General features: G+C 34.3%; 1 protein-coding gene across 1 annotated transcript; it reads left to right on the top strand.

The window, feature by feature from the left end:
* The first annotated feature begins 49,435 nt into the window (after nucleotides 1-49,435).
* LOC149564993 (uncharacterized) lies at nucleotides 49,436-52,759 on the top strand. The gene has a single exon (XM_089816996.1). The coding sequence runs from the start codon at nucleotides 49,809-49,811 to the stop codon at nucleotides 52,734-52,736; it is 2,928 nt and encodes a 975-aa protein (XP_089673122.1). The 5' UTR covers nucleotides 49,436-49,808; the 3' UTR covers nucleotides 52,737-52,759.
* Nucleotides 52,760-72,089: the final 19,330 nt, after the last annotated feature.

The raw sequence follows: 72,089 nt of genomic DNA, 5'->3' as shown, positions 1-72,089 counted from the left end.
GAACCCTAGGGAAATTTTATAATTAGTTGTGTGGGTCGAAGGGGGTCATTGGATAACCTATGATCCCTTTCAATACATTTCATGACAACATATGTCCCTAGCGGTCCTCTGACCCATAGGGACATATTATAATTAATCATATGGATTGAAGGGGGTCTGAGTTAACCGATGAACCTTTCAACACATAAGAAATTATATTTAAATTATATAATATTAAATGGTATTTAAATTTAATAAAATATATAATATTATAAAACAATTCCTAATACTATGTTAAAATATATATTATAGTAGATATATTTAATGATATATTTTTAATTCTATATTTATATATATTTAACATTATATAAATAATATTTATAGTACTTTAGATAATATAGAGTACTATATAATAATATTTAGTACTATGATCCTAATGTAGTATGTAATTATATTTAATACTTTATATAATATTAGTATAATAATATTTTTTATATAATATATGATACTAAAATAAGAAATTTATTTATTTATTTATTTATTATTATATCTTAAATGTAAAATATATTTACATGTAAAACAATAGGGTCCCCAAAATGTAAAACAATAGGGTCTCCAAATGTAAAACTTAGTTCAAATTTGAAAATTTGCATTCTATTGCTAGCTTTTGGGTACCAAAAACCAAATCGTGTATTCAATCTTATTTTAGGTACCTAATTAGGCTTGGTATTTACCAAGCCTATTTTTTCAACTCAAAAAATGTGTTTGAGCCATGTTTAACTGACATCCTAACTTTGACTAACCATTTGATAACTCTTTTTTCATCCAAACTCAATGAAATGAAAAGGGTTTCTTGAGAACACTCTTAAGATTCCATCGATATAATTATTGTCAAATTATGAGTTTGATAAGCATTTATTAGTTAATTTCTAATGAAGATGCCTATAAGTGTGTATTGACATATTGATTGAAAAACAACTATAGCTTTCAAATGGTATAACACTTTTGAAATCCAAAAGTTGCATTACATTCAATGCTTTGTCTACTATAAGAAAAAAAAGAAAATTTTAATTTTGTAAAAATTTCAATTATTTATGGTGGATAGACACAAGAGTTATTTTTTTCTAAAAATGTTATTGTAGAAAATTCATAATTAATTATTTATTTGCAACAAAAATACCCAAAAAATGCTTCACATCCAGGCATGACTCTACTTATTACATCTAGAATTATATGTAAACTTATTATTATTTTATTTTTATTAAGGTGGTCAAACATACACCTACATTTTATTTTCATCTTGAAATTTTCATTGTACTACTTTAAAATCCAAAATTCTAACCAATCAAATGATTTATTTTTTAGATAAGACCTAGTAGTTTATAAAATACATTCAATTTCCAATAGATTATTTTTTTTTACAAAGTTTTGATACAAAGTTCATAACTACTTAAAAATAATGTGGCAAGTTGACATAACCCAAATTTTCTAAATTTTCACTGCCACTTAAGGCCATAGTTTGGTTGATCATGATCCTACACACAACCTAGCCAAAACTATCACTTGGATAATAGTGTTTACTCACCTAACCTTTAAGTTCCTTAATCTTTTGCTTCAATAGCCTTGTAAAACTATCACCTGATCAAGCTTAGGGAATTTCTCAATTACTTGTCTTCTCATCTAAGTATCAACTCAACTGTCTTCTTTAATTTATATAATGATTAATCAATACATTATCTTGTCAAAGACTAACTAATCAAGTGCCCAATGTAATTCTAACTTTCTTTTTCCTCTTTAGTCAACAACTTCACTAGTTCATGTAGTTATCTCTTTTTCAAATCCTCTTCATCAATCAATAGATAAGGCACTCTACACTATTAGTAAATTTCTCTCCAGTAGGTTTGACATCAATGACAATATAAAAATTGTTCCAATTGTAGTTTCCAACAATATCCCTCTTTGGCATTAATGGCAACACTTCTAGTTACCATGAAAATACAAAAGACATTCTCATAATTTATTAGTAACAACTCCCTCTATGATTTGATACAAATCTTCATTAATTTCCTTAGTTTCATTTTTATTCTCATCTTGTACTCACTTACACTTTTCCCTCTACGACACCAATTGTATATTCTTCAATGCTAACACCAATTCTCTAACCAACTATAACTTCTGATTTTAATCACTAGATGACAACACTCTAATAATATTATTCCTCTTGATATGTAGCATATATGGTAACTTGAATACATTATCACTCTTTCACAACAATGCCAATGACATCATCCATTGAGATGCACAACATCCTCATGTCACTGTTTGCTTGATATTTCAAGATTACTTTCTCTTTCATCTTTACCTTGACTCTTTGTAGTCTCATTTATGTCATGCTTCAGTCCACCATTTCACAATCTTTAGGAAGCTCCTAAAGTGTGAATTCCTGCATCAATGTGTAAGATATTATGATCATATCATTCAATGCAATGATGCATCTTTTCTCATCTTTCTTTAGATAAGGGAACGAACCCCAAATTACCTTTTAGATACTCAAAAGCATCCTTAGGTAATGCCTTAATGAATATATCAACTATTTGCTCCTTTGTGTTCACATACTCCAATCTTACTTCTTTGTCTGGTACCAACTCTCTCAAGTAATAATACTTGATAGAAATATATATGGTCTTTGTGTGCATCACATGATTCTTTGATATGTTTATAGCACTTGTGTTATCACAATATATCACAATAGGTTTAGTAATGTCTTTCTTCATACCTTTGAACAATTACTTGATCCACACAATAAATGAATAATTAGCTATTACATCAACATACTTAGCCTTTTCCATAGATTGAGAAATAAAGTTCCACTTCTTACTTATCCATGAATTTAATATCCTTCCTAGAAAGAAAGTGCCTTCATTTGTACTCTTGTTGTCATCAATGTTTCCATTTCAATCAACATCTCTATAAACCTTCAACTCAAACTTGTCAATTTTCTTATACCATAACTCATAGTCTTCTATTCATTTCAGATATCTTAGTATTCTTTCCATAGCCATCATGTGATTTTCTCTAGGATTAGCAAAAAATCTAGCAACAATACCAACTACTAATACAATTTTAGGTCTTCTGTGTACAACATATTGTAGTTTTCCAATCACTGACATGCATATAAATTGATTCACTTCAACTGAATAATAATTCTTTGAAATTTTATGACTATTAACTATAGGTGTTCCAACAAGTCTTTAATCCTCCATTCTAAAAGTCTTCAATATCTCCTTGATATACTTCAATTGTGTTATGTATATACCTTTCGTCATCTAATAAACTTACAAACCAACAAAGAACTTGATCTCTCCAAACATTGACATGTCAAATTCTTTCTTCATCTCATTAGCAAATGATTTAAAAAACATACCATGTCTTCCATATATGATATCATCAATGAATATTTAAGTTAGCAATATCTTGTTCTTAAATTCACTTTTCAAGTACATATTTCCATTATCATAGTTCTTGCAAAACTGAATTTCACCAAATAAGTGTGTAACCTTTCATACCATGCTCTAGGGGCTTGATTCAAACCATATAATGCTTTGTGAAACTTAAATACCACATTCCTCTTTCTAGGATCAACAAATCCTTCAGATTGATCAATGTAGACTTTTTCTTTTAAGATTCCATTATAAAATGTAGATTTAACATCCATTTGATATACTTTGAATCCTTTGTAAGTAGTGTATGCAAGCAGAGCCATCACTCCTTCCAACCTTGCAAATGAGGTGAATGTTTATCCATAGACAAATCCTTCATCTTGTGCATATCCCTTACAAACTAGTCTTGCCTTGTTCCTTGTAACATTACCTTTTTCATACAGCTTGTTTCTAAATACCCACTTAGTTCTCATAGCATTCTTGTTCTTTAGTCTAGGTACGTCTATGTCTTGCTCTTCTCTATTTGATCAATTTCCTCTTTCATTGCCTTAATCCAATCTTCATTCTCCAGAGCATCTTTAACTAATTTAGGTTCAACCTCACATAATAAGCATGTATCATTCTTTAAATTACTTATTTTCATGGCTCTTGAATCTTTTCTTCCAATGATTTTCTTCGGTGTATGATTCCTCCTTACATAATTTTCTAGGATAGGTTTAGGTCTTCTTTCTTCTTCATGTATTTCACTCAGTTTTGCATGATCATATTCTTCATTTATCTTTGGGTGTGACACGACATAGTATGTTTGGTGTTTAGTTTCTTCTTTATAATGTTCAACTTGTTTATTATGTGTCTCGACTCCTACATCCTAATGCTTGACTAAGCTTTAATGCTAAACCTCAGTAGTGCTTGGCTGCTAATGCTCAATTTTTTTTTCCTTTGGTTCAGCTAAAGTACTAGGTTCTCCTTCATATATTTAAACAAAACTTATGTAAGCTTTAGGTTCTTTCTTCCATCCTCTTCATTCTTTTCTGCAAATTCATCAAAACCAACATTTTTACTTTCCAAAATTTTGTTAGTGTTAGAATTTAAACACTTAAATACGTGGTTTCTTTTAGTGGAATATCCTAGGAAAACACTTTCATCACTCTTTGCATCAATTTTTCCTTTCCTTGCATCTTAGATTATGTAACACTTGCTTCCAAAACTTTTAAAATAATTGACATTAGGTACATAATCATACCAAAGTTCAAAATGGATTTTGTTTGTATCTTTCTTAACTCAACCTTGGTTCAGAGTATAGACTGCAATACATATAGATTCTCTCTAGTACTTCTATGAAACATTCTTCTCCATCATCAATGTGCTTGCACAATCCATGATTGATCTATTCTTTCTTTCAACTATTCCACTCTAATGTGGAGTCTTTGGTGCACTCATTTGTCTCTTGATTCTTTTGTAATTACACAATATGTTGAACTCATATGATATGAATTAACCTCCTCTATCTGATCTCAAACACTTCAAACTCTTGATGATTTATTTTTCAACTCTAGCCAAAAACCACTTAAACATTTGAAATTCATCAAATTTTTCTTTAAGAAATATCACTATCATCATTCTAGATAAGTAATCAACAAAAAGAAAGAAATATTTATCACCATAATAGATTATCACTCCATTAGCACCACATAAGTTAGTATGAACTAAATGCAAAATAATATCAAAACAATAAGTCTTGCTCTTGAAACTATACTTTGTCACTTTTCCCATTCAACATTTTTTGCACATCATTTTATCAAGTTTTCTCAATCCTAGTAACCCTCTAACTCTTTTCATCTTACTAATTCTTACCAATTTATTAAAGTTCACATGACATAGCCTCTTATGCCATAACCATATATCTTTAATTTGTCCAAATTGAGAAGTATCTTCAAATTTGATCCAACTTGTCCCACATTTGCTTTGTAGTAGTGCATTCCTTTACATCGTCAAATTCAATGTAACTCAGGGAAAATGTTGGATCTATCATCATTTGATTACACTCATATTTCTCCTTAATTTGTTCAAAAATAATGGGTCTAGGAACTTCAATCTATTCATTCTCCAAGTAGTAGAACGCATAATCTCCAAATCTAGATAGATGAAATTTCATCAGTCATTTCCATGCTAGGAATTTCTATTTATTTAGCTTAGGTACCTCTCTCTTGTACATCTTGATCTTTAGCTTAAGTCTGTTCAAACTTTCCTTACAAGAACCTATGCTTTGATACCAATTTTTAGAATATTTAGCATAACTAAGAGGGTGGGGGGGGGGGGGAGTGTATCCATAATTCTCAGTTCTAGATATATTAATTCAAATTTTGCTAACTTCAAACAACTTATAAAAACTCATTAAACCACTTAGTCCATATAGAAAATCATCAGCAACTTAACACTCTATTCATTACTTAACTCTCTCTTTAGTATATGTCGACTAAAAATAAATAAACAATAGTAAATAGCATGCATCACACATATATGACACTGAGATTCGACATGGAAACCCAATTTGAGAAAAACCACCAAGTAACATGCTACCCCTTTTCACTCTTTTGAAGTGAGCTATGTTTAGAGCCAACCCTGTTAAAGGTTACATAAAATACTAATAGGTGTGACCTTTTTAAAGGATTTAATCACCCTATTAGGAGTGGCCTAGTTAGAGGACTTTGAATCATTCCATTAGAATGTCACCTTGATTAAAGGATTTACAAAATTACTGTTAGGTCAATTTTTCTTAAAGGATTTTCATTTTCATAATGGTTAGAAAGTAACATCAAGTTTGATCTATAAAGATACAACTCACTTTGCAAATTTAGGTCTCTATTTTCTCATTTTTTGGTTCATTGATTGGACTTCATTATCATCTCCTTCTCTAATCTTCTTGGTATCCCTTCAACCAATCACACTTCACAAATATTTTCACTTTTCCTCTATTACTCTATTCTTCATAGGTTCTCCATAAAATTGCTAATCAACAATGAACTAACGTTAGAAAACATCTCTTATGCCTCCTTAAATAAGTATCTTTGATATTTTTCTACTTAAACATCATTGTAGATCATAGGGTCTGGTTAAAATTCATTGAATTTATCCATTATTTTGTCCTTCCACTCCTTTCTTGACACTTCTAGAAACTTCACTATAAATATTTTCCTTTGACCACATAAGAAACTCTATTTTGCATTAAATATGCTAACTCAACAATCCTTATCATCCACACATTTTGTCTAATCCAAAAATTCAACTATGCCAGCCTTAAAATCAATTCTTTTACAAACTATTAGTTTGCTAACACTTGGTCATTATTCTATTCTTCTACTTGGTCAAAACTGTGTAGCTTGGTCTCTACTATCTTGTCTCACTCAATGTCCACCAGCGTGCTTGATCTTCATTATGCTCAATCGCTACTATATTTTTCTTCTTCAAATTTCTCAGCCATAACTATCACTTGACTAATATTGTTTACTCATCTAACCTTTAAGTTCTTTAATCTTCTACTTCAATAGATTTTTAAAATTCTCACTCCGTCAAACTTAGAGAATTTCTTAATTGCTTGTCTTCTTGTCTAAGTATCAACTCAAATATCTTCTTTAATTCATATAATGATTAAATAACACATTATCTTGTTAAAGACCAACTGATCAAGTGTGCAATGTAATTCCAACATTCTTGCTCCTCTTTACTCAACAAATTCACTAGTTAATATAGTTATCTCTTTTTAAAATCCTCTTTGTAAATCAATATATATGATCAAAGCAAACAGATTTCCACAATCCATGAATATTGAAATGATTTCTGGGGAAGATTGTGTGAGAGTTTTTTCATCAACGTTTTGGATCATACTGTATGATCCATCATCAGGATGCCACTGAGTCACTGAGAGCAAAAAAATGTTCCCCAGTGACTCAGTGGCATCCTGATGATGGATCATACAGTATGATCCGAAACGTTGATGAAAAAACTCTCACACAATCTTCCCCAGAAATCATTTCAATATATATGATACTCTAAACTATTACTAAATGTCTCTCAAGTAGGTTTGACATCAATGACAACACAACAATTGTTCCAATTATAGTTTCCAACAACATGATCCTTCTTCATAGAAATATCTTATGCTTCTACCCTTATTCAATTGGTTGTACTTAGTAGTGTACACTCAAAAGTGTCCCACTCTAAGCCCTTCTATCCAAACGATTCCATGAGTTTGGAATGCTTGGATGTCAGCTTAGAGCTCCCTATCCACAGAGTGCAAGAGAGTGTATTTCAAGTTCAAGGACTCTCAACTAAGCCTTAGGAATACTCTTCTTGCTAGTAAACCATGCAATGGGAGGTTCCAAAGACAAGATGCAAGAATGCAAATGTCTCAAGGAGTTCCTCAAGAATGCAATGCAAGTATGGAAACTAAGCTAAGATGAGAATGCAAAATGCAGCTATGCTAAAACATGTATGAGAGTGTTACAATCCAAATATTGATCTATGTGAGATAAATTATTGAAAAATAGAGGATAAACTAAAATGCAACATGAATCTAAGCTAAAATGCTATGGTATGAGAGAATGTAGACAAGAAATAGAAGTTCTCCACAAAGCTCCAAAGAAACCTGTTAGAAAACCTGCAGCATAACAATACTCAAAAGATGGATGGATCCTTTGAGGGGGAAATCTCTCTCCCTTTTAAAGTCATACAAACAATAGAGATTAAGATGAAGATGGTGGATGATCAATGGTGGAATTCAAAAAGAGGAGTGATCCATGTGCACACACAAATTAACCAATAGAATATAAGTTGACTTGTCATATAAGACAAAAGTCACAAAGCCTTTTCTTTTAATTGCAAAATAGAAAAAGGAATTTATGTGTGCACTTTAAGTGGGTTAGAAGAATGGGGTCTTTTATTTAATTAAAAGAGGACATGTTCTTTTAATCAAATAATGAACTTAGGATAGCATAGTCCAACTATAGGTTATAATCAAATAAATTGATTATTAGCAATTTGGTCTAGGTAAATGATTAAATTAATTTAGCCAAAATATTGAAAAGGGGGCTAATAGTCTAGATGACCATTTTTAGGTGATTACATTTGACCCTCTTTGACTAATGCATGATCAATCTGGGAACACATTACATCAAAAAAAATAGAAGCCAAGTACGTAGCAATAGAAATAGATATCTGATTTTGAAAAATGAAATGCAGAAAGAGATAGCAAATCCTAAATGTATAGTCTGATAGAAGTAGTACTAAATACTAGGATAAAGATGATGTTAGAATTCAAGAAGAATACTAACACCTAGCAAAGTAGATATATCAAGAGCAAGTGCTGCAAAGAAGTAGATAGTTGTAGCAAGTATTGATAGACTATTTCTGCCCCCTCAGGATTGAAATTGAAATGAGGTAAGGGGATGCAGAAACTGGCTAGAGATGAGAAAATTAGAATATAGCAATGTTCAAGATGACAGATAGATGATTAGAACCCAAGAATGACTATAAGAAATTGATAAAATACCCCAGTTTGACTAGAATTGACCTTGAAGGATATAACATAAAAATTAGGTCAAAACGAGTAGAAAGGTGATTTTAGACATGAAACAATGAATTGAAGTAGACATGAAGTATGGAAATGATGAAGACATGAAGAAATGAAGATGCCCTAGTGATGATTCGAAGATTAGACCTCAAAAGGTCAGCTAACTGCTTAGAAGAAAGTAGAATTTTAAAAGACAATTTTGACCATCAAGATGAACTCAAATTTTGATTTTGATCCCGAAAATGAATCCAAGACTTTGAAGTTATTTAAGAGGTCAAAAATTTATATAATGTGATGATAAGATAGAAAAGAGATGAAGTGAAAGATTAAGAAGGTGAAAAGACATGAACAAGAAGAAGGTAAAGAAATATATGAAAGGAGTTAGCTGATATGTTTGCGAAAAGATGAAGAGAGAGCTCTCCCCATATGCAAGAATCCAAGATTAAGCTAGAAAATGAACCTAAAATGCAAGCTAATATGCAAAGTGGTATACTAGCGAGAAGCACATAACATTTAGACTCTTAATTTCATCATTGAGCATTTATTAGGGACATCATGAGATCATATAACCATCACTAGTATAACTATGAGGATATAAATATGATTGATATCAGATAGGTATGCGGAAATCCAATCTAAGCATCAGAGACATGTAAGTCAAGATAACTACGCAACTAGATTCCCTAAGTTTAATTTAGCAAGATTACACCTATATCAAGGCATAAGCGCTAGGATAAACCCCAAGTGTGGTCTTGTAAAATAGTCAAGGATGATACATTTGTAAGTCAAAATGTTGAATAGGACAAGCATAAATGCTTACAACACTATAGACACACAAAGTATACCCACAAGTAGAAATGAAGAAAATTTGTCCCATGCCCCTAGTCTTCTAGTCAATGACATCCTCGAAAGACTATTAGGGAGGGAACACATGGCAAAGAAATCATCATAGATAGCACACAAAGTAGATAAAGATCAACATAGCTCAGTCATTTAAATGTTCAGGTGTGTGTGTGTAAGTCAATTGGCCATTTCTTCAAGACTTGATTCTGATAGTGAGAAATATCGCGACATTGAAGACTGTAGGTAAACTATCTGAAAAGTGTTGAAAAACACTTGATGTCAAGGTGGGGGAAGTGTTGAGAAACACTATTTTGTGAGTTTTCAAAGAAACCCTAATGCACAAGAATACCTCACTAGGCTAAGTAGCTATTCCCCCGAGATGAGGACAAGAAACAATTCCAAGCTAGGAAATGTGTAGCAAAGTAGGTGATTGAGATTGATAGACATAGGTGCAAGGGTTTCAAGTAGTGCTTGTTTCCAAGTTTTCACCACTTGACATATTTTTTTTAGGACTTTTTTTTTTTTCAATTTTTTTATATTTTTGTATTTTTTATTTTTTTTGGTGATACATCAAAGCACCTATTGCTAGGTTTTCACTAAGATGATCATTTTTTTCAAAACATTTTCTGATTTTTAGGATTTTTTCAGCATCATATATGATTTTTTGGATTTTTTGAATATTTTAGAGATCACTACTTCTCAAGCAAGATCACATGATTTTCTCCCAATGTCTAGCAAGGTATAGGATATGATGGAGAAACAAGCCGATGGATAAGCAAAGATGCATAAGAAAGGAATGTGAAGCAAGTGAAAGTGATCCTCAACAACTGACTCCTCAAGAGTACCCAAGCTAGGAAAAGAGGTGAAATAGTCATATGAAGCATGTTTTGGATAAGCAATGGAAGTAATGAGAAAGATAGCGTGTAGGATAAGCGGTGAAGCCAACAAGTGCGATAGCATATAAGATAAGAGATGGAAGCCAATGAGTAAGATAGCATGAAAGCGTGCAATCCAAGAGAGTAGACATGTCAAGAGGCCTATGAGAGCCATGTTTTTTTTATTGTGATCAAGACTCATGGGGTCAACTAGATAGGATAGTGATGGGATAGAGCAATAAGAATAAAACTCAAGATGGAGGGTATGAGTGAATGAGAAAGCACAATAGAGAATATCATGGATAAGATAGCCAATATGTAAAGATAGCTCAACATTGTCAAGATCAAAGAGAGAAGAGGGGATAGATGGATGATGGAAGAATTATGCATGATGCCTATTTACTAGGTTTTCATCATGGTACTTATCCAAGGTACCACAAGATGTAGTTTTCATCATAGGACACATTTATTTCTCTTTACTTTTGCTACCAAGGTGCCACAAGAAGTAGTTTTCACCAAGGCACATTTTCATATTTTATTTATTTTTTCTTTTTTTGCTTTTTCTATTTTTTTCAATTTTTAGAAAGAGCTCAAGCTTTTTGAATGTAGATAGTGCTCCTATAGGAAAGATAAGTCATGATAGGCCAAGACCATAGAAAGGTATGCTCAAAGATGTTGACAGGGTGATGAAAGAGAAATGGTAGTAGGAAGAATATATGGAGGATAAGAGTTCATTTATAGAAAGTAAGTGTAAGCTTTAGAGGATTTCATGAGGGTAGCTGAAATATTGGACAAGATCAACATTGACACACACCTTGAAGGGTATTGGAATGATGGAGGAATCATGGATGAAGTAGTTTGAGGTTTAGATGTATGAGGTGGTAAAAGAGATTTGAAAAAAAGTGGAGTGGGAGGCTTTGGAATATTTTTAGAAAGATTTTTGGAAGAAGATGGAATGGAAGCCTTTGGAAGCTTTAATGTCAACTTTGAAGTATTTTCAATATTCAAGTCTTTTAAAAGAGACTTGGGAATCCACATAGCTTTAGATTTTCCTTGTTCTTTAGGTTCTTGAAAGTACATTTCTTCAATTATGGATTTAAGAACCAACATTTTCTTTGATTTAGCTCTCTTAATAGTTGACATTTGTAGTCTCTTTTGTGAACTCTCCTTCTTAGCACTCACATGTCGATTAGATGGGACATAGCGATCTTCATTTTTCACTGGATTCTTATGTTTATTCTCACTTCCAAAGGACTTGGGATTTGTGGATGAATAAGGCTGATATGACTAGTTTAGATGTATAGATGGGTGAAAAGTCATCAAGGATGAGTGTCTTTGTTGATCTTGAGTTATTATAGGAGAGCTAGGGAATGAGCTAGGAGTGAATGTAGGAGATGGAGGAACATAAGGCCCCAATATGGATGGAAGGTTTGAATGCTTTAGCTTAGATGGATAAGGACCAATGATAGATTTAGAAGATGCAAAGGGATAGTGGGAAAGGATATCAACATCTTTAGAGTGAGCAACATGGTCAAAGCCATCAATAGACTCATGAGTACCTTTCATAGGAACAACATTTTTAATAGAAACACTTGAAGGTTGAACACGATTTTGAAGTGGATGTGGAGAAGTAGAACATGAGGGGATGCTTTGATCTTGACAAGTAGCTTTGGATAGCATAGGAAGAGAAATTTTCTCATAATTTTCAGTAAGCTCAAGGGAGATAATGGAAGTGGTATCTTCATCATACTTTGGGTATGGAAAAGATAGAGGATATAGAGGGGTGAAATTATGAAGAAGATGAAAGGGTGCTTGATCTTGATCTTTCTTGACATTTAGAGTTTTTTCTTTTTGAGAGTCCTCTTGACATGGAGCCACTTCTAAGGATAAGGGAGAATGAAGAGTGAATGGAGTGGTGCTTGGATTAGTCATAGTAGTGCATGAAGTTTGAGGATGTTTAGGATTAGTGGCATGGAAAAGGTTTGCAACCAAGTGAAGGTTAGCTTGAGTTTCTTTTAGAGGTAGCCCTTGAGGATACACGTAGTCAATGTGGAAAGCATTAGGTTCTTTATTTGATGGAGGCATGTTGGAAAGCTTTGAGGTGTTGGGAGATGCACGAGTGTTAGAAGAAGTGGAGGTATCAAGGAAACCATCACTAGACATAGGTTCATTAATATGATCTTTCTCAAGAGAAGTATCTTCACCACATGAATCATTAGAGGTATCGATAATTCCATTATCAATAAGATCTTGGATTTTATTTTTTAGCTCAATGCAATCTGAAGTACTATGCTCATTATTTTGATGATAAGCACAATAGATATCTAAGAATGGTTTTCCATATGAGCTATACTTAGGTAACATGATGATCTTATTGGCAAAAAGTTTTTGCAAAGTGTCATCATAAGAATCTTCCAAGGGAGCAAAAGTTATATTAGAAGTATGTCTAGAGTCCTTTTGTTGTTTCTCAAGTGAATGGTATGCATCCATGTATTCACCATTATCTTGGTCAAAGATAGGTCCATCATGAAATTTTAGCATAGGCTCAAAGGAGGTATCACTTGCTTGTTCTCTAAAGAGGTCTTTAGATCTAGAAGATGAAGACATTTGATGTCTTGAAGTAGAGAATGTAGACCTAGAAGAAGAGGATGACCTCAAAGAAGGTGACTCACATGCATGTAAAGACCTTAAGGAAGATTCATATAATGATGCAATCTTCTCCTCTAACCTTTTCTGAAGTTTAGACCTCATTTTTGTCATGCTCTTAGAGAGATGAAGGTAAGAAAGATCATTTGTCTCTTCTAGTTCTTTGTATTGCACATATAGATCTTGAAACTCTTTAGTGACATGGAGGATATCATGATCATCTAGATTTGATTGAGGTTTGGTAGCACCAAGTTTGAATGCCATAGTGGTAGATAGATAATCAAGCATGAAGGAGACTAGAAGAAGCTAACAAGGTGACACAAGATAACTTGATGTCCAAACTAAAGAGGTAGATTATTCACTTGCCAATATAGTAAAGATAGAGTAAAGTGACTTGTCAAGAAAGTGTCCAAGTTACTTATGACACTAGTGACTCAAGTCAAGATCTAGGCAAGAAGCCAATAGCCAAGTAGATAGAGCAAGTGAGGTGAATAGTGAACAACTTTCCCAACCCAAGAGTGTAGTTAAGAAATCAAGGTAACCATTTGAGCAAAAGCATAACTAGCATGCATGCATAGACCATGAAGACAAAAAAACCAAGAGCACTAAGACTAAAGAGCCACTTTAAGCATGTTTAAGCACTAGAGACATAACAAATCACAGCCAAATGATGAAACCCCCCTTAGTAAGTAACATAAGAAAATGTTACAACTTGACATTTTGACTTGGTTGACAAAGTTTGACAATAATTGATAGCATAGAAAATTTGAGGTTCAAAAGCAATTTCTTTCCAAGCAAGATAGTGAAACATGGAGTACTCTTCAAACAATCAAGCAAGGGACAAAGCAACCTTGCATGTTACAAGCATATCTGAGGTCTCAAAAGAAATCCCTAGAATTATCATCGTGTGTATGTTCAAAATATTTTCATAGGTCTAGCACATTCAAGAACACATCAAACAATATCTACCTAGAAGTCATGGTTCATTACTGAACAACTTGGCCCACGCTTGATGCTCCTTTTCCTCACACCAAGTGGTTGCCCATAAGAGATATTGTCTTTGTCATGGAAGTGACATAAGCACAACCAAGGGAACACATATGGTGAGTGTAAAATCTTGGGGTGATCTGAGTAGTCCACTAGGATCGATCCTTGCACCAAGAAGTTGAGTGGCTAAAAAGGGTAGTTACTAACTTAGGGTGTTTAGATAGGGATTTTGTTCATAGTGTTCCTCTTGCTCCTAATTATGGGACACCTCACCTTATGATGAGTAACCGATCTTGTGACCACAAGAGTACCTTAAGCATTCTTGCCTAGTGATCTCCCTATGATCAAAATCCCATAAGCGATCACACTAGGTGAAGAAAAACACCACGTCTACCAAGGTTTTGTGTCCTTGATAGCCTTGAGTTTATAGTGGGTTGGAAGAGCTGGATAATCTACTTGTCCCCACTTGGGTCATTCCTCTCAGGTTGTTCGAGAGTAGGCCCTCTAAAGGATTCTAACTACACAAAGAGTGGATCAAATTTTGGAAGTCAAGATTTTTGATTCACCACAAGGGTGAAGATCATACTCTCCTATTCCAATAATTTTCTCCCAAACACACCAGGAAGATTTAGTTACCCCTTACTTTTGAAACCAAATGGCAAGTCAAGATTTTTGATTCACCACAAGGGTGAAGAGCATACTCTCCTATTACCAAAAGACTCCAATCACAAGTTTTATGTGCCTATGAAAAATGAACAATTAGTCAATGTTGCACTTGAAAAAAAAAAGCAAAATTTTTTGGGTTTTTATGCTTTGGGCAGCCCTGCAAACAATGTTAGTAGCCTTTGTGCATTTGAAGCTTTGACATGCGTTCTTTTTATGCAATGTTTCAATTTTTTCACAAGGATGGCAACCTGAAATCACAACTTGTTAGCACCAAAATTTAGTGTGAAATAACATAAAAATATGCAATAAAAAGTGGTTAGTTTCCTCAAAAAGCCAATTTATCTTCCAACCAAGTGCATGCAAAGAAAGTGCAAGTTAATCACAAATGCTCTCATTTGTACTCTTTGATTTTGACCTTGTCAATAAGATTGGACTTGTTTGCTATGATTTTGGATCCACAAATAGAAATGAAAAGAAGAGACCCCTGATAAAAATTAGAGAGCTTTCCAAAAGTGCAAGAGATTTAAAAAAATCTCTTCATTTGTGCCCTAGGGACCCATTTTGTCAAAAAAGGCCAGATTTATTAAATCAAGTTTTTCATCCCTAATACGACCTCAAAAGTCAAAACACAAAGTGATCACCACTTTTAGAATTTAAAAAGCTTTCTGAAAATGTAATTTTTCTAAAAAATGCACTGATTTGCAATTAGAAATGGCTTTTTATGAAAAACAAAGAAAAAATTATAACTGCTGCAAATCATGTGAAAATGCTCCAAAAATTGGATTGAGACATATTGCACACATAATAAACTTGAAATTTTTTTTTTAGAACCAAACTCCAAGCGGTTTAAAAGATATGATCAAATCTTTAAACCAACTAGATTTTTGGCCTTCAAACCAATCTACTTATAGGTTGGCCTTAAAACCAAAGTGATAATTCTACAAAAGCACTTGATTAGATCCAATATGCTACTATAAAAAATTAGAGATAAGAAATGAAAGCAAATGGAGCTAGAAACTTGATTCAAGCCCCATGGTGGGCGCCAAAAATGTACACTCAAAAGTGTCCCACTCTAAGCCCTTCTATCCAAATGATTCCATGAGTTTGGAATGCTTGGATGCTGGCTTAGAGCTCCCTATCCACAGAGTGCAAGAGAGTGTATTTCAAGTTCAAGGAATCTTAGTTCAGCCTTAGGAATACTCTTCTTGCTAGTAAACCATGCAATGGGAGGTTTCAAAGACAAGATGCAAGAATGCAAATGTCTCAAGGAGTTCCTCAAGAATGCAATGCAAGTATGGAAACTAAGCTAAGATGAGAATGCAAAATGCAGCTATGCTAAAACATGTATGAGAGTGTTACAATCCAAATATTAATCTATGTGAGATCAATTATTGCAAAGTAGAAGCTAAACTAACATGCAACATGAATCTAAGCTAAAATGCTATGGTATGAGAGAATGTAGACAAGAAATAGAAGTTCTCCACAAAGCTCTAAAGAAACCTATTAGAAAACCTGAAGCATAACAATACTCAAAAGATGGATGGATCCTTTGAGGGGGAAAGCTCTCTCCCTTTTAAAGTCGTACGAACGGTAGAGATTAAGATGAAGATGGTGGATGATCAATGGTGGAATTCAAAAAGAGGAGTGATCCATGTGCACACACAAATTAACTAATAGAATATAAGTTGACTTGTCATATAAGACAAAAGTCACAAAGCCTTTTCTTTTAATTGCAAAATATAAAAAGGACTTTATGTGTGCACTTTAAGTGGGTTTGAAGAATGGGGTCTTTTATTTAATTAAAAGGGGACATGCTCTTTTAATCAAATAATGAACTTAGGATAACATAGTCAAACTATAGGTAATAATCAAATAAATTGATTATTAGCAATTTGGTCTAGGTAAATGATTAAATTAATTTAGCCAAAATGTTGAAAAGGGGGCTACTAGTCTAGATGACCATTTTTAGGTGATTAAAGGTAGATCTCTCATTGCTAACCATTTCTCCATACAAATTAACATTAGAGAGAAAACCTTGTCTCTAGGTGTTGATGTGGGGTTTAATTGATTATGTGACATTGAGAGTTCTAATGTAGAAAAGAGATATTAAGAGTTTTCTTAAAAAAAAATATACTTTCCTCTCAAAACTTGCAACGAACTAATTAGCTAAATACCTCAAGAAGAGTACAATAAATCCTAATGCAAGTCATTTATAAAAAATCTTCAGAGTTGACCTGCATAAGAAAATAAAAAAGAGTTGTCATGCAAACAATAAATATTGCAACATTCAATATTAAGTCAACATTCAACATTCAATATGTTAGAAAATTTAGAATGTCTTAATGAAGGTAGTAGTTGTGGTAGGTAGTGAGACCCTTCCTTCTCCATAGAGAAAGATCACTATAGAGGCATAGATCACAAGGGCACATCAAGAGAAAAAATATATATTCACTCCTCAATCCCAAATGAGTGAACAAATTAATGTACTGATAGTTGTTGGCTATTTTTGCCTCCATTCAGCCCACTAGTACATTTGAGGTCATTTTTTGACCATTATTGGTCAAAAAATTGACCTAGTTTTTGACCAAATTCGACCAACCCATTGGTCAAAATTTTGACCAATATGTTGGTTGAAAATTGCACAAAATTGTTGGCACAATTTTTGCCTAGCATCGGTCAGAATTTTGACTAATGCTTGGTAGAAAACTGCCAAGCATTGGTCAAAATTTTGATCAACGCTTGGTTGAAATTTTTTTGAGGCTCACACTTGTTGAGGTCCACTTTAGCAATGGTCCTTCATGTGAAATTTCTATCTAAAACCTTTCTAATGAGATAATGTGTTATGAGCTCTTCATCAATGGGATGGAATGTGAATCCAGGAGGTAGTTGTGCATCACCCATATCACGACTGTAAATAAAGTCATGATATGGGTGATGCACAATTGCCTCTTGGATTCACATTCCATCCCACTGATGAAGAGCTCATAACACATTATCTCATTAGAAAGGTTTTAGACAACAATTTCATAGGAAGGGCCATTGCTGAAGTGGACCTCAACAAGTGTTGAGCTTGTGTGTTTCCTTCTGTATTTTCATTTTACAACACACACATAAAATGATACTAGGATGTGATCTCTGTTAGTATTCATTTAGCAGGCTTAGTCTTTAGTGATAGATCTAATTAGCTATCTTGGGTTATTGGACTCACTAATCCGCCAACCCCTCATTCCACCCTATGGTTGCAAGCTCAGCACCATGTTAAATAGGGGAGGGGTCTACAGGACATAAGCGTTAAAGGCTCCACAAGGAAACCCTTTTGTGCTTTCTAGAACTCACTAATTTCTGAGTTGTGGACTCGTTTTGGCTTGTGTGAGGGGTTAAATGTTCCACATCTTTGGACTCACCTCACATTAGTTAAAGCATTAAGTGTACCACCTTGTGATTTTTTATTGCTTTTGGATAGATTTGTTTTCAAGAATTAACATCTGTACACACATAGTAATTAAGCCCCCATGAACACTATTTGTGGATCTTGAGGGAGCGGGTTCCTAGTGAAACTCCTCTCTAAGACGGATTCCTTATGGGTGGGGAGGATACTTTGAGCATCTCGTAGATAGATAAATCTCTGACTTGTTGATTAAGGCATCCTTTCTCCGGACAGGTTGATAGATCACAGGAAGATGATATCATAGATCTTTAAGAGATAATCTTAGTCTAGCATGTCGGATTAATCTATTTGTTTTGATTGGGGTAAAGGTGAAAAGGTGTCAAAACCTTGAATCTAGAAGCTAAGTCCCCTTGTGGTATACTATTGTGATTCAGTCACCTTTAGAGAGGGTTAACCGTAGCAGACAATCCCTCTACGGGGAAAACTGTGATGACAGAACCTCAAGCAGTAACAACCATTCTTGCCATGGTAGTGACAACTGCTATATAAATGTCCTTGTGGAAGAAATCTCCATGGGTGTGGTTCATTGTGGGTTGTCAGATCTCCCTAGCAGCTCTTAAAGATTAAGTTCTCGAACTGTGTCAAAACCTCGGTGCCCTGGGATTGGAGGTCACCCCTATGAGTCATAAAAGTTGCAGAGTCAAACCATTACTAAATACCTTAGAGAAGCCAACTTTTATTTTCTAAGAATGTGTGCAATGATTGCAAAACCTTTTGAAAACGTACACAAATAGCTCTCTTAGGGATTAGCACAAACTAAGTCACTTGATGGTTCATGCGCAAGGTTGCTTTTGCCCTTGCTCATTATTTTCAGACGTGCTTGAAATCACTTGCTTGCTGTTCTACGTGCCTGTTTAGCTGCCTGGTTATTGGGATGATCAAAATTTTTGTCAAAATCAGTCACTGTTGTGAAACTGTTATGTCCTTTTGCGCGAAATCATTTTGGTCACGCGCGAAATCATTTGGCTCTCATGCGAAATCATTTGGCTCTCGCGTGATGCCATTTTTTCCTCGCGCGAAATTAAAGTTCTGTTGCTCATCTTCGCGCGATCCAGAAAACATCCTCATGCAAAATTAAAAACTATTACTAATTTTTGCACGAGACAAAAACATCTTCGCGCGACCCGAAAAACTTCTTCGTGCAGACTGTAAAGGTTTTTCGCATGAGATTTTGTATTAGCATTTACAATCTGGGTCTGTTCTATCTATCTGTGGCCTACACACTGTCCTTTTTTGTGTCTATTTATCATTCTCTATTTGCAAATAGTCCTGGAATAGCGACACTTTGCTTAACTAAAACTTTTGTCTTATACCTTGACTAGTCTCATCTCATACGTAATCTTGGTCCTCGTCTTAATGCTTGTCATACTTTGTGCCATAGTGGGCTATTCTAGCCTTTAAATCAGACCATTTGCACCTTAGTGAATAGAATTCTTGCTACTATCTTGTCCTTTTTGAGACTCAGTCTTAGTATAGTCCTTGTCCAGGTTCTAGCTTCTTGTCCTTGCCTATGACTGTCACAACCAGAAGCAGCAACGTGTTTTATCCTGATAACATTAGACGTGGTCATGTTAGGGGTCCTAATCATGGTAGAGGTAGCTTACCTTTCGCTACACAATCTATATCTAGTTTGACTAGTGAGGCATCTTCACGGTCTTCCTCACCTGCAAGGTCATCTCAAGTTCAACGAACATTTTCCAATTTGCAACAAATTAGGAATCCTTTTTACCAAAAGGATATCGATATAGGTAGGAGTCCTGCATCCTCAAACACAATGTATGATCCTTTCTCCATGGACCCTTTTGAAATGCAACATACGAAAACTGAACAAGTTCCTATAATGACTAATCGTGAACCTGAACGGGGTAGTCATAGTTGATATCAAGAACAACGTAGGGATGACAAGGAGAAAGAGAAAGAAAATGAAACTGAAGAAGAACAAGAAGAGGTGGAAATCCTTCCTGAACACATAGCAAGATGTCGAAGAGACAAAAAATTTCAGAAGGTCATGGGAATCTTACTCAATGAAGAGAAAGAAAAGTACTTTCTCAAACTTTCCCAAGAGGGAGCTAAACTGCCCACACATTTCAATGTGGAGACCATTATCACACGGGAAGAAGAAACTAAGACCACTAAACTCCAAAAACAACTGAAAATAATGCAAGACCAATTGGCTCAGATGATGCATGAGAAAGAGAAACCCAAAAAGACATACACATTGGACGCTCTTTGTTCATTTCCATTTGACAAAAGTATAAACATATCGCCGTTCCCAAGAGGTGTAGAACTACCCAAATATGACAAGTACTTTGGTACTACTGATCCCCAAGATCACTTGCAGGAATTTGGTTCTTTTTCTATGGAGTTTATACAGAATCAAATGTACCTCATGTGTTTATTCCCTAGAAGCCTAGGTGGTCAAGCTTTGGAGTGGTTCTCACATTTACCTCTTGGTATCAAGACGTTTGACAAAATTGCTAATTCATTTGTTCAGCAATATTCTCATAACATTCAACATCCTATAAATATTAGAGATCTATGCAACCTTAAACAGAAGGTTGGTGAGCCTTTCCTCACTTTCCTCCAATGGTGGAGATAATTTTATACTAAGTACTCCCGTAAAATCTCAGAAATGGAAAAGGTTGACATTTTCACTGATAACCTCTTACTTGATTTTGGGTATCGAGTTCAACTACAAGGTCCATGTACCTTTGAAGACATGATTACACAGGCTATCTGTATCAAAGAATTTATGGTCAAGAAAGGTGAGCTCACTCTTCAGAGAGACACAAAACAAGGTTCCACTTCCAACAGGGATAAAACCAAACATGTCAACAAGAACTAAGAAATTGTACATGATGGGGTTGTTGATAATGTCACACCAAAACTTGCTAAAGCAGCATTTAATCTCACAGACTGCTTCAAAGCGGCCAAAAGTGTTGAGAAGCCTCCTCTTAACAATAAGGCATCTGGGAACAAATCGAGAAACTCATGGGCAACATGACCCAAGCGAGAGTATACGCCTTTAGGAGAACCTTTGGATGTGGTTTACAAAACATTGCTACAACACAAGCTTATCCACCAATGGATAACCCTCATCCCTATGATCCACAACGACGTCCACCATGGTGGAATGAGACCTCATTCTGTGAGTATCACCAAAAAAAGGGACACAAAACCAACAATTGTATAAACTTACGTCATAAAGTCCAAGACATGATTGATGCTGGTGAACTTGTGGTAGATGGACATAACAAAAACTCGGACCACAAGGCATTCAAAGAGCCTTTCCCAGCTTATGAAAAAGGAGAGACTTCAAAACCAAAACCCTATAATAAGGTCAACTATACGTATTTTAATTATGACAATGTCATTCACATGGTTGAACCTGTAGATTATGAATACTGCGATGTTATTACTATAAAGGGGAAGCAAGATAATGATAAACCCAAGACACCATTTGTAACGACGTCGACATTCCCTTATGTAACCTAGTTGCAGTCAGAACAAGAAGCAAGTCCGGGCAGGGATCCAAGGCTAGGCCTGTTAGGATAAACTACGGACAGAAATAAAAACTACATGCAAATATAACCAATAACAGAAAATAATAGAACACATAGAAATGAACACAAGGCACCAAGATTTAATGTGGTTCACCCAATCCCTGGGCTACGTCCACCAAACAACAAGTCTGATCTTATTACAATCTAGTGATTACAACCTGATTACAATCTGTAATCCCTTACAGCTCAATACCGCCGCAAGAACCAATTTCGTATCACAAAATTATGAAAAATACCCAACCCTAAGCCCTTTTATACAAGTATTAAACCACTTTAGGTTTATAACATGTCGGCCATATGTCGGCCATAATATGTCGGCTAACATGTTGGACCAACAGTAAAGACATAACCTGTAGTACTCCGCCCGGTATCAATATCCCCAGCCAAATCTGAGTCAACATAGCCCTGTAAATTAGTAGTAGAGCCCCCAAAGTGTAAACACTTATTGGATGTTCCTCTCAAATATCTGAGAATCCACTTGACAGCATTCCAATGCTCAAATCCTGGATGAATCATATACCTGCTAACGACTCCCACTGCATGTGCAATATCTAGCCTAGTGCATACCATAGCATAGATCAAACTTCCTACAACTGAAGCATAGGGTACCTTGGACATCTTATCCTCCTCTTCCTGTGTCTTGGGACACACCTCCTTAGTCAATTTCAAATGACCAGGTAAAGGTGTGCTGATAGCTTTAGCATTCTCCATAGAGAAATGTTGCAACACCTTCTCAACATAATCAGCTTGAGATAGCATCAATGTTCTATTCTTCCTATCTCTGCAAATCTTCATACCAAGGATTTGTTTTGCTGCCCCCAAATCCTTCATAGCAAATGCATGTGCTAATTGGCATTTCAGCCCCTTAATATGATCCATGTTAGACCCAGCTATAAGCATATCATCAACATATAAACATAAAATAATGTAGCTATCATCATCCAACCTCTTAAAATAAACATAGTAATCTGAATGACACCTATTATATCCATGCTCATGCATAAAACTGTCAAATTTCAGATACCATTGCCGAGGTGCTTGCTTCAAGCCATATAAACTTTTCTTCAATTTGCATACTAAGTTCTCCTTACCTTTGACCTCAAAACCTTGTGGCTGAGCCATATATATTTCTTCATCCAAATCACCATGAAGAAAGGCTGTTTTAACATCCATCTGCTCTAAATGCAAATCTTCAGTAGCCACAAGACTTAAAACAGTACGAATAGAAGTCATTTTAACAACAGGAGAAAATATCTCATCAAAATCAATTCCCTTGTTCTGTGCAAATCCTTTTACAACTAACCTGGCCTTAAATCTTTTCTTACCTCCTTCCTCTTCTTTCAACCTGTAAACCCATTTATTCTGTAAAGCCTTTTTACCTGTAGGCAACTTGCACAAATCCCATGTCTTATTTTTCAGCAAAGAGTCCATTTCATCTTTCATTGCAGACTCCCACTAAATCTTAGTATCCACCTGCACAGCTTCATCATAACTTTCAAGTTCACCAGCATCAGTAAGTAAAATAGAATACAAAGAGGGAGAAAACCTTTGTGGAGGTCTAATTGGCCTTGTTGACCATCTAACATTCACTGGTGTGTGTGGTATTTGTTGTTGCAGTTGTTGCACATCATGAGGAATGGCTAGAACATCAGCTTTTGGAGTATCATCCAACACTACATAATCATCTTCTTTCTTCTCATGTTGCTGCAACAGATCTTTGTACAACACTTTTTCATTGAATATGACATCCCAACTTCTTATAATTTTATGATTTTCAAAATCCCAAAGACTATAGCCAAATTCATTAATGCCATATCCAACAAAGACACATTTCTTTGATTTAGCGTCTAGCTTGGTTCTGTTTTCAGAGTCTATATGAGCAAAAGCATAACAACCGAAGGTCTTGAGAAAAGAATAACTCACCTTCTTACCAGTCCATGCTTCCTCTGGAATACCACAACCCAAAGGAGTAGAGGGACCTCTATTAATCAAATATACTACAGTATTGATAGCCTCCACCCACATGTGTAAGGGCAACCCAGCATACAAGCTCATGCTCCTTGCGCGCTCCATTATAGTCCTGTTCATGCGTTCAGCCACTCCATTTTCCTATGGAGTCCTTGGAACAGTTTTTTGTCTATGAATACCATTAGTGGAGCAATAATATTGAAATTCATGACTGCAATACTCACCACCATTATCAGATCTGAGACATTTTAATTTCTTACCAGTCTCATTTTCAACCAAGCATTTCCATTTCTTAAAAGTTTGAAATACATCAGATTTCTATCTAAGGAAATAAACCCATACTTTTCTAGTTGTGTCATCAATAAATGTAACATAATAAGGAGAGCCACCAAGGGAAGATACCTGAGCCGATCCCCATACATCGATATGCACAAGCTCTAATTTCTCCTTTTTGTTTTCCTTCCCTATCTTTACAAAACTCACTCTCTTTTGTTTTCCATACACACAACTTTGACAGAAATCCATTTTCACACATTTTAGACCTGGTAAAACTTTCCTCGAATGAAGTACTTTCATACCTTTCTCACTCATGTGCCCAAGTCTATTGTGCCACAGCGCTGTATCAGAATCTACAGCAGCTATTTGTTCTCCCTGCTCAACTGCAGTAATTGTTCCTGAATATTCATTTTTCTATGAAACAATCAAAGTAGAAGGAACAATATGACCTGTACAAAGATATAAGGTGCCTACTTTCACACCTTTTGCTACTACAAGGGAAACTTTTGAAACATTCCAATTTTTATCATTAAAAGTAACTACACAACCCTCATCACCGAGTTGCCCTGCTGAAATTAAATTTCTACTTAGTTTTGGAACATGTCTTACCTCATGTAGTAGCCAATGATTCCCATTCTGCAACTTAATCTTAATTTTTCCCTTTCCAACAATCTGACAGGGTTCATTATCCCCCAAATAAACAAGCCCAAAATCCCCTTGGACATAATCAATGAAATAACCTCTATGAGGTGTAGCATGAAAAGAAGCACCAGAATCTAAAACCCATGAATCATCAACACTCTCTAAAGACAGAAGCAAAGCATCCTCTTCAGATTTTTTACTTACCACATTTGCCTCTTTGTCTCCATCTGATTTATCTCCTTCATTTTTCTTTCGAGTCCAGCAATCTTTCTTTTTGTGCCCTGGTTTCCCACAGTACTAGCAATCATTTGGTCCTCTCGATTGAGACCTCCTCCCCTTTGACTTTCCTCTTGATTTCCCACAATTTCCAGAGTTACTTCCTCTTTCAGTCGTTCTGCCCCTGCTTTGTGCATTTAAAGCACTTCCTGATGTAGATCCACGTGAGGATTTTCTACGAGTTTCCTCACTTAAAATAACATTGATCACATCATCATATTTTAGGGTACTAGATCCAGGAACAGAATTACTCACCGCCATTACCAAGCCATTCCAACTTTTAGGCAAAGAACACAAAATCAAGAGAGCCCTAATTTCTTCATCAAAATTGATAGCCACAGAAGATAATTGACTAGTAATAGTATTAAACTCATTTAAATGATCTGCAAAAGATCCACCTTCTACCATTTTCATATTAAATAAATGCTTCATGAGAAATACCTTATTTGAAGCGGAGGGCTTTTCATATAGTGTCGCTAGGGTTTTCATCAAATCTTCTATCGTCTTTGCTTTTGTAATATTAAATGCCACCAATGGTGCCAAGCATAACCGAATGCTTCCGAGTGCCTTTCTGTCCAAAAGATCCCATTCAGCCTCTGACATAGTTCCCTGTTTCTTGGCTTTTCCTTCCAACGGCTTCCATAAATCCTTCTGATATAAATAGTCTTCCATTTGCATCTTCCATAACTGGAAGTTCTGCCCATTAAACCTGTCAACCCTCAACTTACCCTCATCTGCCATCGCTCCCACTCAACTGTGAGACTCTCACTTAACCGTGAGACTTTCCTGCAGAGGATAACTGAAAGACAACCTTGCTCTGATACCACTTGTTAGGATAAACCATGGACAGAAATAAAAACTACATGCAAATATAACCAATAACAAAAAATAATAAAACACACAGAAATGAACACAAGGCACCAAGATTTAACGTGGTTCACCCAATCACTGGGCTACGTCCACCAAACAGCAAGTCCGATCTTATTGCAATCCAGTGATTACAACCTGATTACAATCCGTAATCCCTTACAGCTCAATACCGCTGCAAGAACCAATTTTGTATCACCACCTATGAAAAATACCCAACCCTAAGCCCTTTTTATACAAGTATTAAACCGCTTTAGGGTTATAACATGTCAGCCATATGTTGGCCATAATATGTCGGCTACCATGTCGGCTACTTCCCAAATTTTTTTTTTTAATGAAGTATGCACAGTACTTTCCTGATCAGTCACCACAATCTAACAGTCCCATCTCTGGCACTTAAGTTAGCCCAACGTACACATGCATAGATCAACTGTAGAGATTCAATGGAAGATTAAAAGATCACCATTCACTCTACCAAATAGCAAGACACAAAAATGGCCCACATGTTGTCATGAGATGGTCTTCTCATCTAATGAAAGTGTGAGATGCTACCAACTGTCACCATCCCAATGTTTCTTCATACTATAGAGTCTCCAAGAGGCTCCAAAGTCCAAAATTGCATGATATCCATTGATTCCAATGCATCTTGGGGGTTTCCTTGCTGCATATCAGCTATCCATTTTGAAGGGAGAACCTTGATCAAAAACTGTGTCTTAATTCCCTCATTGAGGAGATTCTCGGTGCTTCTAGGTTGTTTGTTTCAAATGAAGACCTTCATCGATGACCATCATTTAATTTTGAGAAAATTAGATTTCCCCCGTGGTCAACCCTACATTTTGTGGGTGGATAACACGTCCTGTTATCCCTCCCTACAATTTTTGCTAGTGGCATGCATCAGCTTTGTGAAACCATGACACACTATCAGATCTTGTTCTTCAATGTCAAGTGACTTCTTAGGTTTTGTTTACACAAAACCATTGCACTCCATGCCTGTTTAATGCACACAATGATAAGATTTTTAGGGATCTAATCTCTTGCGGTTGGGTGAACTTTTTTTGGTCTCTTCCTATCACTTCCAACATCAAATTGCACTTCATGATCATATTTCTTTCTGATTCTTCATCTATTATGTACTCTGAAACCTCAACTCCATTGTTGTTGGAGTTTGAACTCAAGGTTGTATTTGGCTTATGCTTGCACCCTATAAAGGCAAGTTTTTTTATTATTCTTAGGATCTTTTTTTTCTGATCTTTTGTAGATTTATTCTCTATAAATACTTTTCCCTCTTATTCAATAGAAATTACTACTATTTCATCCATTCTCAGTCAATTAAATTTGTGCAATTTTTTATGCCTCATTTTCTTGGATGTATTTTGGTCATTTTAGCATCTTATGTTTATGTTCATTTCAATTAACTGATCTATTAAGTGAATTTGTTACATTCCTTGCATGGTTATGTTGATTTCTTGACTTATTTTATGGTGTTAAGGTTGAAAGAATATAGATAGTGGTATGTCTTATAGAGTCTATTGAATTTTAGTGTAGTTATTGAAAGAAGTAGATCAACAATCTATCTGGTGCATCACCCCCCCCTTTCTTTTTATGGATATTTAATTCTAGTTTTCCTTCTCTCTTTTCCTCTCAAGCCATAGTTTAGTTGCACCCTGATAGTGAGGAAGCTAACCTTCTCCAAAGATTCAACTTTAGACTATAAGTCCCATATTTGGAGGTTGTTTCCATGTTACATAATGTCACTTGAGGGTCATACCTCAAGAAAGGGTGTAGAATTTTGTATCAACAATTGTTGGCATGCCTAGTGGGACCACATTCAAGCTTACTAGAAGTATACTCATTTTTTGGAATCTATAGTGTTTAATAATATAATGATGGCATTGCATGCATGTCCTAATTGTACTATTATACAAGTCATATTAGTTTTTGAGCTTTCTTTGCACTTTTCTATTTGCCTATCTAGGGACTTCGTTGCAAACATTGGTGCCTATATTGCATCTGATTGGTCCTACATGTTCTTTAAAACTAGATATGGAACAAAAACTTCCATAAATATAGAACCATTGACCCTTAATCACATAGATACTTATACTCCTAGACCCATAAATATGAATTGCACAATCCATGAAGAAGATGAGGAATGCATAACTCATGAAAATGCGACTCTCTTAATAGAGGTTCCTAATTATATTTTAGATGATTGGGATAATGCTTTCCAAATTGATCCAATACAAGAAGATGAAGAGACAAGCCATGAAACTTATTGTATATTCGAGGAGGGTGCCCCTATTCCCAATCTCATGAAAGCACAAGAAGATAAAAATGGATTATGGAATATGTTCTTTGATGGCTCAAGGAGTAAGAATGGTTTAGGTGCTGGTATAATGCTTGTTTCCCCTAGATTGGAGAAATAATACTTTTCATATAGATTCCAATTCAATTGCACTAATAATGTGGCCGAATATGAAGCCTTGATTCAAGGTCTCCAACTTGCACAAAGATTGGGTATAAAACTCTTGAAATTATTTGGGGACAATGAGTTGGTTGTGAATCAAATCATAAATCAGAATTTCACAATGAAAAAACTTCTTAAGTCATGTACAAGTATAAATTTTGGGATCTACTTGAGGACTTCCAAGAATTCAGTATTTAGAGTGTTCCTAGAAGTAAAAACAAACATGTTGACAAACTTGTAGGGATTGGTGCTCACTATGATAAACTAGAACATGTTGTTGATGCAAATGAACAACTAGATAAGACATGTTGTAAGGCTTGTTGTCCTCGACAATTGCACAAATTGGTAATCCTTTGATTCTAATTTGTAAATTGTTAATTTTCTACAAAATGAACCAGAGTTCTCTACTAAAAATCAGTCTAAGCTACAAAGTCAGTATGGAGATCAAATTGTGAATCTTAATTCCAAAAAGTTGGCTAAAGGTCTAGTTGCTTTAGATAGAATATTTAACTTTGATGATCAAACAAGAAGAAAAGGCTTGAACTTGACTACAAGGAGGGATGACTACATACCTATTGCCATTGCTAATGGAAAGACTCTTAACTTTGGAAAGGTATTCTTTGAGGCTAAATAAGAAGTTTTCATTAATTCATGTCAAGAATTTAGTGATGTTATTGCTTGGACATATGAAGACTTAAAGGGTTTTGACCAAAGCTTATTTTAGCACACCATAGATTTAAACCATGATGCAAATCTTGCTAGACAAAAGTAAAGTTCAGCTAGTCCCAAGATTGAACCCTTAATGAGAAAAGAGTTGTCCAAACTTATAGAAGCCAATATTATTTTTCCTATTAAGAAATCTTCATGGGTAGCCAATCTTTTTCCTGTTAGAAAGAAGAATGGATAAATCAAGTTGTGTGTAGATTTTAGGGACCTTAATAAGGATTCTCTTAAAGATCACCATCCCCTCCCTTCTATTGAACAAGTTCTATCCAGGGTTAGTGGTTCAGAGAGGTTTTCTTTGTTAGATGGTTTTTTAGGCTATAACCAAGTTTTACTCTAGGAGTTAGACCGATACAAAACAACATTCACTACCAAATTGGGTACTTACACCTATTGTAAAATACCTTTTGGACTAAGCAATGTAGGTGCTACATTTCAAAAAGTAATTGAGATGGATTTTAAGGGTGACTTCAAAAATTTTGTGCTAATATATCTTGATGATAATACTGTCTATTTAAATCATGGAGAAGATCAATCGCAGATGGTGATCTTATGAGTAAAAAATAAATGTCATGCTGATGGTGATTCTGCCAATGGGAGACATGATGATCTTATTTGTTGTCACTTTTTCTATCTTTCATTGTAAAATTTGATGAACTAGACAACTCTATGTAATGAGCTTTGGTGTTGAAATGAAGATCAAGAAGACAGAAGAAGGGAAGTGGAGATGAAAGGAGTGGTGGAAGAGAAACACAACCAACCATCCCAGAGTAAGGAAAATTTGCAATTCTCTTGCTTGTGGATTTTTCATAAGTTAAGGACTAACATTAGTCAATTCTATAGATTTGTATGAATGAAAAGTAGAGAAGCATCAGAAGATATGGATATTGACTCAACAACTGTGCCAACTACGATGGACATTTCATCTAAAAGGTCTCTTGTTTTCACCTATTCTACCAACATTTTTTACTTTTATTTTCAATGTCTGCAATTGTAAACTAAGATTGTTGGACTACATAAAAAAGCATGCTGATTTAATCTGCTCTTAGAAACAACTTGACAATTCCTATTTCTAAAATAGTTTTCCTTTTATATAAGGATTTTCAGTTTTGTACACCTAAAAGTAAAATACAACTAGTATGCATTATGGATTTTCTTGGATTTTTGAATGTGATAATGCTGCTGGTTCTTATTGGGACAATATGCATATCCTACAATATTGGCTTGCCATTAGATGATACTTCATGGAGGCAATCAATAAAATAGTTCAAATGCCTTACCTATGATTCCACATTTTGCATGCATGTCTACTAGGGTAGTTGCAACTTAAACAAATATATTCTCTCAATATATCTATTTTGTGCATATCCAACAACCATTGCTTTAGATGACCACATTACATTCAAGCATCCTATCAAATAGTTCACATGACTTATCTATGCTTCCATTTTGCAAGCATGTCTCCCAAGGCAAATGCTACTACATCTACACCATCTGACAAAATCCTTTATGCTTCAGATGGATGCCTATAGCTTATCCCAAAGCTCTCATTCAATAGTTATGAGATGATCAATCAAGAGGAAATAATTGAGAGCTTAGAGTGACATAATTTTCAGATGATCATATGAAATGAAATGGGCGTGTGAGTAGAAAGAAACTAGAAAGACATTGTTCTAGTAGAAAGAAACTAGAAACAAAAAATAATGAGACTTAGTGTTGGTATGAAATGGACATACATTTAGTGAGTTGTGATAGATTCCCATCAAAATATGAAAAAAATACATTTGAACTTGTGGAATTAATATATATGTTGATACTAATAGAATTTCCTAACAAATTTGCAAATACTTACATGTGTCACATTTTAATATTACTTAAGAACATAATGTTTCCCATCAAAATAATCAATACAATTTTTCCCATACACTTGAATAGGCTTAAAAGCAGAAAATGGGTCAAACTCTATGCTCATCCACCACCAATTAATTCCTCTCATGCTTTGATCCTTCTTTCTATTCTTGTCAAAGTTCAATATCCTATGATACTCTGCATTTATCATCACTACACAACCTATCCACTTACAAAAAACTTTAGCCTCTACAATGCTTACAAACACAACTCCCTCAACCACTTCTTTTTAATGCTTGGTTGAGTCAAGGTCATGAGCATAATGCTCAATCTCTACCAAAGACTATGTCTCTAAATAGATAAATCCATTCACAAAGAAGAAGTTATAGACCTTATTTTTCCAAATGCTCCTGATTTTATAACTTCCATTAATAATGAAGCCTAGGTAATGCTTCATCGAAATAGGACTCAGAACTACAAGAAATGGCTCAAAATACTTTTGTTTAAAATGTCAGGCTTTCACTATCCCATATGAGGGTACATAAATTAGATGGATGTTTCCCTAAAGTGACATCTCTAGTTTGAATGGATATGTCTGGTTTGGAAATATTGTGGAAACACTTCTCTTTAACACTTGAATATCCTTGTGGAGATGTCAAAGCCATGATGATATACTACACACAGAGGCATATTATAATTCAGAGGCAAATATGAAAATAACATTTTTTCCAATTCAGAGGCATGCAGTTTTTATAGCAAGATAAAAACCACACAATGTTGATTTTTAGAGAAAAAGACATATTTCATCCAAAGGTGACAGAAAATCTAATGCAAGAAAAGATATCAGAAACCGTTCATTTTGTGTTGATAGATGCCCAACCACATGAAAAATATAGCAAATTTGAGAGAAAAAGTCATCTTTTCTTAAATTCCAAGAAACCCACAAAGACAAAAATGACATGAGAAGTGAGAAGCCATGGTGCCCAAAAATTGGAGATAGAAGAAATAGATCCTAGTAAATCTTCCTAAAAGCTCATGCCCTCCGCACATTCCTCAACTTGTCTACGAGACTTATATGACAAAAACAATTAGGGGAAAAGAATTTCCTATACAAAGAAACCCAATTCAAACCATATAAAAGTGTAGGAAAAAATAATTCAAAAATCATGAACACCCAAGGTGTAGCTATGGCAGAAAAGAAGGTGTGTAGTGATATCATCTTTTTTCTAGAGGGGTCTAAATCATGAAATATAGCATACCCATATTAGCCATGGGTAGAGATAGAGCTTAACATTTTAGAAGGTCTAGAAAAAATGATTTCAAAGCCACAAAAAAATAATAATTGTTTCACTTCAAACCCTAGCCAAAAATAATGGTTTTGGTACTTACCCTTTGCGATCCATTATATTCAAATTGAAGAATCATATGCTTAGCAACCAATACTCATCTATGGCAAGGTCATCACCTGTTCTCCCTACTTGGGGTTCATATCATATCAAGAGGATTTGCAGGTCAAAGAAATGCAATGGAGATTTAACGTGAATAGTGTAGTTTTACCCTTGACTCTCTTGTGTGCATGTCAAGAATCTAATGATAATGGGCCAAAGTTACCTTTTTACATATTAAGCTCGTGTTGGTCAAATTTTAGACCAACACGAGCATGTATTTTAAAAAATAAGATATGTTTCCTTGCATATTCTGACCAATATGACCCCATTTTATTAGATGGTCAAAAATTTTGGTCTAAAAATGGGGTCAAATGTACTAGTGACAAATATCCAATCAGAGAGACCTTCAATGGAATATTTTCTTTGTAGTGCATCATCAAACTAAAGTTGGTGGCTAACATTTCAAGTTAGGTTAGTCTCTTCTTTGATCAAGTTGACTCAATTTGTTCTTTTACCAAGCTACAGTTTATTCTTTTGATTGAGTTAGGTCAGTTTGCTCTTGGTCAAGCTGACTGGCTATGAGATCTGATGGCTCTCATGGTTTTACGAGCTATCTCCCCATATTTTAGAATTGTGCAAGATGTTTCCACACGTCTCCATTCTAGAGTTTCTTCATGCTACAATGTTTTTACAAGGCTCCAAAACCTAAAATTGTGCCATGTGGTGAAGAATCAATGACTATGGTGTTTTTTTGATATACCTACTCATCCTCATGAAAATGTGAGATTGCGCCATCTATGATCAGTACTCTAATCAAGTTGGCTCCTTAGGTCCACAGTTAGTAGAGTTATATCGATGTTGATTCGTCCATGTGTGCTAGGTCAACTTTTGTGGATCTGTAGGTGGTAGAGTTTTGTTATCCATAATTGGTCCACATACTTCCAATGTTATGCTACCATGCATCACCATTCCAACATTTCCTCATGTTGTAATGTTTGTTTGTTCATGCTGTAATGTTTCAATAAGGCCCCAAAATCTAAAATTCTACCATGTGGTGGAGGGTCCCATCTTTGACACTTAAGTTAGCCCAACATACACATGCACAGATCAATCGCAGAGATTCAATGAAAGATTAAAAGATCACCATCCACTCTGCCAAATAGCAAGACACAAAAATAGCCCACATGTTGTCATGAGATGGTCTTCTCATCTCATGAAAGTGTGAGATGCTACCAAGTGTCACCATCCCAATGTTTCTTTGTACTGCAAAGTCTCCAGGAGGCTCCAAAGTCCATAATTGCATGATATCCATTGATTCCAATGCATCTTGGGGGTTTCCTTTCTGCATCTCAGTTGTCCATTTTAATAGGAGAACCTTGATAAAAAACCGTGTCATTATTCCTTCGTTGAGGAGATTCTCGGTGCTTCTAGGTTGTTTGTTTCAAATGAAGACCTTCATCGATGACCATCATTTAATTTTGAGAAAATTAGATTTCCCCCATGGTCAACCCTACATTTTATGGGCAGATAATATGTCTTGTTATCCCTCCCTACAATTTTTGCTAGTGGCATTCGTCAGCTTTGTGAATCCATGACACACTATCAGAGCTTGTTCTTTAATGTCAAGTGACTTCTTGGGATTTTTTTGCACAAAACCATTGCACTCCATGCCTCTTTGATGCACACAATGATCAAATTTTTAGGGATCTAATCTCTTGTGGTTGGGTGCACTTTTTTTGGTCTCTTTCTATCACTTCCAACATTAAATTTCACTTCATGACCATATTTCTTTCTGATTCTTCATCTATTATGTATTCTAAAATCTCAACTCCATTGTTGTTGGAGTTTGAACTCAAGTTTGTATCTAGCTTATGCTTGCACCCTCTAAAGGTCAATTTTTTTTGTTATTCTTAGAATATTTTTTCTCTAATCTTTTGCAGATTTATTCTCTATAAATACTTTTTCCTCTTATTCAATAGAAATTACTACTATTTCATCCATTCTCAGTCAATTAAATTTGTGCAATTTTTTATGCCTAATTTTCTTGGATGTATTTTTGCCATTTTAGCATCTTATGTTTATGTTCATTTCAATTAACTAATCTATTAAGTGAATTTGTTACATTCCTTGCATGGTTATGTTGATTTCTTGACTTATTTTATGGTGTTAAGGTTGAAAGAATACATATAGTGGTATGTCTTGTAGAGTCTATTGAATTTTAGTGCAGTTATTGGAAGAAGTAGATCAACAATCTATCTGGTGCATCACCCCCCTTTCCCTTTATACATTTTTAATTCTAGTTTTCCTTCTCTCTTTTCCTCTCAAGCTGTAGTTTAGTTGCACCTTGATAGAGAGGAAGCTAACCTTCTCCAAAGATTCAACTTCACAGTGCAAGTTCCATATTGGAGGTTGTTTCCATGTTACATAATGTCACTTGAGGGTCATAACTCAAGAAAGGGTGTAGAATTTTGTGTCAACAATTTTTGGCATGCCTAGTGGGACCACATTCAAGCTTACTAGAAGCATACTCATTTTTTGGCATCAAAATAAGGACTTCAACTTATATGCTAAGAATTTAGTGATGCTCTTAGCATTGCATCCTTCAAGAAGTTCACATTGAAGCACTTGGTGACTCCATCTCTATATCTTGGTTTTTAGACCAAAATTTTTGTAATTCATGCCCAAGGTTCAAATAAGAACATCTTCTAGTGGTAATTTTTAGTTTATTGAGCTTTTATTTTTTAAATCCTAGAAGAAAAAGAAAAAGACTCTCTCTATCACTAGTAAGGAGTTCAGAAGTAGCACGTACACCTTCTAGATCTCTTTATATTCCTCTAGTTGAAGTAAGAACATCTTCTAGTGGTAATTTTTAGTTTACTGAGATTTTATTTTTTAAATCCTAGAAGAAAAAGAAATACTCTCTCTATCACTAGTAAGGAGTTCAGAAGTAGCACATACACCTTCTAGATCTCTTTATATTCCTCCAGTTGATAGATCACAACCAAGGACACCATCTTTTCATTTGAATAGATCACTATTTCACATAGCCCTCCCTAGGAATCAATTTTTTTCTACCTTTAATGGTGGAATCCCTGTTATTTTAGCTTAAAGACATGATATCCCAATATTTTCTCGTAAAAGTCTAATAGATTTTACTGGTGAAACTTCTATTTCTCGCATAGAGCATATTTAGGAAGTTTCAAATATCTACAATATACATGGTATTATAGAGGATCATGTTTCTTTTAGACTATTAGCTTCATCATTAAAGGGAAAATATTTGCAATGGTATAGAGGATTACCACACAACTCTATCCATAATTGGGATGAGCTAGGAGAAAGATTGTACAAGCATTTCGAAGATAAGAGTGATCATCAATCACTTTTGGAATAGCTAACTATAATGAAGAGAGCACCTCATGAGTTTATGACAAACTTCAATTATAAATTCCAAAAAACATGGGATAGAATCCTTGTTGCAGTGAAGCCTACTCTTGGTAATGCTTTCTTGCATTATCTTAAAGCCTTCAATAGTGAAATTGCAACCACATTGCTAACCATGGGGGTGACACTTTGCCAACTACTTATGAAATTTATATAAGGGAAGAGAACACTCTAATCCAAGGGGGAAAGATATCTTTGAGGCCTCCAATGCCTCTATTCCCAGATATGCCTATGCACCAACTTACAATGGCCCCTATCCCAACTATGACCACAAGTCAACCTCTTGCTGCTGCTCCTTCATCTTCCACATCTCTGAATGAGATAGATGAAATTAAGACCATGATGCCAAATATGGATAAAAAGTTTCATGATCAAAATTCAAATATAGATTAAATTAAGGATCATAATTTTGATATGGATAAAATATTTTAGGATCAAAATATGGTGATGTAAAAAATGAACAACAAATTGGTGACTTTGGAGAGACAACAAGCTCAAGGTAGCAGGCCTTTTCAATCTAATTATCAGAATAATTCATTCAATAGGAAAGAAAATCATGGTCAAGCTCCATACAACCAAAAATAGACTCATGCGTAATGCAACCCCTGCAAATGCAAGTGCCAATCTAGTAAGGATGCTCGTTGCTCAAAATAATTTGGCACAAGAACAAGAATATTGTTCAACTTGTAAATTTTCATATGAACAATGTATATGCCATAGAGAGGAATCTTCTCATACCTTGGCTACACAAGAGAAAAAACAAGGCAACAATATGATCCTAATCAGCCCACTACTGGTTTCCAATTTCAACAGAAAGGGGACTGCACTTTCATGAATTATCAACCTGAAGATTACTACCATGTAAATCATGATGGTAATGATGACATAACTCATAAAACTAGGAGAAAAAAGAGAGCTTTAGAAGATGCTCCATCCTCTTCATCGAATCAAGTTGCAACTGTGAAGGCTATTCCACATGCCACAAGTGCAAATGTACAACACAATGTTGATGTTCCATTACAAAATCAAAATATCAAGAAGACTAAAGAGCCACATGCTACTCCCATTCATATACCAAACCCTATAGTCACTGAGGTTCCAACCAAGTCAACATACAATCCTCTCAACATTGCAAATCAAATGAAGAGGACCAATATCAATGTTCCTATGTGGAATGTTCTTGCAATACCATCTCAATTAGAATTACTACAACAAGAATTAAAGACTCTCAAAGTGCAGAATGGACCAGCTACCGTGGATGGAGCAGAAAGATTTGTGCAACCTATAAGAGAAGATGAAACAAGTAAGAAGAGTAAACCTCCCCCATTTTGCCTCTCTTTTATTATAGGAGATAAATTAGTTCTCAATTGTATAATAGAATCTGGAGCTAGTAGCTTGGTTATGCCAAGGTGTGTAGCTGATCTTCTTGGTATTAAATATGAACCAATGTCTAACTGAGTTGTTCAATTGGATGGTAGTTCCATTCCAATAATGAGAGTATTTAAGAATATAAAAATGGCATTTCATGCATGTCCTAATTGTACTATTATACAAGTGATATTAGTTTTTAAGCTTTCTCTACACTTTTCTATTTGCCTATCTAGGGACTTCACTGCAAAAATTGGTGCCTATATTGCATCTGATTGGTCCTACATGTTATTTAAAACTAGATATGGAGCAAAGGCTTCCATAAAGATAGAACCATTGAACCTTAATCACATAGAGACTTATACTCCTAGCCCCATAAATATGAATTGCACAATCCATGAAGAAGATGAGGAATGCATAACTCATGAACATGCTACTCTCTTAATAGAGGTTCCTAATTATATTTTAGATGATTGGGCTAATGCTTTCCAAATTGATCCAATACAAGTAGATGAAGCGACAAGCCATGGAACTTATTGTATATTTGAGGAGGGTGCCCCTATTCCAAATCTCATAAAAGCACAAGAAGATACAAATGGATTATGGAATATGTTCTTTGATGGCTCAAGGAATAAGAATGGCTTAGGTGCTAGTGTAATGCTTGTTTCCCCTAGTTTGGAGAAATAACACTTTTCATATAGATTCCAATTCAACTGCACTAACAATGTGGCCAAATATGAAGCCTTGATTCAAGGTCTCCAACTTGCATAGAGATTGGGTATAAAACTCTTGAAAGTATTTGGGGACAATGAGTTGGTTGTGAATCAAATCATAAATCAAAATATCACAAAGAAGAAACTTCTTAAGTCACACAAGTATAAAGTTTGGGATCTACTTGAGGACTTCCAAGAATTCAATATTTAGAGTGTTCCTAGAAGTAAAAACAAACACGTTGACAAACTTGTAGGGATTGGTGCTCACTATGATAAACTAGAACATGTTGTTGATGCAAATGAACAAATAGATAAGACATGTTGTAAGGCCTGTTGTCCTAGACAATTGCACGAATTGGAAATTCTTTGATTCTAATTTGCAAATTGTTAATTTTCTACAAAATGAAGCAGAGTTCTCTGCTAAAAATTAGTCCAAGCTACAAAGTCAATATGGAGATCAGATTGTGAATCTTAATTCCAACAAGTTGCCTAAAGGTCTAGTCGATTTAAAGGGAATATTTAATTTTGATGATCAAGCAAGAAGCAAAGGCTTGAACTTGACTGCAAGGAGGGATGACTATATACCTATCACCATTATTGATGGAAAGACTCTTAACTTTGGAAAGCTATTCTTTGAGGCTGAATAAGAAGTTTTCATTAATTCATGTAAATAATTTAGTGATGTTATTTCTTGGACATATGAAGACTTAAAGGGTTTTGACCAAAGCTTATTTCAGCACACCATAGATTTAAACCATGATGCAAATCCTGTTAGACAAAAGTAAAGTTCAGCCAATCCCAACATTGAACCCTTAATGAGAAAAGAGTTGTCCAAACTTATAGAAGCCAATATTTTTTTCCTATTAAGAACTCTTCATGTGTAGCCAATCTTGTTCCCGTTAGAAAGAAGAATGGATAAATCAAGTTGTGTGTAGATTTTAGGGACCTTAATAAGGATTCTCTTAAAGATCACCATCCCCTCCCTTCTATTCAACAAGTTCTATCCAAGGTTAGTGGTTCAGAGAGGTTTTCTTTGTTAGATGGTTTTTTAGGCTATAACCAAGTTTTAGTCTAGGAGTGAGATTGATACAAAACAACATTCACTACCAAATGGGGTACTTACACCTATTATAAAATACCTTTTGGACTAAGCAATGTAAGTGCTACATTTCAAAAAGTAAAGGCAATGGCTTTTAAGGGTGAGTTCAAAAATTTTGTTCTAATATATCTTGATGATAAAACTATCTATTTAAAGCATGGAGAAGATCACTTTGATCATCTAAGGTAGGTGTTCATCAAATTTAGAGGGTATGGTGTATCTATAAATCCAAAAAAAATGTGTGTTTGCCACTGATCAAGGAAATATCTAGGGAAACATTGTGTTAAGAGATGGGCTAATGACAGATTTAGAAAAGGTGGAAGCAATTCTTTCTCTCCCACTTCCCACTCACAAGAAAGGATTGCATAGTTTTCTTGGTAGGATCAACTTTGTGAGAAGGTTCATCCTTGATCTTACTTCTATAATGAAGCCTTTCACAACCATGTTGAAGAAGAATATGATGTTTACTTGGACCAAGGAAGGAAAGACCAGTTTTGAAGAGGTCAATAAATCAATTGCATTAGCTCCCACTCTTTTCAATCCCAAATTTGATAAGGATTTCATCCTCTATTCTCTTGGAGGAGAATCAAGTATATAAGTTGTTTTAACACATTTATATGAAGAGAACTTGGAGCAGCCCATTTCTTTCTTTAGTGAAGGACAAAAGGACTATGAGAGAAGATATAGCTATCTAGAGAAGAAAGTTCTTTCCATTGTGAGGGCTCTCAAAAAGTTTAGACATTTGTTGTCCCATAACAAGGTCCAACTCTTGGTTCTACATGCAAGTGTAAGGGAATTCCTGTTGAACAAGGATATCAATGAAAAGAGAGTTGGATGGATCACCAAGGTCAGGGAATATGACATTTAAATTAAGATCACAAAGATTGTAATAGGAAAAGGATTGTGTGAGAAAATGGTCTCATATTTTGAGATGTATGAGGAGGTTGCCCTCTTAATACAAGATGAGAAACCAACAAAGAATGAAAAATAGAATGATTTGTTGCACAACATGACTACCTTATTGGTAGAAGGAAGATAGCCATAAGGTCTAAATATAGCTAAGAGAAGAGAGTTTAGGTTGTAGTCTACTCCTTATGTCTTGGTGGATGGAATATTATTCAGGAGGGATCCAAATGGAGTCCTATGAAGGTGTATCAATACAGATCAAATCAATAGGTTGTTAAAAGAATTCCATGATGGCCCTGCTGGCAATCATTTCTCAGCTAGGATCACAACAATGGAGATAATGAGGGCTGGTTATTATTGGCCAACCTTATTCAATGATTCTTATAAGTGGCTAAGGAGATGTGAGAAATGTGCCTTCTTCTTAGGAAAACAAACATTGGTTGCTCTTCCTCTTCATCCTATTTAATTTGATCAACCTTTTGCACGATGGGGTTTCAATTTCATTGGTCCCATAAACCCACCCTCTAGTTCTAGTTACAAATGGATCTTGGTAGCCATAGATTACTTCATGAGATGGATAGAGGTAGTAGCTTTGAGAGATGCAAAAAAGGCTTTAGTGGTTGAGTTCCTTAATGGAATAGTGAGCAGATTTGGTGTTCCTTCAACTATTATATCAAATAATGCTAAGTCTTTTGTTGGAACTCATATATGCTCTTGTGTTGTTGAACATGGAATATATTTTAACACTTCCTCAAATTATTATCCCAAAGGGAATGGTTTGGTTGAGTCCTCCAACAAGAACCTCATCAGAATCATAAAAAAGACAATTGAAGATAATTAGAGGTGTTGGCATACCAGGTTGAGGACTGCCCTTTAGGCTGATAGAATTACACAACAGAGAGAAATTGGGAACTCACCCTTCATGCTAGTATATGGAAGGGAAGAAAGGCTTCCTATTTAACTTGAGTTTCCCTCTCTTGAACTAGATAATCAATTAGAGCTTGTTGAAAATGATGATATGACAATCAGGCTAGTTGAAGTAATGGGGCTAGAAGAAAAGAGATAACAAGCTATGCATACACTTGAGGCACATCAATAATAGGTCAAAAGGAGTTTTGAAAGGAAGGCTACAGTTAGAATCTTCAAGGAAGGAGACATTCTCCTCAAGTGGGATAGTGATAGGGCTAAACTTGGTAGGCACTCCAAAATTGATGCTTTGTGGATTGGCCCATTTATTATCACCAACTACAAAGAGGTCAACTCCTTTCAATCCAACCTTGATGGTGAATTTCTTCCAATCCTAGTCAATGGGATTCACCTTAAACCTTGCTTCTAGAGGAGGTTAAAGGTTTTATGTACATATTAGATTAGGTCTCTTGTCTTCCAAGAAGTGCACATGCACAGTTTTCCCAAGATTTTTGGAGCTCCCCAAAGCTATTGTTTCTTTTATTGGTTGCAAATTTTGTGGAATTTTAGGTGGGACAATGTGCCATTATCTTTGGGGACTCCATGCCAAATGGATTTCTTAAGGCCACTGATCTATTCTTAGCAGGAAAACATCCCCTCTGAGTTGCCATGAATGTTGGTTTTTTTTGTCTCCATTTAGCCCATTACGGATATCCAATTAGAGAGACCTTCAACGGACTATTTTATTTTTAGTGGGTAATCATGCTAAAGTTGGAAGCTAATATTTTATGTTAGCTCGGTCTCTTCTTTGATTAAGTTGACTCAGTTTGTTCTTTTACTGAGCTATAGTTTATTCTTTTGACAGAGTTAGCTCAGTTTGCTCCTGGTCGGGCTAATTGGCTATGAGATCTGACAACTCCCATGTTTTTGTGATCTATCTCCCTATCTTTTGGAATCACATGAGATGCTACCATGTGTCTCCATTCTAGATTTTCTTCATGCTACAAAGTTTCCACAAGGCTCTGAAACCTAAAATTGCACCACGTGGCGAAGGATCAACGACTCATGTTTTTGTGATATACTTACTCATCCTCAAAAAAATGTGAGAGTGCACCACATATGATGAGTGCTCCATTTGAGTTAGCTTAATGCGTCCATGATTAGAAGAGTTATGTCAATATTGATTTGTCCATGTGTGCCAACTCAAATTTTGTGGGTCCACAAATGGCAGAGTTTTGTTGTCTATGATTGGTACACATACTTCCAACGTTATTATGCTACGTGTTGCTATTCTGAAATTTCCTCATACCATAATGTTTCTTTGATGCTTTGAAGTCTGAAATTACGTGAGAGGTTGCCACACATCTCCATTCCAGAGTTTCTTCATGCTGTAATGTTTACGAAAAGGTCCCAAAATCTAGAGTTTTTCCAGATGGTAGAGGGTCCTATCTTTGGCTCTTAAGTTAGCCCAATATGTACATGCCCTGATCGATGGTGGAGATTCATTGGAAGATTAAAAGATCACCATCTATTATGTCAAATAGTAAGGAACATCAACGCCTTCATATTTTTGTGAGATGGTCTTCTCATCTCATGAAAGTATGAGATGCTACCAAGTGTCACCATTCTAGCATTTCTTCATACTATGGAGTCTCTACAAGGCACTAAAGCTCAAAATTTCAGAACAGCCTTTGGATCTAGCCCATCTTGTGGGTTTCCTTGCTACATCTTAGCCATCTATTTCAACGGGAGAATCTTGATTGATAGCTACATCTAAATTCCTTTGTTGGGGACATTCTCGATGCCTACAGGCCATTTGTTTCGAATGAAGACCTTCATCGATGACCATCATTAAATTTTGAGAAAATCAAATTTCCCTCGCAATCAACCCTATATGTTGCGGACGGATAACATATCCCAGGGTGTTATCCCTCTCTCAATTTTTTGCCAACGGCATGAATCATCTTCTTGTGGCCATGACACACTATCAGAGTCTGTTCTTCAATGTCGAGTGATTTCTTGGGCTTTGTTTGCATGACACCATTGCACTCCATGCCTCTTTAAAGCATGGACTGATTAGATTTTTGGTGATCTGATCTCTTGCGACTGGGTGCACTTATTTTGGTCTCTTCTTGTCACTTCCAAAATTAGATTGCACTTCATGATCATATCTATTTCTAATTCTTCATTTATTATGTACTCTAAAACCTCAACTCCATTGCTGTTGGAGTTTGAACTCAAGGTTTTATCTAGGTTATACATGCACCCCATAAAGGAATTTAAAAAAAAATTCTCAGGATCTATTTTCTCTGATCTTTTGTAGATTTATTCCTTGTAAATGATTTTCCCTCTTATTCAATAGAAATTACTACTATTTCATCCATTCTTAGCCAGTTAAATTTGTGCAATCTGTTATGCCTCATTTTCTTGGATGTATTTTGGTGATTGTAGCACCTTATTATTTTGGTCATTTCAATTAACTAATCTATTAAGTGAATTTGTTGCATTCATTGCATGGTTACGTTGATTTCTTGACTTATTTTATGGTGTTAAGGTTAAAAGAATACATATAGTGGTATGTCTTATATGGTCTATTGGATTTTAGTGTAGTTATTGGAAGAAGTAGATCAACAATCTATCTGGTGCATCACCCCCCTTTCCCTTTATGCATATTTAACTCTAGTTGTCCTTCTCCCTTTTCCTCTCAAGTTGTAGTTTAGGTACACCCAGATAGTGAGGAAGTTGACCTTCTCCAGAGATTCAACCTCAGAGCACTAGTCCCACATTTGGAGGTTGTTTCCATGTTACACAAGGTTTCTTGAGGGTCATACCTCAAGAAAGGGTGTAGACTTTTGTGTCAACAATAGCTTAGATTGATACAATTTTTAGATGATCATTTGAAATGAAATGGGCATGTCATTAGTAGAAAGAAACTAGAAATACCTAATACACATGAAAATAACCTTGTAGGAAAAGTCTCAATGAAACCAGTAGTTGTGCTATACCAAGTGATGATTAACCAAGGTAAAATACCTATATTACACCAACATCATAAAAATCCCACAACATAAGAAATTAAAAGCTGCATATATGCCCACTACTTGATATGGAAATATAGTACTATTGTAGGGTCTTCAGAGGAAGAATATAAATGATGACCATATTGAACACTAACTAGGGTAGTAAGAAGGACATTTTCCCCTTACATGAGTTCTTTTCGCTCCTATGTATTAACTCTATCACTCCATGCAGTCACCTTCACTTATTTGACTCTCTCTCTCACTTTTATTTTTTAAGTTTGCCTAGTGTTTGTGGTTCACAACTTCCATTCTACATATGTTTAATTTTAGTTTGATATATAGAAAAAGTTTCATAATCTGAAGACAAAATATTATCTTGATGAGTTTAACATTACTTATAATCATCAACCAAAAGTCTATGTAAAATTAGATATCTCTTAAAAAGAATGATTTTGATTATTCTATCAATAACTATGTCACATCATCTTTCAAAAGGATGAGATGAATTTAAATAAAATATTTTAAAAAGAAAATAATAAGAAGTATTTTTCTCTTCTCAAAAATTAAGATAATTTAATGTAAAAGATACTTTATTTTATAATATAAAGTTATTATAAAAATATACCTTTCCACATAAATACTAAAGGTAATAGAATAATAAGAAACATATTCCTCCTATCTCTAACCTCATAAACCATATTTTTTGTTTAAAATCTATTATATTGTTTACCTTCAATGGAAACTATTAATTTTATGTTAAACCTCCTTTATTATAGATGTATCACCCATCTCTTTTGTATGTTGTAAAACAAATCCATCTATTGGATTTACATCTATTCTACATGCTTTTTATAAAACATCTTCCCAAGTGAATATAATTGTAGACGAGAATGAGTAATCCTTTATAATAGGGAAAAGGGTTTCATGGGGTACTTGACCATATATTGAGAAGATGTGTATTGAATTGTGCATCACACAACTTTAATCCAACTCTTTATGTTGAAGGCTACACTACTATATTTTACTCTACCAATTCATCTCAATCTCAATTGTTATGGAAGAGACAAAAGATACTATTTTGGAAAAGATTGGTGGGAATGAGACCATTTATTTATATTATTCATCTCACTAATTTTTTTAATTTTAAAGTCATAATGGACTAAGAAGCCAATCAAATTACACAAATCTAATTGCCTTGAAAACTAGATATTTGGAAGGGATATGACTTCATCCATCAAATACTTATGAAATTTTGTATAATTGAGTGTTAAACAGTTTATTAAACATGTATCAAGTAAGACTCTAGTTCTCATGGAAGATCTAATGATTCTAATTCTAACAAAAAGTTTTGAAGGATAAATATGGGGCCAATCAGCCACCACGAGGAGAAAAGCTAGAGTAAGAGAATGTCTCAAAGAAACCCAAAGAATAGGCAAAGAAGTAGCATTGGAAAGGGGTTTGAAACATATGTATGTAATCTTAAAGCCTCATTTTCTTATGATATTACAAGTGATAATTGATTTCTAACAAAGCAACTAGATAAATGAATAATATTGATATCCAACAACTTTTATTTGAATTCTTTTCAAAAAAACTTTCTTATCTTGGGTCATGGTTATGTATATTTTGTGAGTGGAAAGACCTTACTTAGGAATTTCTAAATTCATAAGAATATGTGTTTCTTGTAATTTTGAAAGGCCATTTGAAAGTTATAGTCAAACTGCTCCATGATAGTTCTTTAAGTGTTGATTGGTAAGAGTATAATATCTTTGAATAAGTTTGAAAGTTATTATATTTTGTTCCTATGATTAGTTTTTCAAGGTAATTTGGGTGATTTGAGCATTGAGTTTCTATCAAGTGGATGAGTTGTAAGTTTGGAAAATAGGGTAGTTGTTCCCAATTTTTTATTTCTCATATTGTGTGATCTTAAACTAACTTTATGACATAGAGTTGTGTCAATGATCAAGGATGTAAGGAAGATGATGGATAATTTTTCTTGGGAGGTTAGCCAATAATTTGTATTTTGATCTAGTATATTATTTTATGGTCCATTTGCAAGAGGTTTGATGAAGTTTCTTGAAAGTTAATGGAAATCAAATGCTCACTATTAAAAACCCTTAGTAGGGTATCTAGTAACAATATAAATTATGTAACTTTGAAACTAATAAGTGGAATAACATAAATTGTAGTTTTCTATTCAGTTTCCATATGGCCCTTATGTACCCAAAGGTCCAGGTAATTTAGAGGTAGTGTGAATATGTTTTGAAGATGCCATAGTTAATTTTTGTATGCACTTTGAGTAAGTTGAATAGTATGGTGCATTGTTTGATAATTATATTTCTCCACATGATTGACAATCATCTTCTAATGCATTGGTCTTTGAGTTTTATGTGATTGGAAAATAGATTTTAGGTTTATTTTCTGGTTGATGAGATAATGATTGTCACACAAATTGAGGGTATCCTTGTTCTTAGAAATATTTGTTGATACTTAAATAGGTGGTTAACAGCTAAAATTTATTATCTAATTGGTTAAGGACATTGTTTAAGATTGGATGACAAATTACTGAGATTGTGGTTATAGATAGTATGTCCTCTTGAATAGGGTAATGACTTGTAGGTGCTTGTAATGAAGTAGTACTTATATGTTGACAAGAAAAAGCCTATTAGATGATTGAGGTTACAGAATTTGGAATTTTAAAGATGCTAACTATTCATAGCAAATTTTGAATTTTCAAAATCTAAAGGGTCAACAAATGTGATGAAAAAGCAAGAGTTCAATGTGAGTGCATTAATAGGAGTCCTAGTAACTTAAGGATTGAAATCCTCATATTATCCATACTCTGAGCTGTATTCTGAATAATGAAGCTATTTGGAAAATAAATACATACTAATGAACTGAATTATGAATAGTGAAAGTAGTTGTATATCAACAATGTAGTATGCTAATTTTACTTCTAAGCTCTAGGTTTTCTTCAAACATTAGTATGATTTTTAGTGTTAATGTAGTCAATGAGGAGTCATAATTAATGTGGGGTGGTCCATATCAACCTAGAAAACTCATACTGAATGTAGTAAATATATAAAAATAAACAATTATATCTTTTATAGTGTGACATTATAAAGGTTCCAAAATATGGTGTTGGAAAAAGTTAAGTGGACAAATGTTCCATTCTTTATCATGGTAAATGGGTTCATTTGAACCACTACTCATGAAACATGGGTTAATGAGTTTGACTAAAAAAACTACACAATCGAATCCTAGTAGCAATATCACAAAAATTATCCAATCAAATCACAAACCTTTTTTTTCCTCTTTAAGAGGAAAATGTTGAATGTGTTATTTCCATATTGTTTGTTATTTACAACACTTTAATATGATATTAAAACTCTATCTAAATTATTTCACTATATTCATCTAAATTATTATTTTGTATCCAGATTTAGTACTCTTTAACAAGTGTATATGAGAATAGATATATGATTGCACAATCTATAGTTATTTGTGATAATTTGTTCTTCTACATAATGTACGCTAATGATTTTCTACGAACTTTGTAAATGATTTAGATTTAGTTCAAGGTCCACGAAACAAAAGCTTTGAGCACAAAACTTATTTGAATATTCTACAGATTTAAAAGTTACAACATTGAGTTTCAAAAAAGACAACTCCACAACTCATCCTCAATTTTGGATACATCTGTCCTCAAGACATAATTTAGTTTCAATATAGGCAAGTTTAATGTAACTTAAACTAGTACACTGTTGAGCATATGTTAAAAATATTTGTATTAAATTACATATTAAAATAAAATAATGTAGGCATGACACTCACATTTCACCATTACAAAATGACAACATATGCACAATAACAATAATTAATTTTTTGTGAACTAGTTAATTAGAGAGAAAAAATAATCATAAAAATGATTAATTATAAAAAAGTATCACAAAGTTGTCTACATATGAATAATTTCTATGAAGAAACATTTGTGAGTATCATTAAAGTTACAAAAGATTTAAAAAAAAAACGAATAAGAAAAATCATATTTAATATAAAAATAAATAAATAAATATTATGATATTATTTTCATTGATAAATTTAAAGCAACTACTAAAGCCTAAAAAATTAATATAAATATAATATTACACTAAATATTAGAATAGAACATAACATTCTAAATTTAAATATAAAATTATATAATACAATATAATAATTTTAATAATGTTAGCATAGTTTTAATTTGAAATTCTTTATAAATATGTTTAATTAATTTTATATTAATTTAAAATAATATAATATTGATATTTTGAATAAACAAAAATAAAAAAATCTAAAATGAATTATGAATATAAAATCTATTTACTTTTATTATTCGTTCGATGGAATATTAATACAGATGCACATAGGCAAACGCAAGCTCTACTAGTTCTTTACCAACTTTAGAGATATTTTAATATTTTTAAAATAATTTAACTTGTTGGGTAAAAAGAGTTTATTTGGCTAAATTATTTTGGACAATAAGAATGAGGAAAAATAAATTTTAAATTTTAAAATATTCTTAAAAAATTAATAGTCCTTTTAGATTGACTCAAATTAGAATATTTAATAGTAGTGGTGATGGTCCATTTCTTTTCCAATCATTTAGAGTTCCACTATTGATTGTATAAGATAATTGTTTAGTTTAGAATTAAATATAATTTTTTATTATTTATATTTTTCAATTATGAATTTAATTATTTCTAATATAGATTTCTAATTATTTCTAATATTTAATTATTTCTTATGTAGATTTCTACTATTTGACCAAATGATGCAAGTGTGAAATGGGTTCTCTTGGAATCTTAAAAAGTGAACCGCACTGAGAAAAACGGACGATGAATTCACACTGAACAATCACACCAAACATGACAGATGTTACGCACTCATAAATTATGGACGGAACGTACACGGCGGGATGTAGAAAATAATAACGTCCATCCAAAACCAACAATGTCCCTTTGCAGATCAGTGTCTATCCAAATGTGGAATTTTCTCAGAATTACTTCCACAAACGTATGTTCCATTATGGGAAAGACTTTGACTCGAGAATACCTTACAAAATTAAATGGTAGGTGGAAATTATGCAATGGAGTACCGTTTAATTTACGCCTGGTTGGAAAACATTACTTAAATTCGCAAAAAAAAATTTAAAGTATCATTTTATATTGTTAATTAGTTATACAAGAGATTTTAAGATTTGATATTTTCTTCATCTTATAATAATGAAAATTTCTTACATTTTTTATATAATTTTTTTAATATTATAAATTGCATATTAACATATAACAACATATTTTTTTACTGTTACATATTTTGACTAGCTTAATTTACATAATCAATTTCAAAATAATAATGATAGGCGTTTTCTAATCTTTCCAACCTTTTCTTTAATTAAATTTACAATTTCAAACACAACTTCAAAAGGCTGGGAGATTTCTTATATTCACTGAACAATAAGTGTAAAATAGAAACGAAGTTTATTTTATATAAGAAAGGATTGAGAAAATATCTTAAATGGCACTCAGTGGCGCACTCTTCACTATGAAATTGATAGATACATTGAAAACTGAAAAGCGATCTTAACAGTTAATATCTTCTGCGAATTTTCCAGTCTTAGAAAATTATTGCTAAATCCCTTTTCTGCACCCAGCGAAGACTTTGTTTGGAACAAAGATAAAACAATCGAGTTATGCAAGGCACAGGGTGTGTGGGTTTATTGTTATGCTATAAATACTCATCGATTTGCAGCCAATTTCATAGACAGAAGAGGAAGCCTCAATTCGTAGCGTTGTGGGTTGATTATTAATATTATCGAGATTAAGAGGGTCTCAAGTAAAAGATGGGCTCTCGAGACATGTTTCTGCTGCTGCTGGTGCTACTCTTGCTGGGCACCTCTTGCTCCTCCTACACCTCAATCTGGGGAGGATGCCCTCCAGAAGAAAGAAGTGCTCTCCTCCGCCTCAAACAAGAGCTGGCTGATCCATATGACTACCTGAGCTCGTGGAAGGGGTTCTACTGCTGCTCCTGGCTGGGAATCACCTGCCACAGGGTCTCTGGCCACGTGGCTCGACTTGATCTTAACGCTAGCACTATCACCTTTGATTACTATGATCTTTCCTTGTCAGCAGCGGTGAAGAATTCGAGCAGCCAGATATTCCCTGCCTTATTCCAGCTGCACCATTTGGAGTACCTCGACCTCAGTTATGTTGACTTGTCCCCTCTTCCCTTCCCTTCACATCTCCCCATGACCCTCACAAGATTGACTCATCTGAGCTTCTATGGTTGTGGTCTTACTGGCCGGATTCCAAGTGAGATTGGGAACATGTCTACCTTGGAATATCTGGACATCTCCTACAATCCTAATCTGGAGATGAGGCAATCGGGCTCCTGGATTCGAAATATGCGAGGCTTGGAGGTGCTCTACATGTACGATGTGAATGTTACATCAAGTGGAGGTGATGGTGCACTGGTCGAGAATGTTGCGTCCCTCACAAACCTCACATCACTGTGTCTGTCTGGGGTGTCAGGTACAACTCTCTCTCCTCTTGTCAACCTCACCTCCCTCTCTCATCTCTACCTTATTGATAGTGATTTCGCCCACCAGCCATTTCCCATGTGGATTTCAAACCTTACATCTTTGGTTACCCTCTCCCTCGACGACTACAGTCTCCATGGTTCCATCCCTTCCACCGTGTTAGCTCTTCCCCACCTGAGAAATCTTTACTTGTACGACAACCCTGATCTCAGAGTAAACCTCTCCTCCATTGTGCGGCATGCTTCGCAACTCAGAATCCTATACATTGAACATTCAAATGTGGGAGGAGTGATTCCAAACTCTATTGGGAATATGTCGTCATTGAGACAATTGACTCTTTGGAATAACAAAATTGGAGGCATTATTCCTCCTGCTATTACAAATATGTCCTTACTGACCATCTTGGATCTTTCTTATAACTCGCTTAGAGGCAATATTCCATGGAGCTCTTTATGTGAACTATCAAAGTTGTTGACACTTTACCTCTCGTCAAACCAATTAAACGGGAGTCTACCATCTACTATCAGTAATCTATCTTCCCTAGAGCATCTTTATCTCAGTGATAATTATATGAGTGGCAATTTTTTACTTTCTCAGTTAGATGGTTTGACAAAAATGCAAATATTGGATCTTTCCAAAAATTTCTTGACAATAGATATCCATCCCAATTGGATCCCTAAATTTCAGCTCCAATATTTGGGTCTCAGTTCATGTAATATGCACGGTGATTTTCCATCTTTCATATCCACTCAATACAGCATAAGCCAAATAGACTTATCTAATAATTCTTTGAGGGGAAATATTCCAGAATGGTTGTCGGACCTCACACTCTTGGAGAGACTCAATCTCTCATACAATCAATTTGAAGGAGCATTGCCCTCAAAGTTTAGTGCATTTGATGTTCAATATGTGGACTTACATAGGAATAAGTTGCAAGGGAATATTCTCATGCCACATCCTAATGTAAGGTTTCTTGACATGTCAGAGAATCAGTTTGAGAAGATTAGTCAAACAAGCCAAAAGAAATATAGCTCTAGCCGACTCATTTATTTGTCACTTGCAAATAATAGTATCAATGGTGTCTTTCCACATTCAATTTGTGAAGGTCCTTCTTTAGAGGTTCTGGATTTGTCAAAGAACAGGTTTACAGGTAATTTGTTTGCAAGCTTTGGTAATTGCTCAACAACACTGAAGGTTTTGAATCTAGAAAAAAATCAGTTCAAAGGTGAAATCAAGAACATGGTTTGTCTTCAAACATTAAAATTAGGAGGTAATAAACTACAAGGGCCAATTCCATCTTCATTTCAAAAGTGTACATCTTTACAGATTTTAGATTTCGGATATAATAACATGGATGGAGAAATCCCAAATTGGTTAGATAAGTTGATTGATCTCCGAATTTTAGTACTCGGGTCAAATAGATTCACAGGTGAAATACCATTACAATTGACAAAACTACAACATCTTCAAGTCTTGGTTTTGTCAAATAACAATTTGTCTGGAGCTATTCCAATTAGCTTGAGTAACTTGGAAGCAATGAAAAATCAAACAGAAAGCTCAGATGTCCTTCAATATTCAAATTCTAGCTCAATTCCTTATGTAGACAACATGGAAATAGTTAACAAAGGCCAATATCTAGAGTATGAAAAATCTTTGGCAATGGTTCGATGTCTTGATCTCTCAGGCAACAACTTCTCAAGTAATATTCCAGAAGACATTGGGTACCTCATTGGCCTAAAGTTTCTCAATTTGTCAAGAAATCATCTCAATGGAACGATTCCCGCTTCTTTTGGAAATCTTGTGAAATTGGAATCACTTGATATTTCAAAGAACAATATTATTGGAGATATTCCTGGAGAGCTACAAGTTCTTACATATTTGAGTTATTTCAATGTATCATACAATAATTTATCTGGTAGAATACCAACAGGGGGTCAGCTTCTCACATTCAATGGCGGATCATTTTCAAACAATGCATATCTTTGTGGACTTCAGATCAACACAAATTGTTCCTCTTCCCCTTCTCCAAATTTTACTCACACTCAAGATGTAAATGATGAGCAATGGGATGATGCTTGGTGGGAAGTGGGAGTCGGGTTGAGTTTTGGATTTGGGTTTGGAATTGTCATTGGAATATTATGTTTAAGTAAAAAATGTCGCTTTAAGTGCTTCAAGATCATGGATGAAATTATTTTCATTCTTGATCAAAATGTTCCAAAAATCAAATTTTAATAAAGCTATTTTAATCTTCTTCCCTTTTGTCTTCGAATGTTTCTCTCCCTTTCACTTCTCAAGTGTGGATGTATATGGAATTCTTCTTATTTCTATTTTGTACTCATTGATCAAAAGTATTATTTTAAAGAGTGTATATTATTTAAGACATCTATACATGACATAAAATTAAATAGATAATCAAAATCAATTCAACTATATATATTCATTTTGCCTTTTTTTGGGTAAAGCTTAGTAGCAAACATTATTTCACATTAATGTCTGTTAAATGATATTTTTTAGGATAACATTATTTACCACATAAATATATATATTTCATTAATTATTATGTCATAATAATAACAAAAAAAAATGATATATGTGCCTAGGTTTAGGTGTTGGAGCCCATTGTTGGATTCTTTGGCTCCTTTTTGTTGGTGATAAGTTTTATCACCATGGTTACCTCCTTTTCTGGAGAGTAACCGGTTCCATCTTTGGTTATGTGCTTATTGAAAATCCTAAGCTTTGTATAAGGTTTTAGGCACCCTTCAAAACCTGTTTTCCTTAATCAAAAACAAAAAAGATTGATATACAATGCAAAGAAATTAAAGAAATTAAAACATTCCAGTAGTCAAAATGTTCACTTAGATCTGGAAAATTGGGGAATTTGGTAGATGCACTCTGCTAGGGTTTGAGAAACTATACGACTCTTTTATTGAATCCTTTTATGCCTTGTTTCTATCATACTACATTTACTATAGGATTTTTCAGGTTTATTATATTGGCTTCAACCAGTTTTGGCCTAGTAGTTGATGTTGATGCTGGAGCTTCTACTACTAGCATTAATGGCTCCCCCAAGAAAATGTCCCCACAAGTTTGCACCAAAGGTGTTCCATGAGGTTATTCCTCTCTTGATATTGTTCTTAATGCTTAGGATTTTGGTAATTTACATGTGCATAACTTGAGAAACAAACCCTAATAAGGTATTTTGTGGGTTGCATTCCCTCTAAAGGCATACTTAGAGAATGGGTTGCCAAAGCTTAGGTTCCTTATGGAATATGACTTGAAGACATATAGAGCTCCACCAAGGGACTTTTTTGTTTCAATTTAGTAATACTAGCTAGGCTGACTAGGTGTTTTGATGTGGTTCCTAGACTGTTGGGTCTTCCCTCCTAGTTTTTGTAGAGGTGGTCATGAGATTTTACCATCTCAGATGAAAAAATGCATTAAGTCTCTATGTGGGCTAAGTTTCTTAGTCTCCCATTGCCTTGCTGGACCTTCTTGCATGCTATTGCACAAACTGTTGGTAAGGTCATTTGCATAGATGATGTTAAATTTAATATCGCTCATCTTGAAAGAAGGGTTTGTGTAGAGGTTGACCTCTCACAAGACCTAAAATAAATGATTGATACCTAGATTGGCAATACCACCTCACCCAAAAGGTCAAGATGCTCTAGTTAAATTTATCAAACACCTATTATTAGTGTCAATTTTTTGAGCATAAGATTAAGGATTTCCCATTGCTTGAGTGTAACAAATAGTCTCCCAAATAGCTCAATCCTGCTCAGGCTCCCAAAAAGGTTTCTTTAACTACTTCTCAAGCTTCCTTGGAGCCTATTTAGGCAACCGCTAATATGGTTCCTCTTGTTTTGAATGTTTCTTTTCTCATGGTGCCTCCTTCAAACTTGATTTCCCAGGGGATGATAGAAGTCTCTATGAGTGTTTCTCAATCCATCTAAGTTTGTACTCTGCAATCTTCTTTTATAATTTCAACCTAATATCTTCAATGCTCTCATAGTTTGAATGCCTAGTCAAAGAATATCAATGGTGGGGAAAAGAAGAGATTCATCTCCACAGGAGATTCTTGTCCTCTCAAACCCACTATAGCTTGCTTTCATAACAATTTCTCCTAACATAGGGACATGGAGGACATTCAAGACTTTTTATCAAGAATTTTCTTTCATGGAATGTTCATGCTCTTATAGGCCTCCTCAGAAAATATTTTTTTTGTGATACCAGATGAAGGCTTGGTCACCTAGATATTCTTTGTCTCCAGGAGGTTAAAATTTCTAGTTTTCTTCTTCGCTTCCAAGTATTATGACCGAATAGTGCCATGTTTTCTTCTTAGCACTATGCTGATTGAGGTGATGTACTTATTCATCTCTCTCCCTCATTTAGTTTCTTTTATCATTTTACATGGTTCTAACAACATGCAAAGAATAGGTTGGATTTTGTTATCTTTTCATAACCATTCTTTTGGCATAGTTAATGCTTATGCTCCCAATGATGATGTAGAAAGATCTCACCTTTGGTATTGGATGGTGGATCAACTACTACCAACCACTTATGTTATGTGTCGATATTTAAATATGGTTGACTCATCCTCTCACAAAGATAGAATTTTGGTTTTTCATTGGACAATTGGAAAAAGGGAAACCTGGTACTACATGTGTAATAAACTAGGCCTTTTCGGTACCAATGCTAACTACTAGGACCCTGGTGGGGTTTAACACACCTAGTTCAACTTTTGAGCTAGTTTTGACAAGATATTTAAGCAACTCATATTCTCAACATTTCTTCTTATTTTTTGATGATCGAGAATTACATGTCATTCCATTTCTGATGTGACCTTATGCAATTGGTATCCCAGATCTTCTTTTTCATTATGTGGAAAACTATGTAGTAGCTCTAATGTTTTCTTCAACAACATTGCTCCAGTATATTCATTAGCAGCAATGGTAAGATTGGAATCTCAAATTAGTTCAATAGGTTTTATCTCTTAATTAGTTGTACTTATCTCTACATAGGTAAGCTTGGGATGAATCCAAATGATAAAAACTAATGGTGATATAGTTATTATCCTTTGTGACAACTTCATCTTTCATTAGGTATTCCTCAAGATTTATCTCCTTAAGCATACGACTATCCATGTTGATTACATCTTTTTCTAGCTTCCTATCATCTACTATCCCTGCTAAATATTTACCCCATATCTGGCATTGTAACCTGTTCTCACTTATGCTCTGCAAAGAGCACCCCATCGAAAAAAATGTTGAAGAAGAAGAAGATCAAGAAATAACAAAGTGGGATTAGGAGATTGATGTTATTTTTCTTATAGGTTGTTTGATGTTATTATTATTGGTTTTCATAATGCTGATTTCATATTACTTTAGGGGTCTATAAGAAGTACTAGTAGAGATTGGTTGGGTAGGTAAGCCGACAGGGGACAACTTAAACATCACACTCTAAGGCTTGATTCCTAGGCTAAAAGTGTTACAAATAGTCAAAGTTGACTTAATTTTCCAAGCTTAATATCTTTCTTACTATGTGATGTTTAAGATGGCCTATGGGTAGGGTGGTTGATCTTAGATGCAATGGAGAGAAGGGCCTTGGAATCTCCCAAGTTGATCACCACAATAGTTGTTGATGTCATTATTTATGTTGAAAGTGATCATTATGATATTATACTTCTTGAACATTTATTTTAAATATTTTTTTACCCTACAATGGATAGTTGAAATTGATCATTATGCAAGATTTTATGTTGTCTACAAACACCTTATTTAATTCAATTTGTCTCTATAACATATAATTTTATTCAATTTAACTTGTCACAATAACTCTATACTTTTATATGTTTCTATAATTGTTGCACTTGAAGTTAAAGAGCTAGGTAGACTCCATTCAACATATCTTTCTATACCAAAATATCCTCACAAAAATTTGAATATTGAATGACTACTTTTAATTACATCTATTAGATCATAAACATATAACATTCACACATATATGACACTAAGATTCGACATGGAAACCCAATTTGAGAAAAAAAACCAACTAACATGCTACCCCTTTTCACTCTTTTGAAGTGAGTTGGGTTAAGAGCCAACCCTGTTAAAGGTTACATAAAATACTAATAGGTGTGACCTTTTTAAAGGATTTAATCACCCTATTAGGAGTGGCCTAGTTAGAGGACTTTGAATCATTCCATTAGAATGTCACCTTGATTAAAGGATTTACAAAATTACTGTTAGGTCAACTTTGCAAAATGGATTTTCATCTCCATAATGGTTAGAAAGTAACATCAAGTTTGATCTATAAAGATACAACTCACTTTGCAAATTCAGATCTCTATTTTCTCATTTGCTAGTTCATTGATTGGACTTCATTATCATCTCCTTCTCTAATCTTCTTGGTATCCCTTCAACCAATCACATTTCACAAATCTTTTCACTTTTCCTTTGTTACTCTATTCTTCACAGGTTCTCCATAAAATTGCCAATCAACAATGAACTAACCTTAGAAAATCTCTTATGCCTCATTAAATAAGTGTCTTTGATATTTTTCCACTTAAAAATCATCGTAGATCATAGGGTTTGGTTAGATTCATTAAATTTATCCATTATTTTGTCCTTCTACTCCTTTCTTGACACTTCTAGAAACTTCACTATAAATATTTTCCTTTGACCACATAAGAAACTCTATTTGTGCATTAAATATGCCAAATCAACAATCCTTATCATCCACACATTTTGACTAATCCAAAAATTCAACTATGCCAGCCTTAAAATCAATTCTTTTACAAACTATTAGTTTGCTGACACTCGGTCATCATTCTCTTCTTTTTCTTGGTCAAAACTGTGTAGCTTGATCTCTATTGTCTTGTCTCACTCAATGTCCACCGGCTTGCTTGATCTTCATTACGCTCAATTGCTACTACATTTTTCTTCTTCAAATTTCTCAGCCATAACTATCACTTGACTAATATTGTTTACTCATCTAACCTTTAAGTTCTTTAATCTTCTACTTCAATAGCTTTGTAAAATTATCACTGCATCAAACTTAAAGAATTTCTTAATCGCTTGTCTTCTTGTCTAAGTATCAACTCAACTATCTTCTTTAATTCATATAATGATTAAACAACACATTATCTTGTTAAAGACTAACTGATCAAGTGCCCAATGTAATTCCAACATTCTTGCTCCTCTTTATTCAACAAATTCACTAGTTAATCTAGTTATCTCTTTTTAAAACCCTCTTTATAAATCAATATATATGATACTCTAAACTATTACTAAATGTCTCTCAAGTAGGTTTGACATCAACGACAACACAAAAATTATTCCAATTATTGTTTCCAACATCACGATCCTTCTTCATAGAAATATCTTATGCTTCCACCCTTATTCAATTGGTTGTACTTGGTAGATCTATCATTGATAACCATTTCCCCATACACATTAACATTAGAGAGAAAACTTTGTCTCTAGGTGTTGATGTGGGGTTTAATTGATTATGTGACATTGAGAGTTCTAATGTAGAAAAGAGATATTAAGAGTTTTCTAAAAAAAAAAAAAAAAAACTTTCCTCTCAAAACTTGCAGTGAACCAATGAGCTAAATCCCTCAAAAAGAGTACAATAAATCCTAATGCAAGTCATTTATTAAAATCTTCAAAGTTGACCTGCATAAGAAAATTAAAAAGAGTTGTCATGCAAAAAATAAATATTGTAACATTCAATATTAAGTCAACATTCAATATTCAATATGTTAGAAAATTTAGAATGTCTTAATGAAGGTAGTAGGTGTGGTAGGTAGTGAGACCCTTCCTTCTCCACAAAGAAAGATCACTATAGGGGCATATATCACAAGGGCACATCAAGAGACAAAATATATATTCACTCCTCAATCCCAAATGAATGAAAAAATTGATGTATTGATAGCGGTTGGCTATTTTTGCCTCCATTCAGCCCACTAGTACATTTGAGGTCATTTTTTGACCATTATTGGTCGAAATTTTGACCCAGTTTTGGACCAAATTTTGACCAAATTTGACCAACCCATTGGTTGAAATTTTTCTCGTCAAAATTTTGACCAACCTACTAGTTGGTCAAAATTTTGACCAATACGTTGGTAAAAAACTGCACAAAATTGTTGGCACAATTTTTGCCACTAAAGTCATGATATGGGTGATGCACAACTACCTCTTGGATTCACATTCCATCCCACTGATGAAGAGCTCATAACACATTATCTCATTAGAAAGGTTTTAGACAGCAATTTCACAGGAAGGGCCATTGCTAAAGTGGACCTCAACAAGTGTGAGCCTCAGGAAGGGTTCAATTCCCTCCTTTATTGTTTACTGTGCATATAATCCCACACACCCATTTGATCTTGAATGATGATATGTACTGAATGCTGAGTGTCTATGCTGAGTGCTCCAAAACCATCCATTTAATTCCTTCATCTATACTCAATGTCTTTCTAGTTTTTTTCTACTCACACGCACATTTCATTTCATATGATCATGTAAAAATTGTGTCACTCTAAGCTCTCAACTGTTTCCTCTTGATTGATCATCTCATAACTGCTAATTTCTCTAACATAATTGGTTTTTTCCTGACATGTCACCTACTAATATAGTGATTAATAGTAAATACTATGATTTATACCGATCCTAGTTTCAGTATTGGCTATGGTATTGTTATTATTCTGAGCCATTTTGTTAAAGACTATATCTCTCAAAATAGTGGAATGTACTAGACAATCTATTCATCATGTATTTGAGAGACAATAGCCTTCACATAAATATAAGTTTCTTCTTATCATCTCTAGAGAAAAATATAAGACAACTCAAGACTCAAAAAAAATGAGTGTAAGCTAGAACCATACCCAATGTTCTCATCATGAATAAGAAATAATAGCAATAAGCAATAATAGCATCATACTCAAAGAGTCCTCTTATGTTCTTATGTTCTCCTATTGTCAACCAAAATGACATTTCAGTAGCTATTTTTTTCTGACTGCAGTGACCGATTTATCATGGTGAGCTTCCTAACAATTCGCAAGCAACTAGTTGCCTGTCATATTATAATAGATATTGGTATTCATTCAATTTCAATATGATACAGTATAATCCCTACCTATGTATAATAGACATAATAATTTAGAAAGGGTGAAAGGCCTAAGACAATTGGAATCACATCCAACATAGGCTTGCATTTTCCTTCTCTCTTTATAACAAGGGCACTACGCAAATACACAGTCAGCGAACATCCTGATAAGCCATATTTGCAAGGACTTAAATGATAGTAATTTGCATTCATTTCACCAATTAGTAAATTGAAAAAATAAAAATAAAATACATCAAATGAATATACAATCTTACCTTAGTTGGATCAATAATTCTTGCAGCCATTAAATCTTCATAACCAACTGTTGTAGCATTGTATCCATAATTGGGATTATCATCGGAAAGGACCTGTAAAAAGAAAAGGATAGGGCTATCATTTTACTACCATGAAGACTACAAAGAGCTATTCACATCCAGTGTGACATCCAATGAAATTGAATAAGATTGTATACCCAGGCACAATGTCAATTTACTTAAATTCAATAGGATTCATAAGGACTAGAAAGAGCTATCTACATTTAGGCTGATATCCAATAAAATTGAACAAGACATACCTAGGCAAAAGAGCTTAAATCAACAAGATTATATTGAATAGCTGTGAAAGAATTGAGTTTAAATATACTTGAGCTTATTTTCTCTAGGGGTAAAATACCATTATTGTTAAAATTCAAATTCTTAGTATTTGTTATCCCTGGGAACTCAAATTTACCGAACCTTGTTATCTTTTTCCATTTCTTATAGACTAACTTAAGAGTGTATTGATTTTTGTTCACATAGATACAGAGTCCAAGGACAAGATTGTCTCTATGGCATCCATGATTTCCTGTAATGAGAAAGGTTTGTATTTATATCATCTCTCTAGATACTGATATCTCTTTTTGCAATAGTCCAATATGTAGTTTGCCTAGTTGTGAAAGTTAATAGCTAAGCATATCTTATGCTTTTGTCAGCAGTTGAGAATAGGGACTTTCAGTTCTTATCCAAGGAAATAAAAGAAGCATACGATGTTGTAGAATCTAAAGATGGTGAGCTTTTTGGTGCTGTTGTGGTCTTTGGAGAGGAAGTTATTGTGAGTTGTCATAACATGAGTCTGAAGCAAACAGATCCAACTACAGTAGCTATAAGAGAGGTTAGTAGAAATAATATTGGGGAACTATGCCATTTCTATATTTGGGTATGAGTTTTCTTATTTGATTTTCTTTTTTCTCGATCATTCCTTGCCAAACTTAATTAAAATTTATTTTTACAATTGGATTAAACTGTTATTTGATTGATTTCTTGCTATTCTAATAATATTATCATTTGGGGAATATGTGTTGTCTTACTTGGGAAGACAATAATGAAGCCTATTTTCTTTTCAAAAATATTATTCTATTAAAAAGTATTATCCTTGAGGTTGTAGTTGGAAAACTCCAACTTGGCAGAATTTTGCCACAATAAAAAAACTTGACATGGCAACATTAAAAAATGTTGAAGTTTCTTAAAAAACTTGTACATATCCTAACACATCATGAATACCAAGAGACATTAGAATAAGCTATTTGATACTTAAAAATGGTCTTTTTAGAGCTGTCAGATTTCAACGATTCATCAATATTATTAGTTTGTTTTCTGAATTGGATTGTGTGAAAATCTTCTATCATTAGCATTTTGGATCACCATCAAGATGTAATTGCAAAGGAGAAGAAGAAATGCTGATGATGGATTGAGTAGTATAATCTGACACACTAATAATAAAAATTATTCACACAATCAACTCCTAAAAAAACTAATAATAACATTTGGTCAGTTTTTTCAAATAAGCTCTGATAGAGTATAGTAGTTGCATTATTTCGAATTGATGGAACTATCCATAAGATATAAATCCAAACTCCTTTTTAGTTCACAAATGAATGCATGTTAGTTTATTGTAGGTGAAGACTACTTAAGACTATGAAGATAAAAAAACATAAGTAGATGAGTTGCAACATTTTCGTTTTCAAGAACATGCTAGGCCCACCATCTACATGACACACATAATTGTAGCTAGTTGGAAAAAGGGTGCCAAAAATTAAAGGTTTATACACAACTACACCTTATTCTATTTAACAACCAATCATTTTGGTAAGCCTTCAATTGGTTATAATATGGGTTAAGAAGTTAAACTGGACATAATTTTTGGGAGTCAAAATTGTATTGGGATGGGTGACATCCTAGTCTTGATGCAGTCTATAGTTGGTGAAGACTACTCAAATTAACTCTTTGAAATTCAGGGGCTGCAATGAAGATGCAACAATTTTCCTTTTCAAGAACATGCTAAGCCCTTGTCTATAGCTCACTTCATTTTAAAAAGTTGAAAAATAGTGCCACAACAACTATACAACCATTAGAATACACTCAACAACCATTGGAATACACTCAAGTACTAGATCCTTTTCCCTATTACTTTGCTGAAATACAGAATCATAAATTCAACTTAAATACCACTCATTTGAATCCAAATGATATCATAATGAAACAAAATAATGCACTGCAACACTATTCCTATCTAAGATATGACTACGGTGAAAGTAGAGCATTAAAGCTTTTACCTTAACATCTCTATCATTTTCTAAGCTTATAGAAAGAGTGTTTTAAAATATTCATATATATATATATTAATAATAAGTTTATGCAAATATGTGTTGAAGATGTTCAATGTTCTAGGCATCTCCATTCTTCTGATTTGTAATATCAGTCTTGTTCAATTGATGTCTTACACTTGCTTTTTGTACCAATCAAGCTCAAAATCTTGTTTAGTGTTTAGATTATTATTTACTAGCACATGTTGTTTAATTTCATTCTCTTACAACTTTTTTTGAGTAGCTAATTAAATGTCAAGTTTTCTTATAAATAAAAAAATCCACCTAAGATCTAATGTCCATGAACTAATCATAATGATGTTCAATAAACTCATTATGTTGGAGAAAATCAAAAGAGATTAAAATATCAATGACGAGATGCACATTAACTCATTTTGTTTAAGAGATCTTATGCCCCTCAATTTACAATCAATATTGGCCTACAATCTCTTCTTTACTCATTTCACTAATTTGAATCTAAAATTAAGTGCATTCCTTATCATATTTAAAATTTGTGTATACCCCTAGCCAAACAACTCTTTTAGGAATGTTCTAGAACATCACTAAAATACATTGTACATTGAATATTTAAGTATAAGTAATATGTCTAATTATTTTGTTATAACTTTTGTACATTTTTGTAAGAAGATATATAATTAGAATTATCATTTCTTAATGTTTTTCTTTATTTAATAAACTAATCTAGCTTTAGTTAGAGATAACAAAGAACATCCACATGATTTTGTAGTTGTAGCTTCACAAGTATCTAACAATGCAAAGACATATTCCGGTGGACTTGATTCTAGCCATCTAGCTATAGCAATTCTAGCCACGAATTAGTTTTTGTGGATCTTTGTTTTATTATAGTGTTTTACAACAGTTATAGAACATACAACTTAGGACATGGATAGAGTTGATACTCAACAGAAAATCAAGGTCTCTCTTATCAATTTTAAATTCTCATCTTCAAAACATAATTGCAGATTGTGTGTATTGTGTACTCTATTATACATGTTGGTTGTAAAAATATTTTGATTAAATTTGTAAGCATCATAGGTCATTGGTTGGTCATTTCCTTTTGCTGCACTACCATTTCTATCAACATGTTGGTGTTTTTTATTTATAGAAGCAATAGAAGGCCATTTATAACCTTCTACTCTCTATTATAATTGAATGTCATTTTAAGGTTTTGTTAATCTTTTTTTAGTTTATGTGGACATCAATCTAAAGGCTCTTTCTTTCCTTTCATTTTTCAATTGAAAAAGAAAAAATAGTTTAATGTTTTTCTTTCCTTGTTTCACATTGTCAAATTTGTGTTTACTCTCTTTATTATAATTTAGGCCTAAAAGGGTAACTCATTTTCTTTAATGCTTCACTTCTAAAAATTTCTTATCTTTAGAGATGTGAAGGAAAATTTTAAAGGGACTTTTCTAATAGGGAAATTTAAATTGAGGTGTCTTCATAATTGTACCCTCTTGTTAAGAAATCTTGATGATATAATGCAAGAGATTATATACTTGGTGTGGAAGGATTAGAATTCCACCTCTTCAGGAATGTTAAACTATCAATTATTTAGATCATCATGTGATCTGAGTTGAATTAGGGAATTACGTATAGAAGTAATATAAAAGAAAAATGTCTCATTTACACCACACAATAGGACTTTTCCACAATGAATTTGACTATTGAATTCCATAATTTTTACTTTTTTGTCTTGGGTAAGATATTGTTCATATAACAACTCACCTTGTTCATGTAAAAGGTTAGGATGCTATTGTTGATGTGCATATGAAGAATTGTAGGTTCCTTATGTTGATTTTTATTTTTCTCTATAGCTTGGAAGGTGTAGTTTCTTTAAGGCAACTCAAGTTGGATTTTTAGCAACAACTTTATTTTTTATTCTTCGAATAGGATAATTATGAGTTTCTAAGGTGCATAAAGAAAGAGTGATTTTATGTGTTTTAAAGCCAAAGAAAGCAAAGAAATTTTCTTTCCTTTTTGGCTAAGTAAAGAAGTTGGGCTCTATGTATGTAAAGTTTTGTAGAAAAATCTAAATTGTATTCTAGAAGAGAGAGTTTTTTGTTAGGCTAAATAGAAAATCCAATAGCTATAGATTTTTCCCCAAGATGGGGCTTCCTAGGTCTATATGTGTTATTGTCTAATTATGTTTGGCTTATCTTATTTTTCTTCCACTATTTATTTTAAGTTAACTAACCTAGAGAGTATTAACTATTATAAATCAAATAGAGCTTCTTTCTATGAATTTATTGTGCAATTGATATGTAACTGGGTTATCAAAAATTAACATGGTATTAGAGGGTATGTGTAGGATCATGGTGTGCCAAAAAGTGGCGATACAAAAAATATGTAGTTTTGAAATGTCTAAAAGCATTTCAGAATCTGCTTTGGCTTTTTTTCCACCCATCATGATACCAAACCAAAAATGTAATACTTTGCCTTATCGGGTACTTGATTTGAGAACGGGTATCCAATTTGAGAACAGGTATCTGATTTGAAAATAGGTACCCGATTTCATAAACGGTACCCAATCTATGCACCCAAATCATGGTGTCGAGTTCAAACATAAAGGGATTGGGGATCAATTTTTAAGTTAAATATTAATTTTTAATTGCTAAACTCAAAGGTGGTGACCAATTGTTAAGTTATATTGACCTAGATAATATAGTTATAACATAATTTGGAGGGGGATCAATTATTATATATAGTTACTAAAATTTATTATATAGTATTAAATAATTATAATTATAATTTATTATATAATTATATAATTATTTTATATATAGTGAGTACTTATTATATTTATTATATAATTATATATCATATATACTATAATTATATATTATATATATTAGTAACCTAAGTTAATAAACCATATGAAGATGTATGTTCCTAGAGGTTATAGGATGCCTAGGATCAAACATCTTATGTTTCAATGGGTAGAAAGGGGTCATAGAGTATCCTGTGACCCATTTTGACCTATTACATGATAACATTTGTGACAACTTTGAATATATGTTCTTGTGTAATGGGTTGAAAGGGGTCATAGGATACCCTATGACCCATTTCTACCCATTGGAATATAAGAGGTATGTCCCTAGGGTTCCTAGGATCCCTAGGAACATATGTTTTCATGTAATGGGTCCAAAGGGCTCATAGGATACCCTATGACCCCTTTCTACCCATTGGAACACAACATATGTTGTCATGTATTTGATTGGAATGGGTCAGGTTATCATATGACCCCTTTTAGCTCATTTAAACACAACATATTTGTCCCTAGGGGTCCTAGGACCCACAAGAACATATTTTGTCATGTAATGGGTTGAAAGGGGTCATATGATATCCTTTAACCCCATTTAACCCATTGGAATGCAACATGTATGTCCCTAGGGGTCCTAGGAACCCTATGAACATATTTAGTCATGTAATGGCTCGAAATGTGTCATGGCATGCCCTATGACCCCTTTCTACCAATTTGAACACAACATGTATGTCCTTAAGGGTCTTAGGACCCCTAGGAACATATTTTATCATGTAATGGGTTGAAAGGGGTCATAGAGTATCATATGACCCCTTTTGACCCATTACAACATATCATGTATGTCTTTAGGAGTCCTCTTAGGATCCCTAGGGATATACATCATGTGTTTGAATGGGTCGAAAGGGGTCATAGGGTTCCCTAAAACCACTTTTAACCTATTAATGATAACATATATTCATGGATAGGGGTCCTAGGACCCCTATGAAAATATATAATGTGCTCAAATGAGTTGAAAGGGTACATAGAGTACCCCATGACCCCTTTAAACACATTATATGACAACATATGTTCCTAGGGATCCTAGGACCCTCAAGGATATAAATCATCTGTTTGAATGGGTCAAAAGGGATCATAAGATAACCTATGACCCTTTTCAATGCATTTCATGACAACATATGCCATTTGGGGTCCAATGACCCCTAGGGACCTATTTCATTTGTTTGAATAGGTTGAAAGGGGTCATATGATAACCTATCATCCCTTTTGATGCTTTTCATTACAACATATGTCCCTAAGGGTCCTAGGTCCCCTAGGGACCTATTTTATTTTTTCAAAAGTGTCAAAAGGGGTCATAGGATAACCTATGGCCACTTTTGACACATTTCATGACAACATATGGCCCTAGGACCTCTAGGGACCTGATTTATTTGTTTGAATGGGTCAAAAGGGGTCATATGATAACTTATAACCCCTTTAGAAACATTTAATGACAACATATGTCTCTAAGGGTCCTAAGACCATGAGGGATATATTATAATTGTTTATATAAGTCAAAAGGGGTCATAAAATAACCTATGACCCATATTGACACATTTCATTACAATGTATGTCCCTAGGCATCTTGGAACTAATAGGGACGTATTGGTTGAAAGGGGTCATAAGATAACCTATGACCACTTTTGACACATTTCATTACAACATGTATCTAAGGGTCCTAGGACTTTTAGGGATATATTATAATTGTTCGTATGGGTTGAAAGGGGTCATAGGATAACCTACAACTGCTTTTGACACATTTCATTATAGCATATGGACCCCTAGGGAACTATTTTATTTGTTTCAATGGGTTGAAAGGGGTCATAGGATAACCAATGACTCCTTTCGATACATTTAATGATAACCTAGGACCCTAGGAGCCCTAGAGCCATATTACACTTGTTCATATGGATCGAAAGGGGTTATAGGATAAGCTATGACCCCTTTCAATGTATTTCATGACAAATTTTGTCCCTAGGGATCTTAGGATAACTAGGAATTTGAGGTCATATGTTATCATATAATGTGTCAAAAGGGGTCATAGTTTATCCTATGACCCCTTTTGACCCATTGGAACAAATAAAATAGGTCCCTAGGGATCCTAAGACCCCTAGGGACATATGTTGTCATGATGTGTGTCGAAAGGTGTCATAAGTTATCTAATGACCCCTTTTGACTTTTTTCATGACAACATATTTCCTTAGGGATCCTAGAACCTATTTCACTTGTTTGAATGGGTCAAAAGGGGTGATAGGATAATCTATGAGCCCTTTTGACACATTTCATGATAACATATTTTATTTGTTGCAATGGGTTGAAAGGGATGATAGGATAACCTTGATTAGGAAGAAAGTGGTTTGTTGGATGGGGGGTTTACCTCAGTCAAACCCCAGTTTGGAATTAACCTTGAAATATAATTGAAACAATATATGCATAAATAAAGTAAATGAAGGCTTGGATAAATATGAATGGAGAAATATTCAACAAGAGGGCTCCATTGAGATTGAATTCTTCAATGGCTAACAATGGATCTCCTTGATGAATGATTGAACACTTGAATCCTTGATGGATAGTACATCTTCACTTCATGTAGGTGGATGCTCTCATAAAAAGTAGATAATAACTTTTCTCATAGATTGTGGATGCTTGCATAATAATTGGATGTCTAAATGAGGGAAGCAGGCTTCCTTATATAGTGATCTAGGGCACAAACTCCTATAGAAGGATGACATGGGAGTATTAAATCCCATTTAACATTAACCCCTAGAAATGGACCTAAATTAAATGCAATTTAAGAGTCTACCATTCAGAAACTCAAAATAGTCAACCTGGAAGTGGGAAAAAAAACTTTCCAAAGCTCGAGATCCCAAACTTCTAGAAATTGAAAAATTTGAATTGGGGTTAGAGATAAGGTCAACCTTGCCCTAGGCCATTGATGAAGTTGACCCTTCCCTATGTTTGGGTTGAGGTTGACCACAACCCAAAAGGTCATCCTTGACCTAAAGGCCAAAGTCCTCAGTTTCATAGTACAGTTTGTCAAAAATAGGATGTAAATAGAGAGAGAGAAGGAAAATAGGGGGAAGATAGTTAGATCCATACAAAGACCCATTCAAGGCACTTGACATGACCCCAGACCACTCACTTAGAGGGCTAAATGCTCTTAACATGGAAGTGCTTTCATTTTGCCTTTTAACATATTTCATGATAACATATGACCCTAGGGGTGGTAGGAACCCTAAGGACATAATATAATTGTTCATATGAGTCAAAAGGGGTCATAGAGTACTCTAGGACCCCTTTTGACCCATTAAATGAGAACATATGTTCCTAGGGGTCATAAGACCTCTATGAACATATATCATGTGTTGAAATGAGTCAAAAGGGGTCATAGACTACTCTAGGACCCCTTTCAACCCATTATATGACAACATATGTTCCTAAGGTACTAGGACCTATAGGGACATACATGATGTGTTTGAATGATTCAAAAGGGGTCATAGGATACATATGACCCCTATCCACCCATTATATGACAACATATCTTTGTAGGGGTCCTAGGACCCTTAAGGACATACATCATGTGTTTGAATGGGTTGAATGGGATCATAGGGTGCTCTATGACCCCTTTTGTCCCATTAAATGAGAACATGTATTCCTAAGGGTCATAGGAACCCTTGGAACATATATCATGTTTTCAAATGAGTTGAAAGGGGTTAAAGCGTACCTTATAACCTCTTTTGACTGATTTTATGAAAACATATTTTCTTAGGGCTTCTAGGACCCCTAGGGACATACATCATGTATTTGAATGGGTTGAATTAGGTTATAGGGTTCCCTATGACTCCTTTTGTCCCATTAGACTAGAAAATATGTTCCTAGGTCCTAGGGATGGAGCATATATCATGTGTTCAAATGAGTCAAAAAGGGTTGTAGAGAACCCTAGGACCCCTTTTGACCCATTGTATGACAACACATATTCCTAGAGGTACTAGGACCCCTAAGGACATGCATCATTTGTTTGAATGGATCCAAAGGGGCCCTATGGTTTGCTTTGACCCTTCTCGACTGATTATAGGATAACATATCTTCCTAGGGATCCTAGAATCCCTAAGGACATACATCATGCATTTGAATGGGTCAAATCCTTTGACCTAAATGAGAAATAATATTCCTAGGGGTCCTAGGACCCCTATGAAGATATTTCATGGTTTGAATGAGTGGAAAGGGCTTAGAGAGTACCCTATAACCCATTTTAACCCATTATATGATAATATATCACTACAACATTTGGGGTCAAATTGCAATGACAAATTGTAACAATAGTGTAATTTGTGGTGATTTTCATTTTTTTTTTTGCAATTGTCCCCGACATCATCGAATACTGATACTGGCATCAGAATTATGATGCTTGCATGAGTATATATATATATATATATATATATATATATATATATATACATACATAAATTGTTCCTCATTTGTTTTGATTGTGGAAAGTTGTGTACGAAAGAGGGCAGAGAGCTCTGAACAAGGGTGGAGAGCTCTAAACATTGCCATGCACTTATGATCAGTGCATTTTGTTATTGTGCCCTTGTGATATCTTCATTTCATTGTTGTGCCCTTACTTTGCAATTTCATTACCATGCCATGCCCTTGTGATCTCCATGCCCTTACTCTACATTTTCATTGTCATGTCATTCCCTTGCGATCTCCATGCCCTCACTCTACAATTTTATTCAAGGGATATGTAAATGTTCTTTTCTTTTCCTTCTAAACATGTATATCTTAGAGATCTTTTTTAAGGTTCTTATTACATCTTAGCACAATAGAAAAATTAGTCCAACTACATACATATTATAGAATCAAAATATTAAAACAATAAAATTTACTCAACCCATGCTAAGTGACTTACCTCAAGATCCTGCACAATAATAATGCAGGCCAAGAAAAATGGGAAGAGTTCACAATAGATTTTACAAAAACATATCATAGTAGATATTTTTAGAAAGAAACTATCCATAACCCAGTTAAATGGGTCTAGTTGTTGATTAGCTCAGTTGATTACAAATTCCCATAGAACCATCATCATATTAGGTACAATAAAATAAACAATTAGTTGTGCCCAGCTAGTAGGATCGAATACAATTTTCCAAGGTGATAAAATTGTATATGCAGATGCATCACTTGCATGCTAGGAATGTAGCGCATTCCCAATTTTTAATGAATGGTTGGATAGAAAGGCTCATATGTTGGCCCAATAATGGAAGGCAAGGATGTAACCATGCATGCATTGGCACACTCTCCCTGTGAGGATCCCGTGTATCTACTATTGCTGTTAATTTGGGCATCACTATATGATCCAAAATGTTATGAAGTACTGAAGCTGGTAGTAACTTATCCAATGTCTCTAGAAAATGTAGCATAGGTTCAAGGTCCCTTGGATCCTAGGAATTTGTAGTAGCTATTCTCATTGCTGAAAGAATACCTTCAGTGAAGAGTTGAGTGTAAGGAAATGAAGAAGCAAGTTTTTCTTTAGTGTAAATGCCATAATCACGAGCCTCATTCCCTTGTAGAAGCCTCTACCACAATGACATTACCTCTAAACCATGTAAAGGATGTTGAAGTGGTTCCCAATCTTGAAACACTCTTATAAGAAATGGATACTTGGGATCATCTTAGGGAGACTGTGCCAATACTTGAAACACTCTTATAAGAAAATGCAAATTCAATACATGATGAATTGCACAACGTGTAGTCCTCCCGATATTTGGACTATAATGTCTCAAAGACACTTGCAAGTGATTCCAATATCATAGTACCTACTGCAACACTTTCCTTGATTCTATCTAGTGGCTCCTATAATATCATCTATTTTGTCTAGCTATTATTTTTGTCATGCAACCACTTTCTAAAGTGGTTCCTTCTCCTTCTCTTTCTAAAGCCAATCCTTCTCCTTCTCACTCGTGCCTTAAATTTTGATTATCAAAATTCATCTTTTCTCAAGGAGAACATGTTTTGGATATATGTCAGTACGAAAATGAATCCACCTATGAATAATCCTATTGCTTTGGATTTGCATGAGGTCAAGGAGGGAAAAGCTCAAAGAATCATTCTTGACAAGGTAAAAGGTCATTTAATTCCTTATCTATTGGGGAAAGACACTACCAAGGAGATGTGGGATATGCTCAGAAGAATCTATCAGAGAGACTATGAGAGCCATGAGATAATGCTCAAGGAAAAATTACATAATACCAAGATGTCCAAAGGTGAGATTGTGACCTCTTACTTATCCAAACTGTCACAAGTCAAAGATGAGTTGATTGCTATTGGAGAGATAATTGCTAAAGATGAGTTGGTGTGTATATCCTTAAATGGTTTTTAACAGAACTAGGAAGTTTTTGTCAAGTCTGTGTTTGAAAAAGATTGACTACCTAATTGGGAAATACTTTGGGATAATTTTTTTCAAGAAGAAATCTGAAAAGGTGCTCATCGAGGAGACTAGAAAATGAATGTTCAAGATGAAGAAAATATTGTTCTTGCAAGCAATGGTAAGAAGAAATATAATAGAGAGAAAGCATAAGATTATTCTTCTAAGAGTGGGCATAGGAAATATTTGAGAAGGATAAAATATGTTTTCTGCCATCAAATGGGTCACTATGCCAGTTGATGTGTGAATAAGAATACAAAGAATAAGGAAAATTAGAAGAACCAAGTTGCTGTTATAGCCAAGATAGAGAAGCTTATATCACGATTTGAGAAAGAGTTTTCTCTCATTTTAGTCTCTCAAGATTAGTTGCCAATAGGGTTTGGTATATTGATAGCGGGGCTTCTCGCCACATAGCAAGAGTCAAGATATTATTTCACCAAGTTGGAGGAGAAGAAGTTGGATTTCTTTATTGAACTTGGTGACAATTCCATGTACCATGTAATTGGTATTGGTACTATGAAGTTTCAAAGGGTGTCTGGAAAACCCTTATTAGTGGAGGATGTATTTTATGTTCCTAGCATGACAAAGGATTTAATTTCAATTTCTAGTTTGGAAGAC

The sequence above is a fragment of the Cupressus sempervirens genome, chromosome 3 (assembly GCF_028749045.1).
Source record: "Cupressus sempervirens isolate cs-2001-9-10 chromosome 3, ASM2874904v1, whole genome shotgun sequence".
Taxonomy (NCBI): Eukaryota; Viridiplantae; Streptophyta; class Pinopsida; order Cupressales; family Cupressaceae; genus Cupressus; species Cupressus sempervirens.
Note: the sequence above shows the minus strand (reverse complement) of the source record. Positions and strands in the feature narration are given on the sequence as shown.

What these genes read in the sequence shown, in the direction of transcription:
- LOC149564993 (XM_089816996.1), top strand. Translation starts at nt 49,809, where the DNA reads ATGGGCTCTCGAGACATGTTTCTGCTGCTGCTGGTGCTACTCTTGCTG.